A 72089-nucleotide genomic window follows, 5' to 3' on the forward strand; every position below is an offset into this window, starting at 1 on the left:
CATCTTTTTTCAAAATATTTATTTATTTATTTGGTTGCGGCAGGTCTTAGTTGCAGCACGTGGGATCTTCATGGAGGCACGCAGGCTCTTTTGTTGAGGCGTGCCAGTTTCTCTCTAGCTGTGGCGTGAGGGTTTTTCTCTTTCTAGTTGTGGCACACGGGCTCCAGAGCATGTGGGCTCTGTAGTTTGCGGCAGTCGGGCTTTCTCATTGAGGCGCGTGAGCTCAGTAGTTGTGGCACGTGGGCGTAGTTGCCCTGCAGCATGTGGGATCTTAGTTCACCGACCAGGGATAAAATCTGCGTCCCCTGCATTGTAAGGTGGATTCTTTACCACTGGACCACCAGGGAAGTCTCTCTAGGATCCATCTTGAGTTAATTTTTATGAAAGGTGTAATAAGGTTGGAGTCCAGATTCATTTTTTTGAAAGTGGATGTCCAGTTATTCCAGCACCATTTGTTGAAATGGCTATTCTTTCTCCATTGGATCACCTTTGCTCCTTTGTGAAAGATCATTTGGTTATTTTTGTGGGGGTTTATTTCTGAGGTCTCTATTCTATTTCATCGTTCTATTTTTCTACTCTTTTGACAATACCACTCTGTCTTGATTACTGTAGCTCTATAGTAAATCTTGAATTTTGGTAGTGTCAGTCCTCCTACTTTGTTCTTCTTCAATATTGCATTTGCTGTTCTGATCTTTTGCCTTCCCGTATAAACTTTAGAATCAGCCTGTTGATGTTGCAAAGTAACTTGCTGGGGATTTGGATTGCATTGGGTCTATAGATCAGTTACGGGAAGAACTGACATCTTAACAGTATTGAGTTTTCCTATCCATGAACGTGAAACCTCTATTTATTTAGACCTTTGATCTCTTTCCTTAGAGTTTTATAGTTTTCCTCACATAGGTCTTGTACATATTAAGTTAGATTTGTACCTAAGTATTTCTTTTTTTTTTGGAGCTAATGTAAGCAGTCTTTTGTCCCCACAGCCCCCCTGCCCCATTTTACTGAGATATAATTGACTTACAATATTATGTAAGTTTAAGGTGTGCAATGTAATGATTTGATACATGTATATACTGCAAAATTCTTACAACAGTAAGGTTGGTTAACACATCCTTTACCTCCCATAATTACCATTTTGTTGTTGTTGTTATTCTTATGGTGAGAACATTAAAGCTCTACTCTCATAGCAACGTTCAAGTATACAATACAGTATTATTAACTATAGTTCATAGTGTTGTGTGTTTTTAATTCAAATTCCAATTGCTCATTTCTTTATTTAGGAAAGCAATTGACTTTTATATATTAAACTTATATCCCACAATCTTGCTATCATTACTTATTCATTCTAGGAGTTTTTCTGTTTGTGTTGTTGTTGTTGATTCTGTGGAATTCTATTTATTGCCCTTGTTCTTTGTTTCTTTTTTGTCTTCCACTCTCTTTCTGCCTTCTTTGGTTTTAAAAAGAGGCTTTCCATATGATTCATTCTATATGATTACATTTTCTCTCCTCTCTTGGCATATCAATTATACTTTAAAAAATTTTAGTCGTTGCTCTAGAGTTTGCAATATACTTTTATGACTAATCCAAGTCCACTTTCAAATAACATTATACTGCTTCACCAGTAGTGCAAATGTCTTTTAATAGGGTTTTCCCAATTCTTCCCCCCATCCCTTTTAATAGTGCTGTCACTCATTTCACTTATCTATAAAGTATAATCATCAACTATACTTTTACTATTATCTTTCTGAACAAACTGCTACTTGTTATCTGTTAAACCAAAAATAAGAAAAAATTTTTTAAATTTATTTTACCTTCATTTATTTGTTCCATAACACTCTTCTGGTTTTTATGCAAATTTGAGTTTCTAACCTATATTACTTTCCTTCTCTCTGTAAAACTTCTTTTAACATTTCTCGTAAGGCAGATCTACTGGCAACAAATTTTCTCAATTTTATTTCTCTTTCATTTTTGAAGGATAATTTCACTGGGTACAGAATTCTAGGTTGGTGGTTCTTTTCTTTCAACAGTTTAAATATTTCACCCATCTTTTCTTGCTTGCATGGTCTCTGAAGAGAAATCCAATGTAATTCTTATCCTTCCTCCTCTATAGGTAAGGTATTTCCACTACAGCCCTCTGCCCCATGACTTCTTTCAAGATTTTCTCTTTTATTTTCTGCAGTTTGAACACTTTTTGATATTTTTCCTACTTGGTATTCTCTAAGCTTCCTGGATCGGTGGTTTAGTGTCTGTCATTAATTTTGGGTAACTATCAGCCATTATTTCTTCAAATATTTCTTTGTTCCTCTCTCTCTCTTCCCTCTCCAGTATTCCCATTACAGTTAGATTACATCTTTTGTAATTGTCCCACAGATCTTATTCTGTTCCATCTTTTTTTTTTTTTTTTTTTTTTTTCTTTTGCTGTACGTGGGCCTCTCACTGCCGTGGCCTCTCCCCTTGCGGAGCACAGGCTCCGGACGCGCAGGCTCAGCAGCCATGGCCCACGGGACCAGCCGCTTTGCGGCATGTGGGATCCTCCCAGATCAGGGCACGAACCCGTGTCCCCTGCATCGTCAGGCGGACTCTCAACCACTGCGCCACCAGGGAAGCCCCCATCTTTTTCATTAATTTGTTTTCTTTGCATTTCAGTTTTAGAAATTTGTATTGACATATCTTCAAGCTCATTCATTCTTTCCTCAGCTATGTCCAGTCTATTGATGAGCCCATCAAAAGCATTCTTTATTTCTGTTACATTTTTTCAGTTTCTAGTATTTTCTTTTGATTCTTCCTTAGAGTTTCCATATCTCTGTTTACTTTACTCATCTGTTCTTTCATGTTGTTCTTTTTCCATTAGCACCCATAGCATATTAATCACAGTTATTTTAAACTCCTGGTCTGATAATTACAAAATCTCTGCTATATCTGAGTCTGGTTCTAATGTTTGGTTTATCTCTTCAGATTATGTTTTTTGTCTCTTAGCATGTCTTCTAATTTTGTTGTTGAAAACCAGACATGGTATATTAGGTAAAAGGAACTTAGGTAGATATGTTTGGCTGGCGAGGAGATAGGCTATGCTACTTTTTGCTGTAGTTGTGGTGTCTGAAGCTAACATTTTCTCTAGTGTCCTTGTTTTTGTTTCTCTTATTGTTTTCGGATATCCCTAGTGATTCTTTAAATAGGGTCTGAGTCTTGCAGTTCTTTTAGCTCTAATCCCCTGTTATTACCCAGGAGACCTACTGATGTGGTGGTATGGTATGGTAAGGTGTGGATGGAGGGAAAGCGTTCTATAATCCTATGATTAGGGCTCAGCCTTTTTGTGAGCCTGAGTTGAGTATTTCCCTTCTCTCATGTTGAAGGCTAGAAGGGGCTGGAGTTGAGTGTTCCCTTTCCCTAAGGTAGGTTAGGCTCTGGTAAAATAGCTTCCCTTGAGGACAGATCTTGTTAAGAACAGAATATTCTGAAAGTATTTCAAAAAGGTAATTTCTTCTCTAGCTGTGCAAAAAGCAAGAGATTTTCCTCAGACCTTCACAGTGATTATCTGTTAGGCTCCTGGAGTTGAAACTCAAGAAAGTTGTGGGGCCCCTCTAAGGCTGAACCCCCTTTGTAGTTTTTAACTCTCAAGCTGGTCCACACAGAGCCTCCAGCAGTTCCTCACTTGCAGTTTAAAGTGTTCCTGCTGATATTGGCTCCAACTGTGATGTTGACTTCAGCTTCTGGCTTCCGCTCCTGGTAAACTGTGATCCTCTGGTAAGCTTTGATTCTCTATATCTGTCTATCTGTCCCTCCAGGTTTCAGGGCAGCAGTTTGCCCTGTGACCTCATTTCCCTGGTGGATCTAAGAAGAGTTGTTGGCTTTCAGTTTGTTAAGCTGTTTTTTCTTATTGCAAGGATGGATTCTTCCAAGCTCTTTTCCAGAAACTGAAAATCCTTTGGCATTCCTTTGTAAATTTATGCTTAAAATGTCTATCATAACTGAAAAGTGCTAGTGTCAAAATTTCAGTCTATTCTTATTCTCCAGAAATTCAGACAAATATACATATTTATTTTCTGTTTTGATCCTTGAAAGAAAAAAAAAGACTTTTAATGTCTATTATCTGCTAAGCACTTCCTTCCAAATGATATGCTTTTTCGTTGCTCTTATAATAGAATAGATCAAGATGGAGGAGAGGAGGAGCACTAAGGATAGTAATGAATCAGGAATTACTTATCGGGCTTCCCTGGTGGTGCAGCGGTTGAGAGTCTGCCTGCCGATGCAGGGGACACGGGTTCGTGCCCTGGTCTGGGAAGATGCCACATGCTGTGGAGCGGCTGGGCCCGTGAGCCATGGTCGCTGAGCCTGCGCGTCCGGAGCCTGTGCTCCGCAACGGGAGAGGCCACAGCAGTGAGAGGCCCGTGTACCGCAAAGACAAGAATCACTTATTGACCACTAGGTCTTCTTATATAGTTTGATACATTCTAAATTATCTGAATCTGATGTGTTTCACTCTTTGAAAGGCTCAACGCTCTATGTTATTTAGTACTAATCTAGATTTCAAGTTTTACCCTGCCTCTTCCTGAGTCACTGCCTAACTTACTACTATAAATATGGGTTAAGGGTCAATTGAGTCATTCGCAAGTAATCTTTCAGCCTACTTAGAAAGTTCTGCAAAGTGGCTTGGAATGAAATTTGGACACTTACAAAGATTAGAAAATAATTAAGTAAGATTGTTCGTTAAGGTTTATTCACATTATAATAACTTAAATGCATTTATTAATGGATGTTTATAAAGAGGATAATTTAAAATTTTACCCTATAGAAAGTTTTGCTTTTTAGAATTCTGTTATTTAACAGGATTGATTGAATTAGGGAACACTATTTAGTTACTTTGTAATTATGTGAAAACAAGTTGAATATTACCACTTTCCATGTTCATATGTGTGAGTATACACATATATATGTCTACATACACACATAAAATACCATATTTTATACATTTTTCTGAAAGCAAAATTGAACTTTGAGGCAAATGTAATGACTATTCAAAAATATCTTTTGCTGATCGGATTATCATTCTGCTTTAAACTTTTTAAAATGACTTAGATTTGGTATTACAAAAGGCTCACTTTTTGTTGTTGTTGTAATAAACACTATACACGTTAGCTATAATCACTGGCCAGAGAGAATTTCTCACCAGCATAATGAGAGGAAATGATTGAAGATCTCTGCAATCATGCTCATACACAAGGGTGGGAACATTATGGGCAGTTCCACAGTTGAAAACAGAGAATATATTTGAATTTATATTAACATAATTGGCATTCTTAGGAAGTTAAAACTGGCTGAACTGCGGTAGAAGCCCAAGTAATTATCACTAGCAGAGGCACAAATTTGGGGGTAATAATAATGATAAGAATAATGAAAACAAGACCGCCAACAATACTAATGGCTAACATTTATTGATAGCTTACTATGTGCCAGGTATTGTTCTGAGTACTTTACATGTATTATCTCATTTAATCATGCCCAGATTCTATGGCATAGATATAAATTAGTAAACTGAAGCACAGAGAGGTTAAATGACTTGTTAGAAAGTGTCAGAGCCTGTACTCAAGCTCACTCTTGACTCTGGCATCAGTGTTCTTAACACTGAGTTTTCAGAATTTTAAATTAAAAGGTTTTTAATTTACAGAATTATTCTTTCCACAATTAAAAAAAGAAAAACATGAATAATTTTTTTTGGTCCTTTCCTTTTTTCAGGCATTTCCCATGTTACTTTTCAAGAAGACTTATCATTCAGTGTTGTAGATCTGGAAAAAAAAAAAAAGTAGCATTAAGATCAATCTTTAACCATATCTCTGGATCTGCTGACCAGTTAAGAGGTGCTATGTGAATTGATTTTTGTCTTACCAGAGTTTAATGCTTATGCTACGTGGACCATTGTTTTTACATGACAATATAATTGAAATCTACTACAGATATCCACATTAATTTATAACCCAAAGCTAGATTGTAACAATATAACTAATAAGGCAAAGGTGAGAAGTAAAATAATCTAGTGCCAGCTAGAGATATGTGTGCAGTGCTTCTTTGTTTGGCTCAAAACACGTTTCTTTTTCATTTAAAAGACTGACAGGCTTGAAATGTACGCTTCAAAAGCCAAAAAGTGATTAAGTCTTATCCGGGAGCTTGCAAAGTCATGCTAGCAAACAGGCAATAGTGGCTGCCACCATATCGAGTTGAGGTCCCCTGCTCAGGTCTCGGTGCGGGTTTTGGAGTCTCCTTCCTCTTTCCTGTCTACACAGTGAACTCACTTCAAGGTGGTAAGTCTCAATTCAAGGTGGTAAGTCGTCTTCCCCTTTTCCTAAATCCATCTAAGATTATTTTCCACTCTTTGAAAAGTACCAAGAAAATAAATGTCAACCTAAAACCATTTTTCCTACTCTTTTTTTCTGAAATTCGGGTTTATGCTCTTTTATTAAAGTCACATATCTATTTGTAATGCTTAAAATAATTTCAGATTTTAAGAGTTCCTGCTACCTTAACTACTTCCCTTGAGAGGTTTACAGCAAGAAGAGTTTATTTTATATTTTTATTCGTATTTACGCAGTAATCAAACTTCATCATTGAGAAACTTAGGGGACAAAGAGAGTACCCTAGTGTTCTATGGCAAAGGCTGCGGTCGGTGACATGGCCCATGGTTGGGTAACCTGGCAAGAAAGACCCCACCGTAACACAGCTGAGCAAAGGGACCAAGGGTTTGCTGCCACGAAGCGAAAAGTCTGCTTTTTTAAACTGAGACTTGGCAGAGCGCGCGGCAACCCTGCACAGCACAGCTGCCGGAGAAAAAGACAGCGGGAGACTTGCTGCTCCGAGAGCAGGAAGTGTGATGCAGGCTTGGGACCCAAAAACCGAAATCCCTTCTCAGCAGCGCCTCCCAAAGCCAGCCAGTGCTTTCCCTAGGAGAAGGCGCAGAGTCCCCAGACCCAGGCTGGCCGCACCCCCATCTCCTTTCTCTTTCCTCCGCAGCGGCACACAGACGAGCACGTGAGCTCGGCAGCTCGTCCCAGCTGTGCCTCAGCTGACCGCCTCCTGATTGGCTGAGACAGACGTGGGCTGGGGTGGGGACTGGCCGCCTGCGTCGCTTGCCATTGGCTCTCAGGGAACCCGCCTCCCCCTCAGGTGAGGCGGGCTTGCGTGTGCGCGCCCTGTGCTCCGCGGGCGGGCGCGCCCCCGACACTCCCTCCCACCCCCCGCGCGATCGCGCGCCCCCCCCCGCGCGCCTCCGCCTTTGCCCGCCCCCAGCCGCTACCTCAGCTCCTCAGTGCACAGAACCGCCTCGTCTGAGGGGACGCGAGGATCGCCCTCGCTGCTGGTTTCGCCAGTGCGTTGGGCCGGGCCCTGACAAACTGCCCCAGGGGAGGCTCTTCGGAGCCGGACCTGGACCCCTGCGATAGCCGTCTGCTCTCCCGCCTCTGGTCTCACGAAGGGTTTCCCGCCTCGCACCCCCCACCTCTGGACGTGCCTTTCCTCCCCTCCTCGCGTGTGGAGGGAGCCAGCGCTTAGGCCGGAGCGAGCCTGGGGGCCGCGGGCAGTGAAGGCATCGCGGTGACCGATTCGCCATGGAGGGCGCCGGCGGCGCGAACGACAAGAAAAAGTAAGCCCACTCCCCCAGCCGGCCGCGTTCTCCGCCGGCCCTCCCGCCTGCCAGCCCGCCGCCGGGGGCTCGCTGGCCGGCCTCCGCGTTCCGGGGGGCCGCCTTTTTGTTTCTGCCTCTCTCCCCTCCCCTCTCTCTCCCCCAGCCTCGCCGGCCGGCCTCCCCCACTGTCCACGTCGCCATCTTGTCGTGGGGGGTGGGAGACGCGTCGAAAGTGCTTTCAGGGGCCGGGGGCCGGGGGCTGGGCCCTGCTCGCCTCCCCCTCCCGGCCGCCCGGGCCTCGCACCGCCCTCCTTACCCGCCTCAAACCCCCAGCCTGCCCCGTGCCCCACTCCGGGTGGACTTCCCCGAGCCTGAAAACCCCGGGAAGAGAAATGAGCCGCAGCTCAGTCGCCGCCGCTTGCACCCGAGCTTCCGCTCCTTCCCGCCCCCATCCTCTCAGGTTCCATTGAAAACTCGGCCCCGGGGCGGCCCCTGCACGCAGGTCCTGGCTTCCCTGTGGGCTCGGGGCCCTGGGTTTCCGATCCAGGGACTCGCGTGGTTGGATGATCTTGCCCCGCGGTTGTCCGGCTAGGCGTGTGTCTTTGCCTTTGTGCATTAGGGATTTGCCGCGATGGCCTGGGATGCTAACTTTTTAGTTTGCACGTGCAGGTTTGGTTTGGTTTGGTTTGGTGTGGTTTTAATCGCCTTGAAAAACTTGCGTAGAGCGAGAGTCGGAGTAACGGGAATTTAGGGGAATGGCAACATTTTAATGAGAACATAAGAATTGGATACTTTCTGTCACCTGTCAAGAGAGCCCAGACTTTATAAGTGAATTATATGCTTCATTCATTCTTGGAAATATTTTAGTGAAAACGTAGCGGCTGGCTAAATTCAGGCAGACACTTTTAATGAGATTGAAAGAAAAGTATATGATCAGAGCAATTGAAATGCAGCAGTAAAATGTTGCAAAGTTTTTGGACAGACCTGCCTCATTTTCCTGAAATTGAAGTATATTAAAATATACCCGAAGTAAATAATCATCCTGTTAGAACTTAATGCAAGTTTTAAAAACACCTTGAATTTTGAGTCTTAAGTGGTACATTATAGGATTAAGAATTGTGAGTCCAACCAGTGGAATTAAGTGACCCACCTCCACTCCCACTTTTTGGTCCACTCTGGTATTTTAACCTTTGAGGAAATTATTTTAAGGAATTGAAGATTTATGGTAAGAGTTCTGGTTAGTAGGCTGGCTTTACTGTTAAGTCCTCCCACTCGTCTGGGAGAGATTAACTGCCCTAATCAGCATCAGCAGAAGATAAACTTGTTTATGTTCTTGCTATTTTGTGGATTCCTTTTTGGTCTTTATCTAATGGAATGATAAGTTTGCAGTTTGTATACACCAGAGAAAGCACGTATTAAATTCAAAAAGTGAGAAAACAGGTCTAGATTTCCATTCCAAGGGTTGCCAGGAATTAATTGCAATTAATTTTGTAGAAGTGATTACAAGGTTTTTGATGAAATGATGAGGCTGCTATATTGTAAACCTAAGGCATATCATCTCTATGTATTGCCAATATTCTGTCCTTATATGCTGAATCATATTTAATATTGTGCATGAAGTTATGCACCAGTCACTCCCTTTTTGTATGCAATGTTCTACTTATTTCTCCTTTGCAGTTCATCAGTTGAGAGGAGCATAAGCAGCTTTAATATAAATGAATTAATTAGCTACTGTGCTTCACTCCCAAGTCTAAACTAGTTCTTAGATTTTCCTCAGTCACATTTGTTATTTTCAAAATATTCTCATTTGAAAATTTAGCAAACTTGGATCAGATTTAATGTTTCTTAATACAGAGGTTCTTAAAACTGAAAAATTAAGTTAAACAATAAATGGTAGCTACTCAACAACTTTTAGATGTTGTTTGTTAAAGATGTCTGTCTTTTTATCGTTTTCTAACTAATAATTTTAAAACTTTTTGAAAAGATAACTGAAAGATTGAGGGGCAGAGATTTTTCTCCTTAGAATTTTTCCATTTTAAGTGAGCCTGTAGAGTGCAGGTGGGGAGATAAATTTGTCATTTTTAAAGGAGGGTTAGGAAATTCAAAAGCTGAAGGATTGGAAAAAATCAGAACAGAGGTTGGGTATAGTTATAATAGATTTAACATAGGGAATTTCATGTTGATTCCTTAATAGTAGGGATTGAACTTAATTAATAGCACATTAATGTTGATTTTTAGATTTCAGTGGAATGTCAAGAGGTTCATTTCGCTGTCAGGTTTCAGGCCAGACCCCTTCGGTGTTTTCCAAAACATAGTTATTGGATCATTAAAATCTCAGAGAATGGACTTTCCTTAACTTCCTTCTTTAACTTTGGTCGTTAAAAATCAAGAAGCTCTCATTTACTAGTAAACATTTTTCTTGTTACAATTTTACTTTGATTTCCTCTTGAAACTCTTGAAGAGGTTGCCTGGTGGTCAAGAGCATAGGATTTGAACTTGACACCTCTGCGTCTAGCCTTTTCACTTGTTAGCTTTGTGAGCTTGGGCAAGTTACTGAATGCTTGTGAGCCTATTTCCTCCTTTTGAAATGATGATAATAATAGCAACCATCTTAGTGGTTATTATGAAGATTAAATGTGATAATGCCTAGTGCTTGGTTTAGGAGTCTTGGTAACATTATATACTTGAAAATAGGTGTTACCTGTTAAAGTTTTAGTTTAAACTTCCACAACACTTTAAAACTCTTCCAAATGTTTCTTTGTGTTAGTTCTCCTTCTCCCCACTTTCTTTTCTATATCTCCTAAAAATGAAAAGACTGTCATTGGATCCACAACTTTAAAGGGGATTCTTTTCAGTTAAAACAGTACATCCCTGGATTATGTTGGCATCTAGCATCAATTATTCTTGAGCATCTGATCTACTGTCTACCTTAGGTCCCCTTTTTCACATTCCCTTACCCCCTTATTTCCTCCCCAAACAGGCTACTAAAAATTTCCTCTGGACTTTAGAGACTAGAGTCATAAACACATATACTAGTTAGACAGTTCATTTCAGCAGGGTATGTGCAAGACACTGCAGTCTTAGGAATGGCAGTAACTTAAAACATTTTTATTTTGTCTTGATGCCACAGTTTGGAGTAGAAAATTTTATAAATATTAATCTTTGCTAAATATGATGACTTGATAAAATACTTGTGGTAAAACATATGAGCCTACATAGTAGAAAAACTGTACTTTACTTATGAATTTCTCCAGAAGTAAGATCTTAGGCTTTTATCTCAAGGCAAGGCTTCAAGCCTGTACTGTTTGTCTGATTTTTGTAGCTCGATTTGTATAAAATTTATATTAGTGCACTCTTCCATGTGTATGTGTTTACTGAATTATCATGCTGTTTTAGATTATGTGTGGTAGTTCATTCCTGCGGTCCACTGCAAAGCATTTTGTGCAGTTTAGATAACATCCAGTCTTTCTACCTATTGACTTCCATTGTCTTTGCAGCTCTAATGGTGTTTGGGCTCAAGGTAAAGATTTTGTGGTTACATTCTATTGTTTTATGTTAGGAATGGTGTATAGGAGGCTGAGGGGGATTAGTCTCGACTGATTTTTTTCAGAAGAACTCATAATAGTTTATTGTGTTTGGTGGTGAAATAAAAAACTTACCATGCATGGATGTTAAAGATTTGGGTTAGATTACTGTGCTTATTTATAGACATGTCCTCTTAAAATATAATTTTAAAAATTTACATATTTAAAATACTATATTCTTTTCTTGTCTGAGATGGTTAACATAGGTCTGTTTTTCAAGTAGGAGAAAATAATCTGACTTAAATGTGTTGTTGGATTCGTTTTCTATTAAGATATTGATTTTAATTCATAAGAAGAATGCTCTTTTTTCTTGTTCCTTTCTCTCTTTTTTTTTTTCAACATTGGGACAAATTATCCAGTTGGTGGATTTTACCTAGCCTTCTGCTATTTGTGATGTATGTATGTATGTATGATATATGTGTTGTGTATGTTTCTGCTTAACTAGAGAGTTAGAAAAAGAATTTGAAACTAAGACGAGCCAACCTTCTTGTTGCTCAGTATTTTCGGTGAAAGTATAGTGATAATTTTTAAATCTACTATAGGCCTTGGAATTTTAAAGATAATTGTATCCGTGTCTCTTGGCGCATCAAAAATTAACTATTTTGTATGTGCATTGAGTTTTACATTAAAACTTGTATTTTCTGCAGTAAAAAGTAATAAACCCATATCTGTTTGCCAGACATGACCCTTTTAGGAAAATATAATGTATAAAATCTAAATCTATAAAAACAAACTTTAATGATTACCTCATGACTTTTTTTTCCTCCATAGCTTTTGAAGTGATTGTAGGGTTTTTTTAAGTTGTGGTTTTAAAAAACAACATAAAATTTCCCATCTTAACTATTAATAACTGTACAGTTCAGTATGTTAATTCACATTGTTGTGTAATCAATCTCCAGAGCTTTTTCACCTTGTAAATTTGAAACTCTGTAACTATTAAACAACTACCTCCAATTTACCCCTCTCCCTACCCCGCCCCCGCCCCCGCCCACCGGCAACCCCCGCCCACCGGCAACCGTCATTCTACTTTGTTTCTATGAGTTTGACTACTAAATACCTCATATAATTAGAATCATACAATTTTTGTCTTTCTGTGACTGGTTTATTTCACTTAGTATAATGTCCTCAAGATTCACCCATGTTGTAGCATATGTGAAAATTTTCTTCCTTTTTAAGGCTGAATAATGTGTATTAGATTTTAGTTATCCATTCATCTTTCGATGGACACTTAGGTTGTGTTGACAAAAATAATCAATAGACAATCTATAATAGAAATAGGGAAGGGTTTTCTTTGAACCGAACTGAGGACTATAGCCCAGAAGACAGCCTCCCAGATTACTCTGAGAAACTGCTCTGGAGAAGCATGGTTTTAGCATAGTTTTATGTCTTGTCAGAACAAAAAACATCAAAAACAAGTCAGAGATACATTCCTTCAAGGTTTCAAAAAAAAGCAGATCAGCAAGTACATAGCGAGTATGGCCTTGGCACCTGGGATGGGAGTCTTATCATCGAAGGAGTACCAGCTTTGTTGTCCCAGAAAGGGAGGCATTTAATCTTTATTTTTAACATGGACATTCTTTACTTCTGGTCAGTGTGCCCTTTTCTGTAATAATTAAAGCAGATGTACAGTGTATATTTGGTAGGCCACAGTCTGTTCTAGTTAGCATAAAATTCAAGTTAACTTATGTATAAGCCAGAATGATTTCCCCACACCTGGACATGTGAATATTTCTTTTGTCAGTTGCTTCCATTTGTTGACTATTGTGAATAGTGATTCTGTGAACATGGGTATGCAAATATCTCGTTGAGATCTTGCTTTCACTTATTTTGGATGTATACCCAGAAGTGGATTGCTGAATCATATGGTAACTTAATTTTTTAAGGAACTGCCCATACTGTTTTCCATAGTGGCTGCACCATTTTACATTTCCACCAACGGTGCACATGGGTTCCTATTTCTCCACATCCTTCCCAACACTTGTTATTTTCTGTTTTTATGGTAGTAGGCATCATAATAGATTTGTTGAAGTGGTTGTGTTTTTAAGGGTTAGTTTGTGAATAATTAAACTTAAAACTAACAGCAGAGAACAGTTGCCACTGGAAGCTTTATCAGAAGTGAGATTAAGCAACTCTAAAATGAGAATTAAGTTTTTCTAGTGACTTAGAAAGATTTGATGTGCCAGTACTTCTTCAGAAAAATACTTACTGTTTAAAATGGTCTCTACCTGTTCTGTTGTTGATAAAGTCCCATTTCATTAGTAACTTTGTTTTAAAGAACTTAAAACTATAATTGAAATGACTTATTTTTATAAAATAACTGTTCCCAAGATGTTATCTTTTAGTTGTTCTGGTGATCTCACCTGTTATTTATGCGTGTCTTCATTTAAAAATTTCACTTGGTTATAATATTAAACATAAAGATTATTTCCAAGTATGATTTTCAAAATTTATTGTTTTATAAATGGGACAAAAATTAGTGATGGAACATAACTTACTGTAGTTCTTGTAGTTCTACCAGTTGTTTTGAAAGTCACAATATATTTAAAGTGTCTCCTAGCTAATATTGCAGTTTTCACTGATTAGTGACAGTTCCCTGTGCTTCTCCACTTTTCCTAATAGTTTGTGAGAATTTCTTTTTCCAACTGAATAATATTATGGTAAAAATAAACAGAAGATTTAAAGGCAGAACATTTAAGTCTTTGAGTTGGAATATATTTCTATTCTTATATATAGATCTTTTCTCATGAATTCAGATGCTAAGCAAATTTATTTAAAGTGACCCCTTCCCCTTTTTTCAGTTATAAAATTGAAACATGTTTCAATGAGCAAGATCACAAATAGACTGAATTTGAAACTTGTGATGGAGAAGAGATTACTGGCATACAGTGACCTCCTAAGTATTTGAATGAATAAATGAACAAAATGAAAGGATAACTGAATGAACAAAGAAAGCAGAGGAAGATTTTAAGATTTTTAAAAGGATTTTTTGGAAGTCATTATTGCTCTTCTATGTTGCACTTTTGATAGGAATTTTTCTTATGCTGGGGCATCTCTTGTGCTACTTTAGAACTTTCTTGAATCTCGAATTGTAATTTTTCATCACTTAAAAACATTTATAGTATCTATTAAAACCAGGTCGGAAAACACTTTTGTTAATAAATACAGCTAGGTAACATGTACTGGCCTTGAAAAGATCTCAATACCCTATTTTAAGGTATGTTAAAGGTTAGTGCCTGCCAATTCTATGTACTTAGAACACTGAGTAAAAAGTTTACTAAGAGGCGTGTATGGCTGGGGAAAATCAGCTAGGCAAATGTGGAAAATATCTTTACCCTTGTTTCATCTTTAGCAAACATTTCTTAAATCTACTCTAAACTTCCAGAAAGTTTAGACCAGTTTACATTCTCTAGCAGTATTTGAGAGTGCCCTTTTCTTGTACTTTATCATCATTAAAGTTTGTTTTTAATATGAAACACTGGCAGTTTGTAAGTGTATTAGGATTCTTTTTATTGCAAGTGATGAAACACAGCTCAGACTAGTTTGGGGGGTGTGGGCTGGGAGGCCGTTACTAGCTCACACAATCTAGCTTTGGTTTAAGGGACAGTTAGATCCAGAGTCTTAAGTGATGTCCTTCAAGTGTAATCTCAGGCTTTCTCTTGAATATTACTTGGTTTATATTTTGCTTGATTTGCATGTTGGCCTCATTCTGCCATTGACAAGCTATTAATATGGTATGAATTATGGCCACTAAGCATTCCCATGTCTGCATCCATACAGTTTGTGATGATAAAAAAAAAAAAAGAAAAGAAACTCCCTCTGTCTTTCAGTATCCACGTATCAGTCTCTTGGATGAATGCCCATTTCCCTGCTTGGACTATTCATTTTTAAATGTCAGTGGGGTTCCCTTATTACATGAGTCAAATGTCTTTTTGTAGATTATTTGATTGTTTTGATGTAGATTATTATCTCCTTATACAGGACTCTTGATCAATGCTGGGCTATAGGTTTTTGTTGCAAATCAACAGAATTCATATTCTGCAGAGTTCTCTATATCAAATCTAGTTGGTCTACAATTGTTCTTGCTTTGGGAAAGCTTAAAATCTCTTCTCTGGACTAAGGCTTTCATTTCTTTAAGAAAGATGTAGTAATGAATGACTAATGGCTAAGAGGTTTGGCTCTAGAGGCTGGCTGCTTACTTTTCCACTTAAGCTGTGTAATCTTGCACAAGTTGCTTTACCTCTTTAGGTCTCACTTTGTTTATCCGTAAATTAGGGTAAGGGTAATTGCCTTATAGTATTGTTGTGAGGACAAAAGAGATATTAACCCATGTGGAACACTCATAACAATTCTTGGCACAAAGTAAGGGCTTAATAAACTAGAAACCAATTATATCCGTATTATTATTATATTTATTAAGTTGTTTTCAAAAGAGTTTCACTCCCTTGAAGTCTCATGGTATTATTTAGAATCCTTCAAACCTTCTTTAGGACAGTCTGACAAAGGCTGATGTCCTTTTGAGACAATCAGTGAACTTATAATAGTAGTAGAATAGTTGGTGGTGCTTTTCCTCTACATTGCTATTTTTCCATGAATGTCTGGCCTTTGAAAATTAAGTGAAGATACTTGTTTTTTTTGTGTAGACAGGTTATTCTAAAATAATCATTTTCTACAGTGATAATAGTAAAGGAAGAAGAATATTCTCAAGGGTATTTGTTTGGCTGTTACAGGATGGGAAATTAAGAAAGCCTACTTTTCCATGCTCTTTTGATGTCAGAACTTCATTAAATGTCTATTTAGTCTGTTTGCAGAGGAAAGTTGGAAATTGCCTACCTTTGCAGGTAACATAGCTAAAATGTTTAAATGAGTTATGTGTCAAATCAATAGAACCTTCATTGTGAGTGGAGGAAGGGATATTTTCTTGGATAATATGAAGAAGTTGATTTATCTCAATGATTCAAAAAATTTTTTCAACCCTAGACCACTACTCTAGCACCTAACCACCATGGCCTGTAACATATTGTTGCACATTCATTTATTCAGCAGATATTTGTGCATCTAATTTGTCGAGCAGAGCGGTGAATTGTTGATGGCTCAGGCCATAGTTGAACATTCAGTTTTTGGTGTTAATTGATTCATCCATTATGTGTTCCATGTTTTATTTTTTAGTACAGTGTGATTTAAGTTTGAGGTTATTGCAAAATAATTGACTTTAGGATTGAATTTTTTTATTTATTTGTTTTATTATTTATTTTAATATCAGCCATCACAGGAGTGTCTTCTATAATTGTGTTTACAAATTTGCCAGTCTGCTGTGAGAATTTCCTTAGACACACATAAAAAGCACTCTCACAAAACAGTCTATTCATTTTTGCAGCTTTAAATGTTAGAAAGTTCTTTATCCCAGCATTTCTCAACCCTGACTACTGTTTAGATCTCTTCTGGAGCAAAGTAATCCTTGTGAACCTTTGAGATGTGCCCAGTGACCTCAATCTGTGTGTACCACGTTTAAAAATGTAACCCTGTTCATTTTAGTGATCATTTGGTACCAATTTGATCATAAACAAACGCAACTTCAAACACAGAACGTTTCTAACAATGATAGAGATCTATATAGAGATCTTCTAGATGATCCATAACATGCTTTTTTCCTTTTCTTTTTCTTACATTGCCACCAAAATGAGAATAAGATTTAAAAATTCTTATAGCTTACCTTCAGCACTGCTTAACTCTATTGAGCAAACCCTGCCATGTTGTAACTCCCACTTATTACTCTCTGGAATTGCATAAATTATGAAATCTGCCTTCTGTGTGACATCCTTTTCAAATATCTGAAGGTAGTTATGTCTCTTCCTTCTATTCCTAAGTAAAAACATCCTAAATTTCTTTAGTCTTTTAATTTAAATTTTAAAATTATATGTTAAGCATCTGATGTGTGGAAAGGCATCGGCCGTATTAAATACAGAGGCATCATTCCTAGGTGGAATCTGAGAGCTGCCACTTAATAATAGTATTACTTATCCTCTTTTTATAGACAAAGAAACGGGATCAGAGGGTTAGTTGAAATTTTAGTTGGTAACATTGGATAGGATGGATTGGTGTAGGTGGAAAATCAAGACATTTGCTTCAGAAGAGCTTCTCTTTTGTCATCGTTTCCAGAAACTTCATCATGGTCAGGGCTTAGAACTAAACAGGAAAAATCTTCAGGGTGTGATTTCTGTGTGTATACCTTCATTCCATGTGATTTTTTTCCTACTATATAAGAAAGAACTTGATTATTATAACTTACGTATCGTTATATTTAAGCAAATAATTAAGGATACATTTTTCTGAATATACACATGCATAAAGTTTAATGTCACTGACCTTGATTTCCAGTCTCAGTTCTACTACTATCGGAAAGCATATGATAAGGGAAACAGAAAGGCATTTACAAGCTGAGAGGGAGGTAATGCTAAGGGAGAAGAGTAGTAGCGTAGGTGACGGGAAAGCCATTAACACACAGCTGTTACTCACGGACAGTGAGTCTCAATCCTTTGATGTTTGTGGCATTCATAAAGAGTTTAAAAGGTGATTTATGAAAAATTATTTCAGAGAATTGAAAAAAACGTTGCACCATTATCACATTTTTCGTTTGGTCATCTTTAAAGCCTAATTATGCTCTGATCTTTTTGAGGAAAATTATGGTTTTTACTAAGCACATACTTTATTACTGGCTTGTCATTGAGTGGTACCTCTAGCTTCTTATTCCCAGCAATTGTACTTCGTTCTACATAGTATTGCCCAATCCACTCAGTTCAGTGTTCTGCCTGACAAACACAGTTATCATGGTATGTGTAGGTAGCTGCAGCTACAAATAAATTTTTCTGTTTTCAAATTTGCTGGCTAACCTGTTAAACTTCTGCTATAAGATCTGCTGATGGTTCTCAAATTTCTGTGGCTTAAGAATCACCTGGGTGTTTAATTAATATAAGGGTTCCCAGGTACCCATCCACAGAGGTTCTGATTCGGTAAATTTAGGATGGGACTTAGGAATGTGTAAACTTTACAAGCACCTATAAATGAAACACAAACCTTGAACAGCTAGGATTGCTCATCAGAATCACCTGGAAGATTCTTTTTTATTTTTACTTTTTAATTGACTTCGTCTATTTTTTTCTTCCAGTTTCTTGAGATATAATTCACGTAAAGCACTGTATAAGTTTAAGGTGGACAGCATAATGATTTGACTTATATACATCATGTAATGATTACCACAATAAGTTTATGGAACATCCATCATTTGACATACATACAAAATTTTTTAAAAAGAAAAAAAAGTCTTTTCTTGTGATGAGAACGCTTAGGATTTACTCTCTTACAAACTTTCGTATATAACATACAGCAGTGCCAATTATTAATCATGTTGTACACAGAAGACTGTATTTTAAACTGACATGCCAAGCCTACAAGTTTGAATTTCCCAGGATTGGGATCTAGGTACAAACATCGGGGGGAAAAGTTTCTATTGGTGATTGTGATGCAGACCACAGGTCAACCATTGATTAATTTGTGTAAGTCCATATTGTATTTTATAGTTAACTGAGTTCTAAGTATGTGGCTATGTTAATGTCTTAGAGTCTGGATATGTTTTCCCTGTTTGTAAAGCATTTGGGCAGATTTTTTAAAGAGAAGGTATTTAGTAGACAATTTTTGAGTGTGATGAACAATCTTTTACGTCTCCTGGGCATTTTTGAAGGACACATAATGAAGTATTTTTTTAGAGCAGAGGGGCTCAAGGTATTCTCCAGACCAGCATCTTCAGTATTATCTGCTAATTTATTAGCATTGCAGATTCTCAGGCTCCATCCAGCCCTTCAAAATTGGAAACTCTGATTGTGAGGGAAGCTAAAGTTTGAGAACCTCCATCTTAGAGTAATAGCTTCACATTTTTAAAATTTATCTAGTACTTTATATATTGTAGGGAATCAAAGATTATTTTGAGAGGCTCAATACCAATTCTGAACTGAGAAAGTTGATTTTTAAATCACTAGTTAAGAATAATCTAAAAACAAAAGCATATTCTTTTTCCAAACAGAATTTCAATATACAATCATTAAGCAGATGTAAATCTATTAGCTAATTAATTTAATTAGTGCATAGATAAAACATTTACATATTAATGCTATCTCAGATGTGATACAGATTTCATTTTCAGAATATACCCTCTAATTTAAAAGTGATTCTTTTTCCCCCTATTTATTTTACTGCAACATTAGAAAATCGAGTGTTAAAACTAAGCATTTTTGTGAGGTTACTGGAAAGTGAATAATCCATCCTTTCTCTAATTGTGGACATTTAAGAGATCTTAAGTTAGTAAGTTAGTAAGATAATTATCATCTAAACCAAGAAATTTTAAAGCTGCTTTCAAAAATAATACAAGTAAATGTATTCTTAATATTTTTTGTTATAAACCATTTCACCTGCCTTTTGGAATTTCAAATTAATTACAAAATGATGAATTTTCAAAATCTGAAAATTAGATTAGAATGAGAAACTGAAAATACTGAATTATATTGCTTACTCAGTTTTACTTTCCATTCCCTGGAAAAAATATGATTGTTCTTGCGTTATTCCAAAATGAAGACAAAATTTAACTTGTTTTCAGTTAGTCTTTTTAGAAGACAAGTTTAAAAGATGACTACTTTCAGATTTTTCTGACAAGTGCAGGTGTCAGTGTTAGTTCAGTGGTGGATATTCTTAAAGAACAAAATAATCTGTGATCCTGCCATCTTGAAACTGCTATTGTTAACATGTGTAAACTTTGCTAACACTTTATATATTGTATCTTTCTGGTTTTATCTGTGCATTTATAAGTTATACATTTATTTATATACATAAATATGCATTACATAGACACAGAGAGAAATGGATTCATACTCAAATTTTGTTGTAGAGCCTGCTGTTTTTGCATACTACTGTATTGTAACATCTTATATAAGTACAGATTAATTTTTGTAGACTGCCTTGTCTCCTAAAATTTTATATTACTTGGTTTTGTGGGAAGATTATTTCTGTGGCTAATGTTCTGTCAGTTAGGGATTGACCCTGGTAACGACTATTGAATAAAGACAAGAAATGAAGACATATTGGTCCTAGAATATAAGCTCCATGGGGGTAGGAACTTGGTCTGTTTTGTTTATTGTACTATGTCCCACGCTGAGAACAGCATCTGTCTCATAGGAGATGACCAAGAAACATTTGTGGAATAAATGAATACATTCTCTAACATGAGTATCCTAAAGGTTCATTTTTAAATTTATTGATTAGAATTCAGAGAAATTTTTCTGGAGAAATTAATTATAAATAATAGCTAGCTAACTGTCCTGAAAATTTAATTTGAAATGTCAAATTTTTGTTGATTTGTCCATTAAGAGGGATTTTTAAAAATTAAACATTATCTGAAGTATTCTGGTTTTACAGCAATTACCAGATGGAAAATATAACAACAAATCCTATTTATGATGAGAATACTCCTAATAATAAATCTAAAATACTTGTCTAAGGCTAATCCCCCGTTGGAAAAAAAGCCAGTAAGATTAGAAATCAACTTACTGAAAACTTTTGTGTCTTATGATAATAATTACAACACTTTCTAGGAAAAGATTATAGAAAATAAAAGGAATCAACTCTCATGTTTCCAGCTGGACTAGGAAGACATAAATGTGATAAAGGTATTGATTTAATTGGTTAACAACATTAACTATAACTCATGCATTTTCCTGACATAGATTGCAGTGATAAGGGAAGTAATCTTAAACTTCAAGCTTCTTTTTAGCAGATAGGTATTCTAGTTTCTCAGCTCTGTTCCTAGGCTGTAAATCTCTTCTCTGTCAAGATCACTTAACTCTCCTTGGTGATGGTATCCGTGCGATTCACTGTTACACCGCTTGGTGAATTTTTTTTATTTTTAGCTTTTTTTTTTTTCCATTCTAACATCTAGTATGGTTACTTATATTTGAAAGTGCATATCCAGATAATCGCAGTAAATCCAAATAGTATGCCTTGTTCCCAGTACTGACATCGTTACACTGTTTAACTATGATTGTAATCTATAGGATCACAGGAATGCTGGTGAATCACAAATTCAGTGATACCAAAAAAGAATGTTGAAGGGGCAGTTAACCTTCCATGGACCGAAGTTAAAGTCAAATAGCAGATTTGGGCCAGATACTTAAAGCCACTTACGCACATGCCTACTAAGAACACAAAACTGAACGAGGCAGTCTCCTGCCTCCAGGAAGATTTAAGGACTGTAGAGGAACATAAATATAGCAAAATAACCAGAGTGGTCCAATCTAGGGGAGAGGAGCAGTTTTTGGAAGACAAAACAGAGACAAAGTGATGATGGAATTGAATCTTGAAAGTTTCTCACATAAATTTACCAAGTTACATATTGAGAAGGATACCCCAGCAGAGACAGTGGAGTGAGTGAGTGAGCCATAAATGAATAACATACTATGCTTTTGAGTAACTACAATGTGGCCAAAGAAATGTGGGAAATGATGAGGATGAAGAGATGGGCAGGAAACTAGCTATAGGAGGGTTTCATCTGAAAATAATTAGGCTTTGTCCTGTGTACCTTTGATGGGATTTTAAGCAGGACATAATATCAGAGTTCTTAGTTTGGAAGTATCATTGTGGTAGTGATTTGAGGGCGAAATTGAATGAAAATGACAGTGCAGATTAGTTCAGTCAGTGGTTCCTAAATCTCACTGTGTATCATATACATTTTGGGAGTTTTAAAAAACCCAGATTTGGGGGCCCTACTTCAGATCTACTGAATCAGATTTACAAAGGTAAGGCCCAGAAGTCTGAAATATTGACTGTCCCCAAGTAATTACAATGCAGCTAGATCAGCATTTGGGAATATCGCATTAGGTAACTTTCAGTAGACTAAGTGGGAGGCTGGCTATGCTCCATGAGGGTTGTTCTGCTTATCACTATATTCCTAGTACTTACACAGTGCATGGTACTTGATAAATGCTCAATAAATACTTATTGAATGAATAGTTCTTGAATGAAGATGGTTATTCTGAGGTTCAGGAAGGCCACTTCCCATCTAGTGTTTTGGTTCTCTAAAGAGTTGATAATTAAATGAGCTAATATATGAAAGCATTATATTTATGTGAAAGCAATACACAGCGCCTAGCACATAGTAAGTGCTCAATAAATGTTAGAAGGGGGGAAATTCTCTTCATCTTTTCTCTCATGGTACTTTGTGTAAATAGGTATCTTGGCAATTGGTTTATGCCTGACCAGAGCTCCTGAAGTAAGTATGCAGATTGGTTTTACTTTGGGGATCTGGATGTTAAGCAAATAAAAAAACACCAACAATACTGAGCTTAAGATGTTCAAATTAGGTACAGAGATGCTCCTCTGCACAAATTAAAAATAAAGTCTAGTGGGAATGTATGAGTTGATTGGATTACTGATTCTCTCCCTTTATTGGCTGGCAGTACCCATTAAAGGGTGCTTTGCCTTGAACAGGTAGTCGGTGGGGCAGAAAGGATTGCCATTGTTAGATGCCTTTCAGTTAGAATTTTGGATTTATAAGCAGACTCCAGGAAGGAGCCTGGCCATGAGTTCCTCTGGATAGCTTAGGGTCAGGTCCTAAGTTCCAAAGCCAACCCCTATACCTCTCTTTTATGTCTTTGGAGATGTAAAGTAGACCAATTTTGAACTTTAATTAATAATGGCCTGGACTTATAAATACTTACCTTGGTTATTAAAATGAGTTTCTGAGAGGCAACATAGTCTAGTGTTAATAGCATGGTTCCTAGAGCTAGACTGCTTAAGTTTGAATATAGGTTTACCATTTATTAACTGTGTAAACTTGGGTAAACTATTTATCCAGGTTCCATTATCTGTAACATGGTGATGATATAATGATTTAAATAAGTTAATAGGTGAAAAACGTTTAGAATACCACTGTGTACATAGTACACACCATGTATAGATGTTTAGATTTAAAGCTGCAGGCCAAAATGCCAACTAAAGAATGAAAATTTCCTTGGAATTTCCTCTGACCTGAGACATTAAGAAGTACAGGGCAGCTAAAACAATGAGATATACAAATTTCATATCTCAGCTTGGGAAAAATTAAAACAATAAAAAAGACCCCCCCCAAAAAAAAAGACCCATAATATATATTACCACAGAACACATGGGCAAATAAATACACATTCATGGGTTGGCAGAGACAAAAATGGAAACAGATCTTTTTGGAAAGGATAACTTAAATGCCACATCCTTTAGATCATGGAATTTCACTTCAGAATGTCTATCTTATAGAAATACACAAGAAGTGCAAAACAACAACAACTTGTACCTTCAAGGCCAGAAAGAATTTTTAAAGCCACAAATAATAGAGCTGAGAGATTTTTTTTAAATTGATACCTTAACTTTATTAGAAATGTCTGTTCATCTGTTAACATTTCGAATGATTATGATCTAACTTCAGTTCTTAAAGTCACCAATATTTACAATTAGGAATGCCAACAGGCTTTTCTTGTGCAATTAGTAGACAACACAGATGAATTAACATATATGCAATTATTCTGTGTTCTTATTAATCTGAAGAATAATAGGCTTTCTCTGTAAAATGGCTATTGCTTATTCATGAACTCTGTACACAAGAAGCTTAATAAGACAGCAGCTCTAAATGTATTTCCTTTACAAAATCATATGAAGATATAACTACTAGCTTCTTGTCCAGTACTGTATGCTAAATAATAATGAAATAGTAAGTATGTGAAAACTATAGTACCCCAAAGATTAAGCTGTACTGCTAGTTAACTCAAACATTGATTCTAAAATGGTCATGGAAATGGGTAAGCAAACTATTCAAAAGACAGAATTTTTACTGTACTCTTGACTGATTTCTAGTGTGACTATCTTTACTTGATCTGTACTTAATAAAAACAACATAGATGGAATTGATAATTTAGAGAATAACGGTGCCCTTATTTGCATGCTAAAAATCTGCCTGTTCTGGTCTACAAAACTTTTATTGTGCCATCTAAATAGTAAGTAAATAAATAGTACAGGATTCATCTTTGTGGGACCTAGATTCCATGCTCTACCAGAAATAATTTGTGGTCAATAGTACTGTAATTCTGTGGAGTATGAACTGATAAAAAGAGCCTTCCTGTGAGTAGACAAGAAGCTGGGCAGTTCAGATGCTAAAACTGTTAAGAATTTTGGAAGTTTTAGCTTTAAGCTGAGAAATGTTTTAAGAGCTCCTGTAGTCACATGTGAAGAACATCAGATAAATTTCTTCATTAAATCTTTATTACAGGTCTCCTGATTGCTTTATGTCTAGATTGATTATGAATAGAAGACATACTGATTTTCATCACCTTCTTTATCTAATTTAGGTTTGTCAACTCTTGAGCTATCATATTACTTGTTTTATTGAGGCTTACTTTTTTTCCAAAATCCTGGCTCATGCTCAAATTCTTATTCTCACAGTCTTCACTAGCTTAAATATATTATCCTTTACATGTTCTATCCAAGCTCACATTTCTAATGGATTTGTCTTATAAAACTTGGTTGCCGTATCTTGGACATTCATTATCTTCAAAGTTCTGAACAATACAACTATTTCTAAAGATATAGAGATAATCCATCAGCATGGTTAGCTTGATCAGATGCCCTTTAAAAGCATATAGCATGTAATATAAGGATTTAAGTTTTTCACCAGGTGTTTCAGTTGGGTAGTAATTTGTTGGTAGCTTAGATTTGGTTGAGTAATTTAAAAGAAAGAGGGCTTAGTAAATCTGATGAAAGTTGCTGATTAAATTCTGATCACCTGGACTAATTGTGGCATTTGAACCAATATTCAGGTTTATCATGAGATCACTGATCATCACTGTTTTTTTGGTGATTTTACTTGAACCAGATAGAAATCTGTTTCCCACTCCACTGCTGCCTCTTACCTGCCAATTCAAAAGGGAAAAGAAGTGAGAGAAATAGTATCTGAGATGCTAGGGCCAATGGGGACACACTAGATGTCTCCCGCACCCCCAGGAACTTCAGTACATATATAAGATAGGTTTTTTAAACTTTTATTATTGTACATTTTAAAGTTCAAATTTAATACATTTACTTAAAATCAATGAGAACAATGAAGTTCTAATGCAAATAAAAAATGAAGTTGTAGACTGAGGACACTTGGATTTTCATGTTAGACTTATAGCATCGAATATATTTTTGTGTTTTTAAAAAATTCTACAGCATTGAGAAAATCCTGATTCATATAGGTCAGTAGTTATAAGTAGTAATAATTTTTAATAGCTCACCTTCAATCTCAAGATACTCAAGTTAAATTGATCTAGTTGCTTGAATTGAAATTTTTGTATCAAAGTTCACTAATAATAGCAAATGTTCACATTCCTTATAAAAGTATAAAAGTCAGATGAGCACACAAACGTGAGCAAGTGCTAAAATTATATCATCACTATTGTCACAACACCGCTGCTGGAATTTCACTTTGTAATTATACAGCATAACAGGAGCATACTCTGAGAATGAAGAGCCTTGCTTGTTTTTGAGAATGTTACTTCTATGATTGAACCTCATAACTTTGTAGATCATTGGAGGGAGGAGAGATTTAAGGTGGAGACAATCATGTACTTAATTCACAGAATATAAGGAAGATTAAGTGAAATAATGCTGGCAGGGTTCTTAGCACAGTGCTAAGTGCTCAATAAATGGTAATGGCTATTTTCAACATTTAATAAGTAATTGATTTAATTGGATTAGGTTGAGGGTCATAGGAGAGCAGCTGAGTATTTGAGGTAGAAGCAGCATTCTCCATTAAGAAGATAAAGCCTTGTGGAAGAGCAGAGACTTAAGTAAAAGTTTAAAAAAACCACCTGTGTTGAAATCCTGTCTCCTACAGCATGGCTATTTTTAACCTACTGAATCCCAGTTTCCTCATCTGTAAAATAGGGATAATATTTAACCTGTTTACAGGTTGTTATGAGAGAACTAGTACAGGACAGTGTTTGACACATAGAAGGTTTTAATAAACAATAGCTGTTAAAGAAGAAGCTAAGGATAGAACCAGGTTAGCCTTGTTTACCTTCAGCTGGGTCAGGAGGAATAGGTAGTGCTACACAGTGAAGCAAAGGAAGATGGCTCTGCTTGGATGACTTATGAAAATCTTTCTGACTGATTTTATTCTTGGAAGAGTTCCCTAAAGATGTATGATTATATTGACACCCTTATTAGTTTTTCTTAAACTGTTCTCTTAAATTCTTAGTATTATGCCACATCATTTTTTTCTTCCAGACGCCTGCATTTATTTGGTACTTTTTGTGCCAGTAATACTGAATAGATAAGGGGTTGCTAAAGGAGTAAGCAAGCTGAAAACAGTAGCTGATTATAGATGCTGATATAAATCCCTGTAGCTCATAGTCAGTATTGCTCATGTGGTAGCATAGAGGGAAAAAAGTCTCTAAGTTGAGACTACTTTTGAATGGCTATGAAAGTGCAGCCTTAGATATACAGGCTACTTTTAAGATTTTGGCCAAATCAAAAACATCCTCTCCAATTTGATGTGCCAGGGAGGAAACACTTGCTTTGGACAGGTGTGAAGCTTCACCTCGGACTTCTTGTGAGAGTTCCTTTTGTCTGCAGTAATCCAACAATTTGTGTAGCTGTCTTTAAAAAAATACATTTATGTAGTAGGATACATCTCTATATAATTTAACTACATGGCATCTTCTTATCCTTTCATGGTAAGCAGAAAAATGTAAAATGAGTTTTATTCAAGCAAACACAAACTAACGTATTGTCTTTTTTCTCTCCTCCTCCTCCTCTCTTTTGTTAAATAGGATAAGTTCTGAACGTCGAAAAGAGAAGTCTAGAGATGCAGCCAGATCTCGACGAAGTAAAGAGTCTGAGGTTTTTTATGAGCTTGCTCATCAGTTGCCACTTCCCCATAATGTGAGCTCACATCTTGATAAGGCTTCTGTTATGAGGCTTACCATCAGCTATTTGCGTGTGAGGAAACTTCTGGATGCTGGTGAGTTGTTTTACAAGGACATGATAGGTCTAAAAATTAGAAATCAGAAGTAATTGGAAATTACTTTTAGAAGGTGGTCATACTCTCACTTCTTTTGTAACATGATATCCTTTTTATTACCTGCCTTTAAAGCTTCATTCACGAATTTTAAGGTATTGGCCTCCCTCCCCCTCTTTTTCTCTTGCTGCACTTACCTACCTACCTACCTGTATCTAATGACATGACCCGTCTCTTTTCAGTGGTTTGCCTTGCTTCATTAGTTTAAATAATCATTAAAAGCCCCTGGAAAATCTAATTTTAGTCTTCCTGTCCTCTGGCCTTGACTGTGTTTTGTGTTAAAAGAATGACAGGAGAAAAAATTTAAATATATAGAAAAAATATATGCTGCATGTATTAAATAACGTATCTGGGGAAAACTTTATAAAAACATCTGAATATTACTATCATTTAAGTATAACTTTTTAACTAATTTTTTTCTTCTTGTGCTTTTTTTAGGTGATTTGGATATTGAAGATGAAATGAAGGCACAGATGAATTGCTTTTATTTGAAAGCCTTGGACGGTTTTGTTATGGTTCTCACAGATGATGGTGACATGATTTACATTTCGGATAATGTGAACAAATACATGGGGTTAACTCAGGTAAAATACCCACATATTAAGAGCCCTTCTGTATGTGTTTATGATTTTATGTTATAGGTCTAATTTTTTTTTTTAATGTTTTTACAGTTTGAACTAACTGGACACAGTGTGTTTGATTTTACTCATCCGTGCGACCATGAGGAAATGAGAGAAATGCTTACACACAGAAATGGTGAGAAGAAAAGTTTATTGTTTGATTTATTGTGACAGGTGGTTTTACCTAATTGGATACTGTCACTAATTTAAAAATTTTGCTGTTGTAACCTAAGGCCAAACCTCATTTCATGCTTAATAAAATGTTACTCTATTCTTCGTTAAGTCCATGTTATTCTATTTTTTAGGAATTTCATAAAAATACCTAAATTTTTTTAAAAGCCCACCTAATCCATAAATAATTATACAAATATAAGAATTAATAAAATGGAAAAATAAATAAAAATCAGGACCAAGGAAGTTAATTTAGAATGTAACTTTAAGGCAAGGGGAAGTCATAATACAAATAATAGGATTTTAGACAGTTATTAAAGTTGAGGTGCCAGTTTGGGCTCAAGCTTCTAAATGCCCAAGAAAAAGAAAAAGTTTCCCCAATTTTAAAGAGCATAACTGCTGTCTGACCCCTCAGGTTGTTCACAATAATTTGAGACTATGCAGTTCAGTTAGAAAGTATTACATTATGGATGCCTCCACATTAGTAACAAAAAAGACCTGCTCGGACCTTTAACTCAGGAATGAATTGTTAAAAATAATCAAATCTTCCAAGATTTGGGAGAAAAGTACCTTGTGAATTACAAAAACTGAATTAGTCTTTTCACACCTGTGCCTTCTTAAACAGAGTATATAGATCATAATTTGATCTATCTTTCATGACTCAAAAGTTACCATACTGAAAATTTGTCGTTTTGCTCTGTGGCTGTTCTTTGCAGCTCTCCCACTTAAGTGTAAGTTTGTTTGCTTCTACATTAAACAACCTCATTTATATTTCTTTGTTAATAATTTTTTATGGTTTTCTGTTTAATCTCACCTCATTTATACTAATAGTTAACCTTTATTGAGAGATTACTCTGTGCCAGGACACTGTTTTCTGAATTTTATGTGCTTTAACTCCTTTAAAAACCCTGTGAGGTTAACTATTTCTATTTCACTGAGGAAACTGAGTTACAGAGTTATTGAATAACTGGCTGAAGATTACTTGGTTAGTAAACAGCAGAATAAGGGTTAAACTAAGGTAGACTGGCTCAAGTCCACACTCCTTAGTACTTTAGAGCTCTTTTCATGTTCACCAACTCTCACTACATTCTACTGCCATTTCTCACTTTGGAGCCCTCTTCCGTTATTTAATTTCATGCCGTGTTCTTACTGTGAACTTGGAAAGCAAATGAATACTTTTTAGAATTCTGTGTAAAGGAGGAGTAAATATACTCTAAGCAAGGACCTAAGTGGGCCGTTGATGAGTTTAATATAGTGTTTACACTTTGAGGTTTGTATTGGCAGCTCAGAGCTTCCCTTGGGCTAGACTATAAATGCATGGATATATGGAAGTCTTGTTTTGATTTGGTAATGATGCTAATGCATTATTCTAAATCAGATATAGTCTACTTATTATAGCTTAAATGTATGCTTTTAACCAAATGTTTTTTTAAAGCACATGAACGTTCAAAGTACATGTGCTCTCTTATAATAAATTTGTGATTTAATTATGAACATTAAAAAAATCATTCCTAATGTTAATGAATTTTTGATATCTTGTTGGGAAAGAAAAATGCAGATTTTCACTTTTAGCAAAGTGGGGCTGCTGCAATGCATCACATTTTGATGATACACTAAGAGCCTGTGGTATTGTTTATACAGCATAGTCCTATTTCATTTAAATTCTAAAAATAAGATTTAGAGTTCATTAAATTATTATAAAATATTTATTTTTATAGGGCTAAAAACTTAGTTGTTTAAAAACTATTTTCATTAGGAAAATGCTAGTACTTTTCACTTACCATAGTTTTTAAATTTATTAATATCTTTATGTCCCAGTTCAAAGGCTTTGGGTTCCCAAAGGTCAGTCCAATTCAAGTTTAGATTTTGAAGGACTGAAAATACCCCAAAGAATTTACATGTGGATCTCTGCTGCTACCACAACGCCCACCCCCACACACACACACATCCCTAATACCATCACCAAGACCATTATGGTTCTTGTGTCTTTTTAAAATCCACTTTCAAATGCTTCTAGGGAGGGCAAATTCAGTCCTATTTAAGTAAACCCAAATAACTTGTATCAGCACCAAGACTGCCCCAACTTGCCTATATTCTGTAATTGTGAGTATGAACTAGAACTCTTCTTTCTCAAGAGTCCAGTATTTCTAGCTAAGCAGCCTAAATTTAAACGTATTATCTTGTTTCTTTTCCACATGTTACTTTTCTTTCAATATACTAGCCTTAAAATCTCCAGGTCTTTTTTAAAAAGTTCTCTTCTCCATTATTTCCATTAATCTTTGAGTTTTTATGGATTCTACCTCTTCATTTGTCTTTTGTTGCCCTTCTTTTCACTTCTACTGCCTGCTGCTCAGCCCCTCATTACCATCATTGTATTCTAATTCTAACACATCATATATATTGCTGCTAGATTAATGTTCCTTAAGCTCCTATTGTGCTTCCCAACTCAAATTTTTTAGAAGCTGTATTTTGTATATGTAAGGCTGAACTCCTCATTGTGGCATCCATAGCCCTCTATAGTTATAGCCCTAACCATCCCTTCTAAGTCTGTCTCATTACTCCTCTGCATGTACTTTATATTATAGTCAAACTGGACTATGCACTGTTCCCCAAGTATGTGCTGTTTTTTCTCACCTCTCTGTTTTTCGTTCTGTTCCTTCTGCCTGGAATACTCTTCTTATTCATCTCTACTTACTGAAATTCTAATGTCTATTTTTCTAAGAAGGACTTTTTGGTTTCCCCTTGACTAGGTTTCCCCTTGACTAGAAGTTATCTTCTAATCTCTCTCTGTACTCCTTTAAAGAGTTCTTGTAAGCCTTGGGCGCTTACTCTACATCATATTGTTGTCATTGGCCTCACTACGTATACTCAATTTTTAACTTCTTCAGGATAGGCATTGTGTCTTGTTCATCTTTATATTGCCTGAAGTATCTAGTCCAGATCCTGAATAATGAATATTTTTGTATTTGTTGTGAATCAGACTGATCAAGGAAGAGGAGAAATCAAGTTGCTGTTTGTTTAGTCACCTGAGTCTAATCTCATTTTTTTAGTTATCTGAGGCTTGGAATGGGAGTAAATAGACTTGAGTTTATTTAAATCTTGAGTTTATTTAAATTTGAAAAGTCATTCAACATGTTCTTTTTTTCCTAGTAACAAAGTAGAGATAATTTCCTGCTTGCTTTACAGGGAGATTTAAGAAAAATCAGATATATAAAAATGTTACTTGCTATTGAAAAGAAATTTTCTGTTTTAAAAGTTCTATAAATATACAGAATATTTATTATAAATTGAGCTAGCACATCTAGTAAAAGTTTGGAGGAGTTTGCTGAAGTTCTTTTTTTGGGCGTGCTTTGTACACTGATAACACAGTTATAGGGCAAATTCATACAGTGTTTATATTTCTTTGTAATTTGACCAACCTTACTGGCTTGAATGTGAAATGATTAGGTGCTATCCCAAATATGGATTCTCATCCCACCAACTCAGGGAATCACTACTACTGTGAACCCATTACTTACTAGAAGTGTGTTAAATCCCTTGGGTATGTTAAAATGCGCAAAGCAGTTGTGCTCATGTTGACACTTTTCATTGACTAGCACCTAGGTGCTGGGGACTATGCTATTCTTACTATAATAAATTTGTGTGTTTAATTATGTTTTTTAAGTTTATTTCATGTTTTCATTAGGCCTTGTGAAAAAGGGTAAAGAGCAAAATACACAGCGGAGCTTTTTTCTCAGAATGAAGTGTACCCTAACTAGCCGGGGAAGAACTATGAACATAAAGTCTGCAACATGGAAAGTAAGTAAAAATGATCTGTGAATGCACTTGATTTATAGATAAATTAATACATCTTGACATTTCTAATATTAAGACAGCATTAGAGGAGTTCCCTGATGGCGCTGTGGTTAAGAATCCGCCTGCCAATGCAGGGGACACGGGTTCGAGCCCTGGTCCGGGAAGATCCCACGTGCCGCGGAGTAACTAAGCCCGTGTGCCACAACTACTGAGCCTGTGCTCTAGAGCCTGCGAGCTGCAACTGCTGAGCCCATGTGCCACAACTGCTGAAGCCCGCATGCCTAGAGCCCATGCTCCACAACAAGAGAAGCCACCACAATGAGAAGCCCGCACACCGCAACAAAGAGTAGCCCCCACTCGCCACAACTAGAGAAAGCCCGTGCGCAGCAACAAAGACCCAGTGCAGCCAAAAATAAATAAATAAATAAAATTAAGATAGCATTAGAACTATGAGGGAAAAACTTACTGTTCCTTGGCATTTATAGATTTAACATCCAAACAGTGTAGTAATTCACCAATTTGAGGCATGGACTTATGTGCATTGTGATGCTACTGGCTTTGCCAACCACCCAGTGTTTGAATCTTGATAGAGATTAATTTTCTATTCATTGTTGTATCATTTCTTTGCTCAGTGTTGAAACACAGTCATCAGATCAAGAAATAACCATCAAACAGTGACCAGATGAGTGAAAAATCAGCTCAGATTTGTATGAAGGCAAATTTTTTTAAACTGTAATCTTATGGTGCCTGAGGAGTAGGTCATGGGTGGTGTTGTAGGGAAAACATTTATTGATTTTCAAAAATGTAGTAATCTACTAATGACAGTAAATTTTATCAAAGCTTACTTGCCATGTCAGACTCAACTGTCTCTGCATTTTGTTTTTTACTAGCATAAATTTTTTTAAAAACTGCTTTGTTTTTCTTTATACATAGGTACTTCACTGCACAGGCCATATTCATGTATATGATACCAATAGTAACCAATCTCAATGTGGGTATAAGAAACCACCTATGACATGCTTGGTGCTGATTTGTGAACCCATTCCTCATCCGTCAAATATTGAAATTCCTTTAGACAGCAAGACTTTTCTCAGTCGTCACAGTCTGGATATGAAGTTTTCTTATTGTGATGAAAGGTAAATGAAATATAAAATATAACTTGAAATTTTTAATTAGTCCACAGAACTTTTTTTAACTATTAACTGTAATAAAGACTATGTATGCTTTCTTCCACTTAAGTTGAATACAACCATACATCCTAGAATTTAGTAAAATTAACTTTATAGATTAATTCAGCCACATTTTATTGCACATTTACTATGTATCATACATACTTACTCTAGCAGGTGCTATCCAGAGATTATTAGGATGAGGTCTTTTTCCTTTAGGGGTTCTAATTATTTAAAGAAAAATAAATATATTCAGAGATATACAGTGCATAATTTGAGGAAGGCTTACTTCTGTTTGTGGATTAGAAAGGAAAGTCTTTGGTCATCTCCTCATCCTACATATTTTTCCTGAGAGCTCCATCCTTGCCCATGGTTTCTATTGCTGTTTCTCAAATTTCTACTCATAACTATTTCCATTTAATTGCCAATTTGATATTTTTAGCTGGATATTCTTCTGTATTATAGACTAAATATTTCTGTACTTGACTGAAACACTCCTACCCCTAAACAACAACTTCAGAAACAGCTTTTCCTCTTTTAATGCCTATCACGATTAATATACCACTGTAGACACATGACTCCAGCAAACATTGGGAAGTCATTCTTAACTTTTCTTTTGCTTTCATTATCTACACTTCAGTTGTTTCCTAATCTTAATAGATTTACTATGTACATATACCTCCTGATCCATTCCTTTCCTTCCACTCTTGCTTTTCCGCCATTGAGTTTCTTCAGCTTAATTATTACCTTTGGCTTGAACATGTTGCCATAGTCTCCCTAACTGCCATCTCTGCAACAGATTTGTGCCCTTTTAATCTTCATCCAGGTTTCCAAGAAGTGGCCTTCCTCATGTGAAAATCATATCATGTCATGTGGAAAATGCCTCAGTTGCTTCCCTTCATCTTCACACACAAAAAAACTTTTGTTTACAAAAAATATTATAAGAGCAGGAGATTTTTATCAAAGGAAGACATACATTTTGAAAAGCTGAAAGAAAAACAGACCTATGCAATAAATCTAAACTTCCTAGCATGGCAAGCAAAGATATTTATGATCTGGCCCCTGCTGACTTCTCCAAATTAATCAGGAGAAGGGGAAGACCCCTTCTGATGCGGCGGCCCCCAACACGCTATAGCCAGAGAACTCCACATGCACTATTGTCTTAGTGCAATGATGGTTTCCTCAACTCCAAACATGTACTTAGCTTCCAAGAGCCACCTACTGCATCTACTTGTAGAGCTTTCCTTGTTTCTTTAAAAAACTACCGTTCCTTATACATATTCTGTCATAACCTTTTTTCAGCTTTTGTAATTATTTGCTTGGTTGTCCCATTTTTTACTATAAGACTATGTAACACAGTGGCTGAAGGCATAGGTTCTGTACCCAGACTACTAAATTCTGACTTTGCTGTCTATATCCAGATGATCTTAGACACATTACTACTTTTCTTTGAGCATCAGTTTGTTTAGAGTATAATACATGTATCTGTATTACCTTCAACTTGAACATTATGTGAGAAAACCGATTTGAAGCCCTTAGCTCTAACATGAAGTGGGTAAGAAGCCCCAGCCCTACTGGACAAGAAAATGTGACAGAGCACTGGCTTTGGAATCACATAATTCTTGATTCAGTCCTGGCTTGCAGTCCTGGTACTTATAATGTGGCCTGGGTGTTACAACTTAACTGTTCTAAATCTCATGTCCCTTATCTGTTAAATAAGGGTCACGCTTCAAAAGGCTGTTGTAAGGAGTTTGTTGAGTGCCTAGTACGCATAGTGACCGCTTCACCACTGGGGTTAGCTTTAAGAAGAATGAAGACAGAAGAGCTAAGAAGTATTTTATGGTGTTTACTGCCTGTATTTATGTCAATGTATGATAGAACAGAGATGGCCCATCATTTTTTTAGGAATTATTTTTTATTTTTTGAACTCAGTATGAAGTATCGGGGTGGGCTGGGGAGAAAGAAAAGTGATGGAGCTACAATGAGAAAACAAGAAAGGGAGTGACATTCCCCTTCTGGTTATATTAGAAAATAAGCAAAATGGTCGTGGCAGAGGGGTAAAGGCAGCCTGCTTAGAGATCAACCAAGTAAGGTTTTGAATCTGACCAGGAGATTGTTGTTTTCTGGTTAGAGCTCTTTTTAGGAACTTCTCACAGTTATAACCCCTAAGAACCAAGATATAGAAAAAATTTTACTCAATTTTGAGAAAATCTAACATATCAAACTTCTTATATCCAAAATGTCCCACAAATGGCTATTATTTATTATACTAATTTCCACTTATAATCATTCAAACATTTGAGCATCTACTATGTTTGTGGCACGACAACTGGCACTAAAGTAGAAATGAAGTTTAATTCCCACCCCATGATACTTAGAATGAATGAATCCTGTACTGCACAGTTGCTTTAGATTACAGGTTTCCTAGTCCATTAAAAACACTTTTTGATTAAACTTTCTGGATCACTCCTCCCCTTTTTGGTACAAAAAGCTATGTAATTCTCTAACGTTAAATTATCTTGACCTTTCTCCCTCAAATATGAATACAGTTGACCTAGGAAAATAATGCTGTTTATATTTTGATGTTTATATTTTAGTGATAGACATACCTCAGCTCAGATTGAGAAGCACTGATTGACATCTGATTAAATCAGAGCTCCTTAACGTGATACACAAAAGCTCTCATTAATCTGATCCTCCTGCCTACTTCTCCAGCCTCACCTCCCCACTTCCCCCTGCTAACCATGTCAGAGTCTTTGTTGCCTGTACAGTGTCGACCATTTTCTCATCTCTGGATTTGCTTGTAGTGTACCTTCTTTCCGAAATGGTTTTGCTCTCTCTTTGACTCTCTTTTATACGCAACTCATAAGTCTCCTATAAGAAGCTGTCCCTCACCACCACCATTCCTTATCATGGATAGGGCTGGTTCCTCTGATTCCTGCACGATTCCCATCACTGCACTTGCCACATAATTTCATAAGTACTGTGGTAAGTGCACCAGAAAATTCACCATACTTTGCCTTTGCATTTTCACATCTAGAACAACGCCAGGCACACATGGGAATATAAAGGTTTAAATAATGAAAAAAATTTAATTCCATGAGAGTTTTATTCAAACATACAACCTATATGAGACCAATTAAAATCATTTTTAAAGCATAATTTAAAGAAATAGGATTTTTGGGTTTTTGTAACAGTAGTTTCCTTTGTAATGCTGCCACCTAGTGTAGATGTGTTTAGAGATATCCCTTAGTAAAGAATTCTGGATTTTGGCTTAGTTTTGTTTAGTTTCTGTTTTTTTCAGCTATTTATCTGTTTATTTATTTTGGAATAAACTATGGCAGATCTTGCCTTAAGGTATGAGAACACAAACAGTATTACTTTTATACATTTTTTAGGAGAAGGATATCTCCCCTGTGTGTTTTCTGGAGTTAGGATGCATTATATAACTTTTGCTTGTGCCTCAGTTAGAAACTCCTTTGAATCCTAAAGAGAAATCTGAGAAATCAAAGAACTTAACTCATGTTTTGCTCCCTGAAAAGGAGAGAATATTTCTGTTTAGCATGGTGCTAAGAAGACAGCTTTCTCTTTCTCATGAAATGGGCTCCATTTCAGACTGTGGTTAGAGAATGTCATAAGATCTAGTCTCTGTTCTAAAGGAACTGCCAGGGAACCAGAATGGGTAAATGGATTATTTTCCAGTTCATTTTCACTTTGATATCACAGTTTCATCTGAAATGAATTCCTATAATTTTATGTAATTTCAAAAACTAAGTACAAGAGTATCTCCCCAAACCAACAAAATATGAATTTATTTAGTTCCTACATTAAAATTTTGTAGTAGATATTGATCTCCCAAAGTGTGAAGCCTTGCCTAGAGGAACTGTTATATAAAGAATCTGATTTTGTATACACATACAAAAAGAATCTGGTTGTATGGTAGAATAATGTTATGGGTTTAGTCTATAATTTAAATTAAATGTCACTAACTACTTTTAAAGCTTTTTATCATTTAATTTAGCAGACCTTCATATCTATCTATTACATTAATTAACTGTCTTATTAGCAAAAGTGTGTACAATAAAATATGATAAAAATAGGTAACAGATAAAAGGGTTAAATAGCAGGATGAACCCTTAGGGCTTAAAAAAATGCATGGTGCTGCATTTAGTAACTGTAGAGTTACTATAGATGAGATATAAGTTTATCTAAACAAAGAAGAATGCTCTTTATTTTTGAAAATTCAATTGTCCATAAGATTAAGGCATATCAGTTACTCTGGAGAAGCAAAATGTTCTTCATTATTTAGTTTCTGTCATTTTTATTCTTACTTACATTTTTTTTTTAACAGAATTACAGAATTGATGGGATATGAGCCAGAAGAACTTTTGGGCCGCTCAATTTATGAATATTATCATGCTTTGGACTCTGATCATCTGACCAAAACTCATCATGATAGTAAGTATAGACATTTTAATTATTTAACTCCTGCAATTTCTACTGTTTGGTTATATATCTAACTTTTTGGTTAAAATTAACCAGTCTTCCTAGACCACACATTTTAATAAACCACTTCATAAGTGATCTGGGTCATTAAATCTTTGTTTTGTATTTATTGTAACCAATACCAGTTAAAGCAGAATCATTTAATGATATATAAAACTACCCTGGCATTTTACAAAATCTAAAAAATATGTATCATAGAATATAGCATCATTTTCAGAATTCTTACCTAAGTATTCAGAACAGTTAGCACAAAGAACGCACTGAGAAAATAACTGTTCAGTGAAGCAATGAATGCAAATATGATCAACATCATGCACTAGTTAGTGGAAACAGGTACACTTGACGTAAGACATAATGCTCAGTTTTACTCATATGAATGTTATTTGAGGATCCCATGATAAGTAAAACTTTGGAATTTCTCAATTGCCTGTTTAATCTGTACCTAAACATGACTTCCCAGTGTGATTGGGCATGCCTGAATGTTACTGAGTTAGCATGATTAGCCTTGAACTGCAAAACGGGCCTAAGTCCACAGTCAGGGTCCCAATACTCATGATGATATCATTGTTACTGTTTATCTAGTACTTTCTCCCAAATCAATAATTAAGATTGCCTAAATTGCCAGAAGACTTCAGCATGATATCAACTGAGATTCAAATATGCTAGCACATCTATTTGAAGCATCTTTGGTTCTCTGGAAACTATAGCAGGAATTTAAGGAAATGATAGCAGTGCCACTTTGTTGAATGTTCTCTGTGGAATCAGGGTTATTCATTCTCTAATATTTCTGATACTTTCAACCTGTAAGTAGTTAAAGGAATTTTAGTCACTGCTGTCCCTCATCCCTGGCTTTCATCTTATTTAAAGTGAAGGTTGGCAGGAAAGGAGTTTATTTGGGGGATTAGAAGAATGAAATAGGTACATTTTCAGCTATCCTGGGGTGTTTTCTCTGTCTCTCAATTTAAACAGTTAAAAGTGATTCTATTAAAATAAACATTTCTCCTTTTTTCTAAAACAATGATCAACATTCAGCATCTATTCATTCGATTAAAAATTCAAAGTTATTTTCTCTACATGACTCTTTTCCTTTTCACTCCTAGTGTTTACTAAAGGACAAGTCACCACAGGACAGTACAGGATGCTTGCCAAAAGAGGTGGCTATGTCTGGGTTGAAACTCAAGCAACTGTCATATATAACACTAAGAACTCTCAACCACAGTGCATTGTATGTGTAAATTATGTTGTGAGGTAAGCTTGGAAAATAAATATTTGGGGGGAACAAGTAGTAAGTCTTTGAATACTCTCTTTTCTTTTATAGAAAGATTATAAATGTTCACTGAATTTTATTTTATTTTCACATTTCTACCTAATTATGGTTTTCAGTATTCTGACCTGAGTTTCTAGGCCAGCTATTATAGTGATTCCACTAATTACCATCAGTAGCTATTCATCCCCATCCTTTTTTATTCCCATTTTTAAAAAGACTTTGAAAAAAATACCAGATCTCCTATGGATTAGTTTGTTCTAGTCATACAGCTATCAGCATAAACTATCTCAAGGCAGCTATGTTATTTTTATAAGAAGAATTCTGGCCCTGGAATAGTTAGGTTTGTATCATACCCCTGTCCCTCATTAGCTCCATGACTTGGGGAAGTCTCCTTACTTCTCTGAATTTCATCCATTTAGGAATCCTTGCCTCAAAAGGTTAAAATGAGGATTAACTGAAATTCTACGCGAAATTACTGTAAAAGGCTGTATGTGTGACACATGGCTCGTGTGTATTCATGAACTCTTCTCTTAGATGATTGGCTTGTGAATATTATGGATATCATAAACTAATCTTTCATTTGATCTATTTCACTAAGCAATCGCCCACTTCTAGTCCATCTTCTACATTACCACCAGGCTGAGTTTTCTTGCATGGATATCTGATCATCTCATTTTCCTTAGAGTTGTTTTAAAGATCCCTTTATCACCCCCAAAATAAACCCTTGCCTACTTGCATAGCATCATTTGTCATTATTTTCTGTACTCTCATGCTTTTGTAGATTTAGCCTTCTTTCTAAAATCTGTGGCCACCTCTCTTAGGAAGACTTTCATCATTTGGTTTTTATTTTTGCCACTTCTGACACCATCCTTTAATGTTTTAAAATTAGGCAAAAGAGTTCTTTTGTGACCTTCCCATTATATAAGAATCACCCACTTGGAATGTCCTTCTTTTCCCCTATCCCAGTCTGTCTAACAGATCCTACATGAATCCAAGTTTCAGCTTACTGGCCTCTGTGACACAAACCTTCTCCATTTTAGCAACTATCACTTTGTATTTCAGTTGTTTGCACACATACTTTCACGATGGGTTTTAAACTTCCTGAGGGCAAGGGTTAGATATTTTAAATATTGTATCCTCAGTTCATTTCACATAGTAAACACTTAATGTTTGTTGATTAAAGGAGCAATAAAATTAAGCCAAACATGAAGATGGAGCTGTTGTTCATCATCTCTCTTCAACTCTATCCTGTAGGTGGTATCACCAGATCATTTTCTTACCACCAAGGAAAAAACAGTGCACCTCTTAGAAGGACCTTTGTCATTTATATATCTTTATATTCTAGGGCCATCCTTCGGTCATGCTTCATATATGTCAAAGAGTTCTTCTGTGCCAATATCCTTACACGTGGGCACAAAAGATCTGTTTATTGTCCTACATGTACTTGACTGTTACATTTCTTTGTCACCACCAATGTTCTCAAAGGAATAGCTGAAGTTTCTTAATTGAAATTAGTCAAATACTTGAATTATCTTGTATTGTGAATTTTAATAGGTCTTTATTTCATATTGGTATTTTAAACCCTGAATGTGACCAGGTAGGCATGAGAGATGTTTTAAGGCATCTTAAAATGTTCCTTTCCATAAAACAGAATTTTGAATTTTTTTGAGACAAGGCCATTTCAGAGTCCTTCTCCCCCCCACATTGTGTCAAGTGCTCATTTAAGAATTACTAATCTCTCTTTTTTGACAGTGGTATTATTCAGCACGACTTGATTTTCTCCCTTCAACAAACAGAATGTGTCCTCAAACCAGTTGAATCTTCAGACATGAAAATGACTCAGCTATTCACCAAAGTTGAATCAGAAGATACAAGTAGTCTCTTTGATAAACTTAAGAAGGAACCTGATGCTTTAACTTTGCTGGCCCCAGCTGCTGGAGACACAATCATATCTTTAGATTTTGGCAGCAATGGTGGGTCTTTAGTTATTTTGTTAATTGCCTAAACTATGTTAATTGCCTAAACTTTAACATTTTTTGTTAGTAATCATTTGGACATTGTGGTCTTTGCCCCTGTAATCTCTCAGCATTCCCGCTTTTGCACATTGTTGGAAATTGTGCTTCAAAGTGTTTTTAAGGTATTTCTTCTTTCCACTTTTAATTGTTCACTTTTAATAAGCTCTGCTATTTCTATAGCCTACTGTCATATTTTTTCACAAGTTAGCAGGTATACTGCAGTAGGCATAAGTTGCATTAAAGGATAAATAAGCAGTCATACCAGAAATCAAACATTGAAAAAGAAAACTGTAATTTCAAACTAGGTTAAATTTTAATGAATAAAAGGTATGAAAAGGTTGGAATTGAAGGGGTTTTTATGCTATATAGATTATAGAAGTTGTCAGTAGTGGATTGGAAAGAACTTAGACTTATGGTTATACCATAATATCTGCAGACTTTCGGATTAAGTAAAATTTGGTAACATTTTTGTTACTTGAGTGAACTAGATAAACCTTTTGTAAAAGGGGGCATACATTTCTGTATATGTTGAAATCTAGATAGTCTTTAAATTGACTAATTTTTTCCCCTACAGACACAGAAACTGATGAACAACAACTTGAGGAAGTTCCATTGTATAATGATGTAATGCTCCCCTCATCCAATGAGAAATTACAGAATATAAATTTGGCAATGTCTCCATTACCTGCCTCTGAAACTCCAAAGCCACTTAGAAGTAGTGCTGACCCTGCACTCAATCAGGAAGTTGCATTAAAGTTAGAACCAAATCCAGAGTCACTGGAACTTTCTTTCACCATGCCCCAGATTCAAGATCAGCCAGCTAGTCCTTCTGATGGAAGCACCAGACAAAGTTCACCTGAGGTAGGTGTCATGATAGAACAAGAAAAGTATAACTTACAGATTTTAATGTTTAGGGATATATATGTAAATTTGAACCACATGTCATAGTTTTGTTTCTATGAATTTTAGCACTTTTAAAATTACTACAAAAGCTATGCCTGACTTAGACCTCAGTCCATGTTTTAGGCTCAAAGACAGGAACATGGGAATGAGCTGCCTTAACATAAGGCAAAAGGTAAAACATATGTTGCTCCTGTGTGTATTTATATCAGTAGGACAAAAAAAGTCTTGAACTTAAGATATCCACAGAGAACAATACTGTGTGCCTATGACTGATCTAAGCCCATTCATATTACCCTTTGAGTTGGAGAATTATCCAGTGGCAAAGGGCTTATTATTAGCAAGCCTTAAAAGGGAAAGGACTCTAAGCTCTTTGCCCAATTTAGTACAATTGCCATCACTATTTTGACATTCTGGATAAGAGTAACATGAAAGTCTCACCAAGTCTTACTCAGAAAAATTACTTAGTAACTTTTTAATTCAAGTTCTGTCTTGATACTAGTTTTTCTATAAACAGAATAAAAATAGTCTTTAAGGGCTAGGCTGGGCCAAGACTGAAGGTATCATATAGGGCTCTATTTCTCAATCTAGAATGATTTGATTTCAGAGCTTCCTATGTCTAAAAACATGCTCATGAGTACGGCAGCTCAGATTTGAATATTATGACTTGATAAATGAGGCTCAAATAAGCCTAAAAAAAGTGGTATATTATTTTACATGAAATATTTACTGACTCAAACTGGCAAGCTAAAAGTAGGAGATTTGACATCTCATAGCCTTCTAGAGAATATATCCTACTCTCTGGTTGCTCAGTTTGCCTAGCACAAAAATGTTCGAGTCATTTTGTTTTTAATCCATAAAAAGTAAATCTAACAAAAATGTTAAGATGAGGGAAGCAAAAGTTTATGCTTAGAATACATAGCTATAGTTTTTTGGTTAGAATTCTTGCTGAAAACTAAACTAGTACTGCATTCATTAAGGTGAATATCAGTAAAGAACTTAAGTCTCCAGCCCTATCCTCGCCTGCCCCCCAGAGTAGCTGTGAGATTTTTAGGTAGATCACCACAGTACTATCGCCTCTCAGTACACAGATTCCAGTGCATATATCATCTGGTTATTGGCCAGTTACGTACCATTTGGGAGTTGAATTATTAGGTGAGTTTTATTCTTTAGAATAAGCAGATAAATGCATCTTTTAATCTTATAAATGCTGTTATATTACATACAGTTAGAAATGGATGTATTGACAGAATTATAAGTGTAAGCTCAAAAAATCTCATTTCTCACTAGTTAGATAAAATTTGATAGAAGAGACAGACTTGGTTGTGTATTCTCTGAGGTTAGGTTTTCACATTCTAACAACTAGCAAAACATTTATGTAAGCTTCTTCAGGGAAAAGTAAATATATTAATTCTTTTTACAGCCTAACAGTCCCAGTGAATATTGTTTTGATGTGGATAGTGATATGGTCAATGAATTCAAGTTGGAATTGGTAGAGAAACTTTTTGCTGAAGACACGGAAGCAAAGAATCCATTTTCCACTCAGGTATATGAACTTGTTTATTATATATATTATTCAAAACTGGCTTTGGGTTTAACTTGTTTTTCTTTTATATGGTGTGGCCATTGTAAAAACTCATGTATTTGTTGTTTTAAAGGACACTGATTTAGACTTGGAGATGTTAGCTCCTTATATCCCAATGGATGATGACTTCCAGTTACGTTCCTTCGACCAGTTGTCACCATTGGAAAGCAGTTCTACTACTCCTCAAAGTGCGAGCACAATTACAGTATTCCAGCCGACTCAAATGCAGGAACCTCCTATAACCACCAACACAACCACAGCCACCACTGATGAATTAAAAACAGTGACAAAAGATGGTATGGAAGACATTAAAATATTGATTGCATTTCCATCTCCTCCCCACGTACCTAAAGAAACTACTTGTGCCACAACATCACCATATAGTGACACTGGAAGTCGGACAGCCTCACCAAACAGAGCAGGAAAAGGAGTCATAGAACAGACAGAAAAATCTCATCCAAGAAGCCCTAATGTGTTATCTGTCGCTTTGAGTCAAAGGTATTTATATGTAACATTAAAGTTATAGTTTGTTATTTTTGAGGAAACATGTATGATGGTAAATTATTTCTAAATGTAGCAAACTTTCTGATATATATGCTTTAAGGAACATAAAATTGACGTACAAATTCTGAACTTAAAACAAGCACTCAAAAAACCATTTCTAAATTAGCTTGTGTATTACTTTATAGTCATATCACTTATCTAAATGTAGGAGTAGAAGGGTCTTCTAATACCTCTAAAAATAAAATCCAGCCAGTAAGTTCTGTAAATGTACAAAAATTGGCCCAGTTTCTTGTAATTGCTTAAATCAGACTCATTAACTATCCTTACTTGCCTCCATAGCTTGGAGCTCTTTTTAAGCTTACCTGAAAAAAAGCCTTTCCAACTTAAGGGTATTTCCAGTTCTCCAATCCAAATTGAACTTGATGGTCTTCAGTCCTCAGTATTCAATATAGATATTTATAAGCATTTTTAAAAAATTATGTATAGTTATAAATTGCTTTTATTTTTTATTTTTATTTATAGAACACTAGCTATATCATAGGTTAAATATTTTTTAAAAGCTATAACAAGAATCTAAGCATGTGTCATGGCATTGCTTCTATGGAGCTGGTTTGAGCAAACATATGGACACTATCCAAATTTTAAGTTATAATTTTTGTGTATAATTTGTAATAGGATTTGACACATTTAAAATTTAGGCTGTAGTCAGAGGAAACAAGTCAGTGGAGCAGTGTGTGGAGGAGAGGAATGATTCCTCTACAGTGCCTAGACTGAGTCAGATATCAATAGCAATAGGAAAAAGCACTGCCATAGCCAGAGCTTATGGCTTTATTCTCCTGCCCTGCATCACTGCTTTGGCCTAGAATGCTAGGAGAGGCCTTTTCCCAGAGCTAGGAAAAGATCTTAGGGCTTTAGATTAACAAAGAAGTATTTAACATTATTGTTTTACTATTATCACCAACCGACTTTAGAGCTCCTCTGGGAGGTGACAGTGCCTCGGGCATTTCTGTGTTACTAATACTTAACTCAGTACCTAACATGTAGCACTTGCTTCAATAAATGGTTATTAGATGGAGAGAAGAATGAACATAGCAGTAGAATTGGCAGTGATCTGTAATTTTCAGTTACAGCTACAGAGAACCATGGGCTGTTTGGTTTTCTGAATCAGTTACAGCTACAGAGAACCATGGGCTGTTTGGTTTTCTGAATAACTACGTACTTGTCAAAACCAAAGTCCAACAAATATCTAGTCATTTTAGCAATTTTTTTTACATTAGTTCCAATATAGTATGTACTAAACACTTTATGAACTTAACCATTCAGAACTATATGGAGGCTTTTTCTTTACTACCTCTGTAGGTAATTTGCAAAATCAAAGTGCTACGGTAAACCAGACAATTTGCAGCTTTTAGAGCAAAGATTAAAAATAAACCATTAAAAGTACTACTACTAAGATGATATTTACATGATAGACTGAGTTACACTTAATAAAGGTAACATTTATATAAAAATTTAAAAATCTGCCTGTCTATATATTGACGGTTTCATAGAATTTTTTAAAAATACAAAACAAGACTACATGTAGGAGAGCCGTTAGAGTAGTACATCCCTTACCCATATTCCATTCTCAACTAGATGGGACAGCAAGGAGCTATTGTGATTATGTTGGGGGTGGGCAGGCGGTTCTTGAAAAGGCGAAACAGACATAACAAAATCGATGTACTTGACACATAAAACAGTTCTTCACTATTTAGTATTAATTTTAGATGCAGATCAAGTTTGATAACCAGATCAATACTGAGGGCGAAATGGCTTAGTGGGAGGATCACTGGGAAGGAGACTGGGTATCAGGAGACCTGCAGTGTACTTCCATATCTGCAACTAATTAGCAACAGAGCAAGTTACCTAACAAGCCTCAGGTTTCTCATTTATAGAATGTGTATTATATTACCTGTATTATCTTGGGGATTGGAGTGAAGCTACAGTGAACTAATGAACATGCAATGTTTTATAAACTGAAAGCGTAACACAAATGTGAAATTAATCTTTTATTACAGTAGTCCCAAGAATATCTGTGTATTAGGTGGGATGAAAGGCCAATACTTAACTCTTTGACATCAATTTAGTTCTGTTCAGTTCTATTTTCTAAATAGGGAAATGCATATTTTAGGAAATTTTGTTTTAAAAAATGAACTTGGGCTTTCAAGGTAATAAACTTTAGTAATCAGGACGGTTCTCTTATGTATAACATTATATTCCTTAATGTTGGAAAATAGGCATTATATATTTCATTTTTAAAAAGTAACTGGATATTTTTTAAATAAATAAAACAACCATATTTTTATTAAAAAATATTTTTCAGAACTACTGTTCCTGAGGAAGAACTAAGTCCAAAGATACTAGCTTTGCAGAATGCTCAGAGAAAGCGAAAAATAGAACATGATGGCTCACTTTTTCAAGCAGTAGGAATTGTAAGTGTGACAGTATGCTTGCTTTTCTATTCTAGCTAATGTGCTATTTCTAAGTTAGACATATAGGTAACTCCTTGTATCTTCCAAATACTAATGTTACGTTTCCAGAAGTTATACATTGTTTTTTTTCACTTGTACACACTCTTTCTTAAAAATACAAACATTTAATGAATCCAGTCTTGGTATAAAAATTCCAAACACTAGAGACGTATTTTGAGTAAGTACAGTTCTCCCCTCATTCCACACCCAGTGTCACCACCAAGTCTCTTTCTCTTCCCTTTAGGTTACTTTCCCTTCTTACCCACAGAACAGTCAGTGCTGGTGTAATCCATACTGATATTTTCAGACCAAATTAACAGGAAAGCATTTACACACGTAGCTGTCATAATGACCAGCAAATGAATTCACCATAGTAGTATGAAGAAAAAGAATTTAAAATAACTTAGGGCAGTATTTAAGAATCTTGCCCACATATTGTTAGCAAACTTACACTGATTTCAAAGTTTTGACTTAAAGAAAATTCAACATAGTAAAATTGAAATAACTTTACTGTTTTTAGGGAACATTATTACAGCAACCAGATGATCGTGCAACTACTACATCACTTTCTTGGAAACGCGTAAAAGGATGCAAATCTAGTGAACAGAATGGAATGGAGCAAAAGACAATTATTTTAATACCCTCTGGTTAGTTTATTCTTTCTGCCCTTGAACACCACAAAGAGAATTAAAATATATGAAACTTTTATTTAGGAGCTTTACTCCAATTGAGAGTGATTTTCACTCCTTAGCAGGATTAAAAAGTAAGGTTGCATTTTATTTGATCAGTAATAGCTATTTCAAGATGGAACTATGAATTTTTAGTAATTATCTTTGATCTGAGTCTGTGTGCTATCAATATTGAATAGAAGCTGAAACTTGCACATTTTAATGCCTTTTTCTAAATTGGTTTATCACGCCTTTGTGCCTTCAAGGTATCCTTTAAACATTTGTGACATAGCACCAGTAACAATTTTTTGCACTTTCTTGTTTACACGATTGTGGTTTTGCCTAATAGACTAAAACCCTTCTAGCGCTTATTTGCCTTATTTTCCCCAATACCTAGTGCATAGTGGCTGTTTAATAATATTCATGGATTAGATGAATAAATACTTAAGTATCTTTGTTTTTCAGATTTAGCATGTAGACTGCTGGGGCAATCAATGGATGAGAGTGGATTACCACAGCTGACCAGTTATGATTGTGAAGTTAATGCTCCTATACAAGGCAGCAGAAACCTACTGCAGGGTGAAGAATTACTCAGAGCTTTGGATCAAGTTAACTGAGCTTTTTCATAATCTCATTCCTTTTTTTGGACACTGGTGGCTCATTACCTAAAGCAGTCTATTTATATTTTCTATATCTAATTTTAGAAGCCTGGCTACAAATACTGCACAAACTTGGTTAGTTCAATTTTGATCCCCTTTCTACTTAATTTACATTAATGCTCTTTTTTAGTATGTTCCTTAATGCCAGATCACACACAGCACATTTTCACAGTTCTTTGGTATTTAAACCATTGCATTGCAGTAGCATCATTTTTAAAATGCACCTTTTTATTTATTTATTTTGGGCTAGGGAGTTTGTCCCTTATCGAATTATTTTTAATAAGATGCCAATGTAATTTTTTTTAAGAAGGCAAGTAACCTTTCATCATGATGAGTTTGAAAAATTTTTACTCAGTTTTTTCACATTTTACATAAACAGTAATGATTTGCCAGCAGTACATGGTAGCCACAATTGCACAATATATTTTCTTAAAAAAATACCAGCAGTTACTCATGCAATATATTCTGCATTTATAAAACTAGTTTTTAAGAAGAAATTTTTTTTGGCCTATGAAATTATTAAACCTGGAACATGACATTGTTAATCATATAATAATGATTCTTAAATGCTTGTATGGTTTATTATTTAAATGGGTAAAGCCATTTACATGATATAGAAAGATATGCATATATCTGGAAGGTATGTGGCATTTATTTGGATAAAATTCTCAATTCAGAGAAATGATCTGATGTTTCTGTAGTCACTTTGCCAGCTCAAAAGGAAACAATACCCTATCTGTAGTTGTGGAAGTTTATGCTAATATTGTGTAATTGATATTATACCTAAATGTTCTGCCCACCATGTTGGTATAAAGGTATTTTGAGCAGATTGTGAACAAGAAAAAAATCATGCTTTGTTAGCAAAATTGCCTAGTATGTTAATTTGCTCGAAATTTGATGTTTGGTTTTATGCACTTTGTCGCTATTAACATCGTTCTGTTTTCATATAGATTTCAATAATTGAGTAATTTTAGAAAAGCATTATTTTAGAAATATATAGTTGTCACAGTAAACATCTTGTTTTTCTATGTGCATTGTACAAATTTTTCATTCCTTTTGCTCTTTGTGGTTGGATCTAACACTAACTGTATTGTTTTGTTACATCAAATAAACATCTTCTGTGGACCAGGCCCCCTTTGATCAGCTTTTATGTTAAAATAATATTTGCTTTAACACCTCCAACTCATAATATTGTTTACCAACAGTTTAAGTATTTTATGAATATTACATTACTCTTGTTTATTTCTACATTTATCGTATTGCCATCACCTTAAGTTATACTGTGTCCCTAAATGTAATGTTAAATAATAACAACCCGTAATGTTCCACTGTGAAAAGTATGCTTTTAGAAAAGAAACTTGTCATTTATGAACCTTTAATTTATTAAAGTAAAACAAAATTTTAATGTTCTAATATGAATGGGATGAATGAAGCAAATCCTGAACATTATAGTTACATAATGTTGTAAGGGCTAGAAAGTTCCTCTAAAGCAGCGGTCCCCAGCCTTTTTGGCACCAGGGAATGGTTTTGTGGAAGACAGTTATTCCACGGATGGGGGGTGGGGGATGGTTTCGGATGATTCAAGCACATTACATTTATTGTGCCCTTTATTTCTATTATTATTACATTGTAATATATAATGAAATAATTATGCAACTCACCATAATGCTGACAGGAGGAGGAGCTCGGGCGGTAATGCGAGCCTTGGGGCGCGGCTATAAATACAGATGCTTTGCTCGCTCACTTGCCGCTCGCCTCCTGTTGTGGGCCCGGTTCCTAACAGGCCACGGACTGGTACCAGTTTGTGGCCCAGGGGTTGGGGACCCCTGCTCTAAAGATCTCCAATCTATTGTCACTCACAGATAAAGAAATTTAGACCTCAAATGATAAAGGATTTGTCCAAGCCTTAAAGGTAATAAGTGGCAGACCGAAGATTTAAACGTAGGTCTTCTGACTCTAATATGAAACTAGAAAAACGTTGCTTTGTTTTTGTCTTAATGATACTGTATATTTAAAATTTTTTTAAATAGCTTTTTTTCCCTATATTTTTTAAAATGAAATAGCGTTATTTCTTTTATGATTGTAAAAGTAATACATTCCCACTTAAAATATAAAAAATCAGACAGCACAAAAAGATATAATAAGAGACAGTGAATCCCTGCTCCTAGAAGTAACAGCAGATTATTTTTATGGACAAATTACATAGGCAGTGCCAGAGCCTTAGGCCCTGTATCCTGAGGTTAGAGGAACAAAATATCCTGCACAAAATTAAGCCACAGATCTTAGGAGGCTGTTTTTATCTTAGAATGAAGAAAATCTGATTACAGTTACATGAAAATATGGGAACAAAAGTTTACAATATTAAGACTCTGTTTTTAGGGGCATATGCATATTTCACTGCAAATACTATGATCCAAAGTGCTTCTGCATTTAATTACAGATAGTAGTAGAGGTGGTATTTTAGAATAAAGTAGTTGCTTAATATTCCCAGGTTGAAATTTAAAATTCTGCTCATTTTGTTAGCAAACTTAAGCTGAAATCTAGAAGTTGATCGTTTTCAACTATTAGTTAATGGTCAGATCTGTAATGACCACGAGTAGGAAAATGACTTGTGGAGCAATGATTTAGATGAGAAAGCCACTTTAAAGGATGGTAAAGCTGGGAGAAAACAAGTATCCACCCCTTGGTCATTCAGAAAATAAGTCCCCTGGAGTGCTTGAAGCTGTTTTAAATAGCAGAACCAGCCTTTCCTCCCAGCATTGTGCCAGCCTCTTTGAGACCGTAACAAATGTCTTTATAATGCCTTTAGCCAAGTATAGCTCTACCCCAGCAGCTACAGTCCTGTATTGTCTCCCTTCCTGATGAATGCCTATACTTCTTCCTCTGGCAGTGCTGTGAGTGAATGACCCACAGTATTATTTTCACATCTGAAAAAAGTATGGCAAAGGAGCTTAGTGTATTTTGTTCATTTGTTCTAAGCCTCACTATTAACTCTGGAACTGAAAAAGATTTCCCCAGGGAGCCTACCATTGGTAGGTACAACTTCTTTTAGATTAGGAGTTTAAAATGAATCTAATGTCTTTAAGTGCTATATGCTAGACTTTGTGCTAAGCATTTTGCATGTTATCTCACAATCTTCAAAAAAACACTATGAAATAGTACCTGTATCTCATTTTGTAGATGAGAAAACAGTCTTGGAGAGATGGCCTATGATTCAGAGTGTCTGAGCTGGTGAAGTGCTAGCCAGTCCAGTAGAACCTTACCCCTTTTCCCATTAACTGTTTAAATGGCAAATAGAAAGCAATGAGGGTATAGGGAACTGAGGGTGGGTGTCCCTTGATGGTAATGAAATCATAGAGGACACTGAGGGGATGTTCTATGAGAAGAATGGCAAGGCAAATGGAAATGAATAAAAGAGGTGTTCTGGTGCTATTTAGTGGGTTTTGAGTTTGAGCTAGAGATTTCGGTGTGTGGTTATGGAGACATTAACTCAGGTAAATGAGGTGGTATATGAAATGCACGTTGATAAACTATAAAAGGCCAGATGAATAGATGGTATGGTTCTGTCAGCGCTGTTTGATTTAATAGCATGCTAGACACGTTTATTTTCTTTTAAGTTTGTATTAACCTCACAACTACCATTCTAAAGTTTGATTTCCCCCTACAACCTCTAAAATGCAAAAATGATGAACTTAAAGTTACTGGCTTTGCAGAAACCTCAACATTCCAAAAGTTCAAATTTCCAATGTAGCAACGTCAAAAACAAGTTGCAAATACTACAAAATCTTTTTTTTTTTAACGGTGTTTGGTTAAATAAAACCTTTGCAAACATGTTGCTATGTGGAATCAACAAAAATGTAAAAAAAAATTTTACTGGGGTGTTTTTTAAGTCTGCCACTAACCACTTTGCTCATATTTCCTCCCTTTAAATAGCGCTGAGCCTGTTGTCCCAGATCATTTTACAGAGAATTGGTTCAATCTGTAGGATGTGAAATGAAATAGTCTCCCTGTAAAACAAAAACTACACCTTACCTCTACCCTCCTATGAACACCTTCGGAGCTTTGTGTGTTCACATCTTTCAGAGGTTTGGACATAATTTTTATTCTTACCTGTAGTGGACGGCATTATCCAAGACGCTGCTCAGACACCCGATCTCCTTGTACTATTTAATTTCTTTTATTCCTTTGTCTTGGCTCCATTCCGGCACGGAGAGGAAAGACAGGTGCCTGAGAGCGGCAGTGATCAGACCCTCAGCGGGGAGAACCGCAAGGATGAGGAAGGGACCGGCACCACTTCTGTCCCTGGCGCCCTGTTGCCTACATGATGACGATGTGAAATGTGAGCCGCCCGGAGAAACTTCTCCAAACCCCGCCCGCCGCGCTTCAGGCCACGCCCCAGTACGTGCTGTGGCTCAGCACCGCAGCCCCGGCCCCGCCCGCGGCCGGGGACTGGGGGCCGGCGCGAGGCGGCAGGAGTGGCGCGTGTGGCTGCTGCTCCGGGCTCCCGCCTACGTGTGGGAGCGCATGTGGAGGCACCGCCACCGCCCGGCTTTCGAATGCGCGCGCGCGCGCGCGGACGGAAGGGCCGGCGGGGGCTCGTGGGCCCCGCGCTGCCCTTTGTCTTCCGTGATCTGCTCGCTTCGGCCGCCAGCCCTTCCTGAAACTTGGCCGTTTTGGATGTTGGAGTTTGGGGGGCGGGGGTAGGTTTGAGGGAAGGAGAAGTGAAGTGTTGCTGTAGGTAGAGCTGTCTTCCGAACTCCCAAGCAGATGCTTTGGAGTGTTAAGCTGTGCTCTGTAGAACAGAGAAATGTCGAGGGGTCGCCTAACAGATTGCGTAGCTACGCAACAGTTTAAAAAGATTAGTCCTATCTACTAATCTTACCAAAAACAGAGACGTTGTGTGTACATTTCAACATATTACCCCTAAGGCACTCAAAGGCTTCGTTATTTTAAATAAAGCACTTTGAGATATGCTTGATTAAGTAATTAAATGGAAACTTTAGCTGCCCTGGGTGGGTTCTTATTGTTGTTGGTTTGTTTTGTTTTTTCTGCTTGTCGTGTTTTTTGAATTTATTGTGTGTCTGCACCCTGAGAATCCTTTGGGAGAAGATAATCTTTTTGGAAAGAAGGGAGGTGAGTTTGGAAAACAGAAAAGCTTGGGGCATTAAATTTAGTCTCCTGTAATTAGGTTATGATTGCGCAGTTTGTTGTAAAGTACGGAGCCAGGTATTGTTTAGAATAAATAACCTCGCTTTTGTATATACACAGCTGACTACATCTTATATTTTATTTTAAATTGTTTTTTCAGGAAAATTCATTGTTGATGTTTTCTCAAATAGAATTTCCTAAAAAGTAGGACATTAAAAATTCTCTTTTAACATTTAAAACAAGTGGCCGAGGTGTTCTAAATATTTTTTTCCTAATAAAAACTGAACTGTAGCCTCAGTCACCGTGTTTGTGCTTAATTAGATAGGTGTTATTTAGGGACAATACTACAACTCTTTTGGTCTTATGGATGCTTAATAAATCATTGTAAACTGGTGATTCTTCACGGAGGAGAGCAGGCCAGGGGATTGGAGGAGTAGGGTTCTTTAATGTTAATCACAAAAGCATTTTTTTAAATTGAGAAACATATATAGCCTGACAAGTAGTCTAGGACGCTGTTAAGTCATATTTTTTAGAGATCTTTTAAATATTAAAACATGAAACATTTTTATGTAGAGATCCTTTCCATATATTTCTGGATAATATTACTGGCTCTTTAAAACGGCTTTTTTTTTTTTTTTTTTTAACGGTTCCACACACAACTGCTTATGACATACTCTAATAGGAGTACTGGACAAAATTTGGGGTAAGCCATTATAAGCTGTTGCCTAATTCTCCAGCCTACTGGTAGAGTATTTAAAGCAAAAACCTAACTGAAGTAAGCTATGAACATCGCAAATTAGAGAGGAGCCAGCACAGCCTGGGTAGGTGCTTTACTTGTAGGCAAATTCAACTGCAAGTATTTGCCATCCCTGTGAACTTCACCTTTAGTCCTTCTGCTTTCTTACTTCTCTTTCTTTTTTTCAACGTTCTGTGCTAATTTATGCATGTCTTATCTCCCCTACCAAACTCTTAGTTCCTTCAGAGTGAGGTTCCCATCTGATTCATCTTTGATTGTTCCTAAAACCTTGCACTCTGCTTGCACAAGGACAACTCACGTGATTGAAGGTAGGAGAGGATGTTGTGTGACAGAGACCAGAGAAGAAATGATCAGAGGAATGGAATGGGGAAAACAGGACCATTTTCTAGCTCTTCCAATGAAATCCATTTATTCAAAGAACAATTACCGAGGGTTGACTGAGTCTAAGATATTTGTGATGTTTTGAATGTTTGTGGTCCCTCAGAATTCATATGTAGAAATCTTACCTCCAAGATGATACAGTATTCGGAGGTGGGGACTTTGGGAGGTGATTAGGTCATGAGGGTGGAGCCTTCATGAATGGGATTTGTGCCCTTGTTGAAGAGGCTCCAGAGAGCTCCATCACCCCTTTGTCCATGTGAGTATACAATGAGAAGTTAGGAATCTGCAACCAGGAATAGGGCTCTCACCAGCTAGCACTAACCATGATAGTATTCTGGATTTGGACTTACAGACTCTAGAACCATGAGGAGTAAACTACCCAGTTTATGGTGTTTTGTTTTAGCAGCTTGAACAGACTAAGACAGGGTTATTCTGAGACCTGTAGGTGATAGAAATATTCTAGAATGTGGTGCCTGCTATCAATGGGTTAATTCCCATTCTACGAGGTTCTAACACGTTCAGCTATAATTGGGCAAACACAAGTGAAGTTTGTATTGGTCATTAAAGATGTTCTAAGTCATCATTACCTTACCTAGAGTTATTACCAAGGTAATAACTCATTATCATCATCATTACCTAGAGTTACCTCTAGCTTGATAGTCCATGTCCAGGCCAGACTGCTCCCCACAGGCACGTCAAGTCTGGCCTCTCAAAAACTAACTCCTCATATTACTCAGCCATAAAAAGAAACGAAATTGAGTTATTTGTAGTGAGGTGGATGGACCTAGAGTCTGTCATATGGAGTGAAGTAAGTCAGAAAGAGAAAAACAAATACCATACGCTAACATATATATATATGGAATCTAAAAAAAAAAAAAAAATGGTTCTGAAGAACCTAGGGACAGGATAGGAATAAAGATGCAGACATAGAGAATGGACTTGAGGACACAGGGAGGGGGAAGGGTAAGCTGGGATGAAGTGAGAGAGTAGCATGGACATATATACACTACCAAAGGTAAAATCGATAGCTAGTGGGAAGCAGCCGCATAGCACAGGGAGATCAGCTCGGTGCTTTGTGACCACCTAGAGGGGTGGGATAGGGGAGGTGGGAGGGAGACGCAAGAGGGAGGAGATGTGCGGATATATGTATAGCTGATTCACTTCGTTATACAGCAGAAACTAACACACCACTGTAAAGCAATTATACTCCAATAAAGATGTTAAAAAATAAAAATGATGAAAAAAAGTAAAATCCTAAAAAAAACAAGAACTAACTCCTCATATGCCCTCTAAATGGCTCTTCCTCCTGCATCACCTGCTCAGTGAATGGCGCCACCCAGTCTCCAAAATCAGAGCCCTAGACAAAACTTGTCACTTTTACCCTTATCCACCACAACCAGTCTGATGCTGTCCTTTTCTTAAATGTTCATTATGGAAACTTTTGAACATGTACAAAAGTAAAGAGAATAGTATAATGATGTCAAAGTGTCTCTGCAGTTTGGGTTCTTGGGGAAGTAGATTCCAAGATGGAGATTGCAGGACATTTATCAGGGAGTGTTTTAAGGAAAAATACATGGACAGGAAAAAGCAGAAGTGGGCAGAGGGAGAAACTGAGCTAGATGCAGTCCCAGCAGAGGCTTTCAGCAGCCACATGGGAGGTGTGGACCTGGGATAGCCCTTGAGAAGGGTACCAAGTTACAGAGAGGGCTGAGGCCCCTACAGTGATCAGTCATTGAATGTGGGCTTCCCTGAGAAGAAATGACCTTTAATGAGGGCACTTTTCTTCTGCTGAGACAACCCCCAAGCAGGACTGACAGCTGAGGACCACCTGCTGCTGCACTCCCAGCAGCCAGAAGAGTAAGTCATTCCTGAGACATCTGGGTGCCTTATCCAGCATCAGCCGCAGTACCAGCTTCAAAAATCTCAACTCGTGGCTTTTTTCATCAGTACCTTTACGCATCCCTCCCTTCCCCACCCATTATTTTGAAGCAAATTCTAGACATCATATAATTTCATTTGTAAATAATTCAGTATGTATCTCTAAAAATTATTTTCTTTTTTTGACATACCGCAATACTATTATTACACCTAAAACTTTAAAAGTAATGCTTTAGTGTTATCAAATCATCAAAGTAAGTGACACAGTCTTTTTTTTTTTTCTAGGTATTTAATTTACACCATTCTCTACATGTCCACTAATACAGCCTCATCCTTTCTTGCCTCGGTTTCCTATACCTCCCCTGTTATCTGCCCCATCCCTGCTGCACTGCACTGTTGCTAAACCAATCTTCCTAAAACAAAACTATGGTTATGTTATTTCCATACTTAAAAATTCTGAATGTAAAATAGTAATTGTCCTTGAGGGGTGGAGTATCAGAAGACTTTTACTACTAATAAATTCTGTATCTTTATAATATTGTATAGGAAATATGATTACTTCTGTTAACAGAAAAAAATTTTTAAAAATATTCATAGCTATTGATTGCCTTTAGCTGATAGTTCAAATGCTTTTATATTTGGGATTAAGTCCAAAACTGAGGATCTGATACACACACACACACACACACACACACACACACACACACACACACACACAGAAACACCAGACCTCTAGACCAGAGAACAGATCATTTATTATTCATAGAGCTTGTTAATTCTGGTTCCCTGGTGCCCCAATTCCCCACAGGCTACACAGTGAGGGCCAGATATTCACCTGTATGTGCAGCAGTGTTTGTACCACAAGAGAGGAACCCTCAAATTATGAGACTTGGAGCTTACATGCAGCAGCTGGCACATTGCCCATCTAAGGAATGTAAACAAATTTCTCTGTGGGGAGGGGAGAAAGGAGGGTCTCTGTCTTTCCTTTACAGCCTTGAAATGCAAGCAAATGGCTCCAGGGGAGATAAGTCTCTAAACATCTTCAGAGTTTTCTGTCTTTAGGACTTATATTCAAGCATCTTCACTCAGAAGGCTCAGAATGTACAAGAACACTAAGAATTTCGGGGGTGGGGGGGCGGGAATCTGCCAGCACAAAGCATTCCAGACCTTGGGATCTCCTGCCTATTTTTCCAAATATTACAACTTTTTTCTTTTGCATCCAGTGCTGAAGTGATAAAACTTCCTAACATTCTCTCTTCCTCTTTGAGCATTTGCACTTGCTTTTTTTCTGCATCAGCAGCACTCTTCCTATTTTCATCTTCATCTTCTTAATTCTTTCCCTGATTCTTCACAATTCAATTCTACTTTAGAAAGCTTATCCTCTCAGGGACTGGTTAGGAGTTTCTCCTAGGTGTTCCCATGTTGTGCTGTGCTCACCTCTTTCATGTTTATCACACTAAAATTTTAATTATCTTCTTATTTATTTATTTATTTTTTGCGGTACGCTGGCCTCTCGCCGTTGTGGCCTCTCCCGCTGCGGAGCACAGGCTCCGGACGCGCAGGCTCAGCGGCCATGGCTCACGGGCCCAGCAGCTCCACGGCATGTGGGATCTCCCCGGACCAGGGCACGAACCCGTGTCCCCTGCATCGGCAGGCGGACTCTCAACCACTGCGCCACCAGAGAAGCCCCTTAATTATCTTCTTGAGGTGAGTTGTTCTACACTAGATAGTTGAAAACCTGAGTTGCCTTTAAATGCATCCCCAGGAAAATGGCAGTATGAGGAGCCCTATGGACTTACTACCCCGTGAAACAACTATAACTGGTGAAAATTTTAGACAACAACAATTTAAACTTTCTTGAAATTGTTTGAAGGGAATACAGCAGATGAAGAAACATTTATTCAAGAAAACCTACTAAATCTTGTAGGAACAGCAAGAGTCAGTGGCACCTGAGCCATGACCTGCTGCCTCCCCCACCCTGCTCAGTATGACAAATCTCCACTCTGGGCGGGCATGGCCAAGAGGGTAGAGCTCACTCTTCCCCCAGATCTCAGTAAAAATGCTATGGATCTCCCTGGGAGAGCCAAGCTGCCAGCATTTCTCATCCTCCTTAGCTTCATGTTGCAAACGTTAAATTCCAGATAAGTATGTCCTACAGATTGGAGAGATTAGGAACTCCTTTCTTCCTTTCAGACACTGTTCATAGGACAGAGGCCCTATCCCAGATTCAGGAGGCTATGAGTGCTGGGACCCCAGTCACCCTTGCCCCAGCTCACATGGGGGTTCCACGCCAGGAGAGGCAGCTTGAGAGGCAGAAGCTAATGCCCCCTTCCAGAACCCTGCTTATAAAGCAAGGGTATCACTCTGAAAGACATGGCACACAGTCCCCATTCCCAGCTTGAGCATTGGCTCAGAGATTTTTGCCCAGGAGGAGAGAAAAGTCCACTAAAACAGAGAACTCTGAAGTTCTCCCCAGAGGAACTGATTTTATTTGGAAGAGTGTGAGAAAATTCAAACTTCAAGGTGCTCTTGAAAACAATGCATATTTTGGTGGCAAGTAATTAAGAGGAGGCTGGTAGCTCCATGCAGCAAGAAGCTAAACTGCAGACCAGCTAGTTTACCAGAGAGAGCCCGAGAAAGAGACAACTAAGAAGAGCCCTCTGGGATCAGAACAAACCTCAAGACTGCATTCAATGGCCATCTCTGCAAAGGAACCTAAATATAATTGAACTCTGAAGCAGTTCATGCCCCAGGACATTGTCAAAAGCAGTAGAACATTGTCAAAAGCAGTAGAACAATCAGCTGGCATTTAGTGGAGTCTACTAGCTGGGTGTGATACCAAAAGAGGCAGACAGCTTAACAGAAAGACCAGGGCAAGAGACAGTCAAAGAGAGCCCTGCTAAAACCACTATCATCACACTGTGGCTGTGTGCATAGGCTCAGGGAATTGATCCACATGCAGGAAAAATTATAAAACTTTACTGATGATGCTAAAGATTACTTAAATACTTATAGGATAGGGAGACTCAGTATGATAAAAATGTTATCCTTCTCAAAGTGACATGGATTTAATGCAATTCAATCAAAATCCCAATGGTACTATTAGAGAAATTCGACAAGTTCAATTTAAAATTTATGTGAAAAAGCAAAGGTCCAAGAACAGTCAACATACTCTGGAAGAAATATAGCAGAGGGAGGAACACTCCCAAACTCATTCTACAAGGCTACCATCACCCTGATACCAAAACCAGACAAAGTTGCCACAAAGAAAGGAAACTACACGCCAATACCACTGCTGAACATATATGCAAAAATCCTCAACAAAATACTAGCAAACAGAATCCAACAGCACATTAAAAGGATCATAGACTATGATCAGGTGGGGTTTATGCCAGGAATGCAAGGATTCTTCAATATACACAAATCATTGTGATAAACCATATTAACAAATTGAAGGAGAAAAACCATATGATCATCTCAATAGATGCAGAAAAAGCTTTTGACAAAATTCAACACCCATTTATGATAAAAACCCTCCAGAAAAACAGGCATAGAGGGAACTTACCTCAACATAATAAAGGCCATATATGACAAACCCACAGCCAACATCATTCTCAATGGTGAAAAACTGAAACCATTTCCTCTAAGATCAGGAACAAGACAAGGCTTTCCACTCTCACCACTATTATTCAACATAGTTTTGGAAGGTTTAGCCACAGCAATCAGAGAAGAAAAAGAAATAAAAGGAATCCAAATTGGAAAAGAAGAAGTAAAGCTGTCACTGTTTGCAGATGATATGATACTATACATAGAGAATCCTAAAGATGCTACCAGAAAAATTCTAGAGCTAATCAATGAATTTGGTAAAGTAGCAGGTTACAAAATTAAAGCACAGAAATCTCTTGTATTCCTATACACTAATGATGAAAAATCTGAAAGAGAAATTAAGGAAACACTCCCATTTACCACTGCAACAAAAAGAATAAAATACGTAGGAATAAACCTACCTAAGAAGACAAAAGACCTGTATGCAGAAAACTATAAGACACTGAGGAAAGAAATTAAAGATGATACCAACAGATGGAGAGATATACCATGTTCTTGGATTGGAAGAATCAACATCGTGAAAATGAATATACTACCCAAAGCAATCTACAGATTCAATGCAATCCCTATCAAACTACCAATGGCATTTTTCACAGAACTAGAACAAAAAATTTCACCAACTGTATGGAGACACAAAAGACCCCGAATAGGCAAAGCAATCTTGAGAAAGAAAACGGAGCTAGAGGAATCAGGCTCTGGGACTTCAGACTATACTACAAAGCTGCAGTAATCAAGACGGTATGGTACTGGCACAAAAACAGAAATATAGATCAATGGAACAGGATAGAAAGCCCAGAGATAAACCCACGCACATATGGTCACCTTATTTTTGATAAAGGAGGCGAGAATATACAATGGAGAAAAGATAACCTCTTGAATAAGTGGTGCTGGGAAAACTGGACAGCTACATGTAAAAGAATGAAATTAGAACACTCCCTAACACCATACACAAAAATAAACTCAAAATGGATTAAAGACCTAAATGTAAGGCCAGACACAATAAAACTCTTAGACGAAAACATAGGCAGAACACTCTAGGACATAAATCACAGCAAGATCCTTTTTGACCCACCTCCTGGAGAAATGGAAATAAAAATAAACAAATGGGACCTAATGAAACTTCAAAGCTTTTGCACAGCAAAGGAAACCAAAAACAAGACGAAAAGACAACCCTCAGAATGGGAGAAAATATTTGCAAACGAAGCAACGGACAAAGGATTAATCTCCAAAATTTACAAGCAGCTCATGCAGCTCAATATCAAAAAAACAAACAACCCAATCCGAAAATGGGCCGAAGACCTAAACAGGCATTTCTCCAAAGAAGATATACAGATTGCCAACAAACACATGAAAGGATGCTCAACATCACTAATCATTAGAGAAATGCAAATCAAAACTACAATGAGGGGGCTTCCCTGGTGGCACAGTGGTTGGGAGTCTGCCTGCCAATGCAGGGAACACGGGTTTGTTCCCCAGTCCGGGAAGATCCCACATGCCGCGGAGCGGCTAGGCCCGTGAGCCATGGGCGTTCGGAGCCTGTGCTCTGCAACAGGAGAGGCCACAACAGTGAGAGGCCCGCGTACTGCAAAAAAGAAAAAAAAAGAAAGAAAGAAATTGCAATACCATTTTAATAAAGTTCAAAATCAACTACAACTAAACAATGTATTGTTTAGAGATCCGTACACGTGTGATAAAATATTTACAAGAGAATGAGAAACAAAATAAGGTGGTCATTACCAAACTAATGGCAGAGGCAGGAGAATAGGTTAGAGGAGGAATTTAAAGATTGATGTGATGGGTGTTGGTCATGTTCTGGTTCCTATACAGGTAGAAGGTACATACGTGTTTGTATTCCTGCTATGCTTTTTACTCAGACATGTTACGTAAGTTTTCCTGTAATGCATATTACATAAACTTTTTTTAAACAAAAGATCAATATCAGGAAATTTAAGTGAGTTGAACCGCATCTACAGACAGAAAACCCTTGTGTTTTTTGGATATCTCTCCTAAAGAATAAGAATAGCATGACATGCCATCAGAGAAATAGTGAAAGGTACAAAATACTACTTGATAGCTAGCTCCTGAGAGAAGCTAGGAGATGGTGTGTACACACAAGACCAATTCAACCAAATAATCAATTAAGTATATATAAAGCCGATACAGTACTTTCTGCTAAGTACTGTGCTAGATTGTGGTGGTGCTGGGGAGATGTTTAGAAGAGCTTCTCAAGAGTGGCTGCAGAAGACTGTCAGCGATACAACGAGAGCCACACAGTAAGCACCGTATTATGTGGGTACAGACTGTAAGAGAATTAGTCCAGTCTGCTTCTCAGTAAACCCTCTTTAGATCCTCTTTCCCCGTGAGGGTGGTTTGAGGTTAGGAATTTTTCCTCCTTAGCTGTAAAACTTGACTTCTGTCACTCTAGGATTACTTTAAAGGAGAGGGACAGTAAGGGTAATATCGATTTGTACAAGCTAGCCTCACGTTGACCTAAAATCCTTCTTGGGCTCACAGGCCACTTGAGATGTAAACTTCTCTACTGAAATTAAACACGTCCACCTTACTCTAAGACAGCTGAGCTGCTAAAAGCAAATGCGACGACGCAGGAGCAGTTAACGTCGCGCGGTATTGGGCGGACCAGGCTGGAGGTGGAGCTGCCGGGGCCGGATATAACGTCACGGGGCCGGATATCACGGAGGGTGTGTGCGTCCTGTCGTAGGGGGCGGGGCTCAGAGCCTGGTTTCCTCGGCTACCATCGGCTGCTGGACCGCGCGTGGCGTCCTAGCTTTGCAGCTATGGGGGCTGCTGCAGGTTTGAAGGCAGATTGCGAGGCGCTGCTCAGCCGCTTCCAGGAGATGGACAGCGTGCGCTTCGAGGACTTCACCGACCTCTGGAGGAGTATGAAGTTCGGGACCATCTTCTGGTGGGTGTTTCTTGTCCACTACCCGCCTGCCTCCCCGCTCAGAGGCGGCGTGACAGGTTTCTTCCTTCCCCTTCGCTTCGCCGCACCTGGGAAGGGCTGAGAAAGGCGGCAGTCTCTGAACATTGCCTCCATCTCCCCTGAGCTCTCACTTGTACTTGGCCGCGCGCTTCCCCTGGGCGATTTCGTTGGCTTGAGTTCCTTCCATTTGCGGCCTCCTCCCGAATACGTATACCTCTACTTGGCCGCCCTTCTAAACTCTTCTACCTCCACTGCCTCACCCGGACCTTGGTCACCATCTTTTGCCCTCCTCTAGTCTCGTTTTCTTAGAACTCCATGTTTAAAAACAAAAACAAACACACAAGCAAAGACAAAACCCTGCATGATTTCATTTTTCACACAACCGCCGAAGTTCTAAAGTGCAAATTTGCTCACGTCACATCCTTGCTTCCCACTATTCAGTGGTTTCCATTGCCCTTGGGGTGCAGCTCAAATTCCCTAACATGGCTGGCAAGACCTTTCGTGACTGGTCTCTGCCCATCGCTGCAGCTTCATCTACCAGTCCACTCCATGCACTCGCTTTCTTGCTGCAGCGTCCGCACGCGGCCCTCTACAGGCGTTTCCTCAGCCTAGAGCTTTACCTCCAGCTCCCTTTGCCTGGGTACCTTATTCTTCACTCAGGTTTAAGCCCACATGACAGTTACTCAGGGAAGGCCTCCTTTGCCCTTCTAGACTAAATAAGGTGTTCATGCTCTCTTTCTCTTGTAGCACTTTGTGCTTATTTTATCGCTTGACATTTTTTTTTTTTTTTTTTTTGCGGTACGCGGGCCTCTCACTGCTGTGGCCTCTCCCGTTGTGGAGCACAGGCTCCGGACGCAGCAGGCTCAGCGGCCATGGCTCACGGGCCCAGCCGCTCCGCGGCATGTGGGATCTTTCCAGACCGGGGCATGAACCCGTGTCCCCTGCATCGGCAGGCGGACTCTCAACCACTGCGCCACCAGGGAAGACCTATCTCTTGACTTAACCACATTTTATTATAAGTGTGTAGTTCAGAAGGCGGTATAGTGTAGTGGTTAAGAGCATAGATAATGGAGTCCAACTGCCTGAATTTGATCAGAGTCCATAACTGTGATTATATGGTAAGTGCACTCTAAGTGCTCAATAAATATTCACTGTTATTATTATTTTTAATTTTACCTTCCACTAGATTGAGCTCTGTGAGGACAGTGACTGGATGAATCTGATATTTCATTATCATAATACTTACAATATTGAAAAGGCTAAATAATTGACTGAATGAATGAGTCCTTGTGAGTAAAACTCTGTGTTTTGCTGAATAAAATGTAAACGTTCTCTCTTTTGTCTTAGTTGATGTAAAATAACTACCTGTGTAGTTTGTACATCGTAGGGGATGGAGAATGGAGAACTGTTTGTTGTACAGTTAATGAAAGGAGAGGAACTAATTTTTTTTAATGGTAGTAAATGTAATGCATTTATAGCTGTATTTAATCCATAGAACAACTCTGAGATCAGTAATTATCCTTGTTTTATAGATGAGGAAATTGAGGTTTAAGAAGGTTAAGTAATTTCTCCATGATCACGCAACTAGGTGGTAGAGTAGATATTGAAACCAGTGTGTCTTACTGTTTCTGAAACCCATGATCTTTCACTGTATCCCTCTTGGGAAAAGTGGTAGTTCAGAAAAAATTTTCTGGGGTTACCCCAATTCTTTCTTTCTTTCTTTCTTTTTTAAAATATATTTATTTATTTATTTTTGGCTGCTTTGGGTCTTCATTACTATGTGCAGGCTTTAGTTGTGGTGAGTGGGGGCTAATCTTCATTGTGGTGCGCGGGCTTCTCATTGTGTTGGCATCTCTTGTGGAGCACAGGCTCTAGGCGCGCGGGCTTCAGTAGTTGTGGCACGTGGGCTCAGTAGTTGTGGCTCGTGGGCTCTAGAGCGCAGGCTCAGTAGTTGTGGTGCATGGGCTTAGTTGCTCCACGGCATGTGGGATCTTCCCGGACCAGGGATCGAACCCGTGTCCCCTGCATTGGCAGACGCATTCTTAACCAGTACGCCACCAGAGAAACCCCCTACCATGGTTATTTTATATATTAAATATTTTAAATTATTAACCAGTGATAATTTATAACCCCACTCCTTTTGCTCCCAGTTCAGCAATAAATTTGATGCTTTAGGAAGATGCATCATGTTTACCTAGTGTCTCAGTGTAAGAAGCACAGCAGAAAATTAGGTCTTCGTGCTTAAATCATGAAAGGATCAGATGTGGAATGCCCATCCACTTTCTAGCAGCTGCTATTTAAACAAGTATATACCTCTTCTGTTATTTTTTTTCACAGCCATAATATATTTTCTCTTTGTTTTCTAGTGGTAGAATGAGAAATTTAGAAAAGAACGCGTTTACAAAGGAAGCTTTGGCTTTGGCTTGGAGATATTTTTTACCTCCATACACCTTCCAAATCAGAGTTTGTGCTTTGTATCTGCTGTATGGATTATATAACACCCAACTGTGTCAACCAAAACAAAAGGTAATATTCGGTGAGTTGTTTTCTTCCAGCAGAAATATGAAACAGGTACAATATTTTCACAACCAACTGATTTAAATAGAAATGCCAGTGCTTCAAAATTATAATACATTTGTGAAAAAAGATTTACATTTACTAACAACTTTTTTATTCCTCTTGTTTGCAGATTAGAGTTGCCGTGAAGGATTGGGATGAAATTTTAAAATTTCAGCAAGATTTGATAAATGCACAACATTTTGATGCAGCTTATATTTTTAGGAAGCTACGACTAGACAGAGCATTTCACTTTACAGCAATGCCTACATTGGTATGTTATCTAAAATAGATTGTTTCTCAAAATGAGAAATTATGCTTTATTATCCATAAAGTATCTAAGTCTCCAGAAAGTGGAAAGACTATTATATAGTTTCCAATACTCGAAGAAAGGCTTCTTAAAATAGGAAACAGTGTTGGGGATTCCTGGCAGTCCATTGGTTAGGACCCCGCGCTCTCACTGCCGAGGGCTTGGGTTCAATCCCTGGTCGGTGAACTAAAATCCCACAAGTTGCGTTATTTCAAAAGTCTAACAGTCTTTGAAACATGGATTATTTAATAAATATATACTTAGAGCTGCTTTTTTTTAATCCATGTTTACTGATAGACAGTTTTTGCTGCTCGCTTACTTATTTCAGTACTTAAAATATATCTTATAAAAGACATCTATTTTAAAGACATTCATTATTATTTAGCTGTCATACAGAATGAAGAAAAAAATTCAACGACCTGAAGTTACTGAAGACTTTAAGGACCCAAGTGATCATGTAATGAAACTTATCACTTCTGATGTACTAGAGGTAAATTTGTTCTTATGTTCCTGAATTTTTTTAAAAAATTGTTTTATTAACTACATATTGAGGTTATACCTTCATCTACTGGATACTGAAAACTTTTCTAATGCTTTTAACCAATCATAGAATGCTATTCCTTTCTCTAAAGTGTCAGGAATGTTACATCCTAAATATATCAAAATTTCTGGAACAAATCTTGAAACACAGTGAGAAACAGAAAGATGTAGAAGACTTGTCTCGGACTAAGGATATTTAGATTCAAATACTGAAACCACCATTTGTATTTGACTTTAGATAGGTCATAAAACAAGAATTTAGTGACATTATTTTTTTTAATAATATGTGTTCATTTCCTAAGTTCCTTTTTACAATGCTTGTGTAAAAACCCACCACTGAAAACAGTGAAGCTATTTCGATGAAACGAAAATTTGAAGTCAAGAATAATGGATAACATGCCGCAGAACAACTAAGCCTGTGCGCCACAACTAGTGAGCCTGCACTCTAGAGCCCACAAGCCACAACTACAGAGCCCAAGTGCCACAAATACTGAAGCCTGCGCGCCTATAGCCTGTGCTCCGCAACAAGAGAAGCAATGACAATGAGAAGCCTGCGCACAGCGATGAAAAGTAGCCCCCGCTCATCACAACTAGAGAAAGCCTGCACACAGCAACGAAGACCTAACAGAGCCATAAATAAATAAATACATTTAAAAAAAAAATAATAATAATGGATAAGGGGTACGGTCTTAAAACAGCTTTTCCATCTCATATATTTTGGTATGTTATTTGAGTTGTGCGGTGTTGAGAAAAATCTTCTTTTGCATTGATAAGTAGTGATACAGAGTTTTACCTGAGAGGAAATGTTGCCCTGAGGTTAAAACAAAACCTCACTAAAGGGCTGCAGCCTTCTGATCAGTGATCCATTCTCTTTTCAAAAGAATGGATTCATACGTACACAGAGAGTGTGCAGAGCAAGCACGAGCAGGTGGGGGCCTTAGTCATGTACTTTTCATTTCTTTGAGCCTTAGTTTCCCCTCTTTAATATTAGGATTGCAACCCTTATTTCATCCAGTTGTAAGAATCGAGACCAACCTGTACCTGAAGAGTGCTGAGTGTGGCCTATAGCACATAGTAGACTCTTTTTAGTAAATGTTACTGCTTTTCCCCTGAACCCTGTTCAGTCTTTTCCTATATCAGGAATGAAAGAGGGATCAGATCTTTGATTTGCTCAAATGTTTCTCTGTGTTCTGGGTGCTGCCGTGTTTTAATCACTTCAGCCATTAGGTTGCATCTGTGATTTTCTAATTCAGATAGCAAATTGATTTTTGAAAGTGCTCTGTATACTGACTTTATTTTTGAGCAAGAATTGCTAATCTGGGGTCCATGGATGGCCTTGAAAGGTTCATGGATCCCTTTCCCCCCTAAATTGTATTGAAAATTATTATACGTATGGACAGTTGGTTAGGGTGAGGTACTCTATCCTCAGACTCGCAAAGGTATTCATGTCCCCCCAAATGGTAAGAATTACTCAGTTAGAGGGAAATTGTTTGCTAAATATCTAAAGACATGGTATAGTGCAGGAGCTCTACAAGATGTTTTGTGTATATTATTTTACTCCTTAACATCTCTGCAAATTAGGTGTTTTAAACAATTTAAAATTTTTTGTTAATTTTTTTTCAAGTAGGTGTTTTTGTCCCTGATTTAAAGTTGAGGAAACTGAGGCACAGAGACATTAAGTTAGGAAGTGATGGAGCTAAGGTTCTGTATGGCTGCAGTGCCTATTTGTTGGATAGCAAAGGCCTTGTCTGAGCTGGGACTGGGGTTGGAAATATATCATTTGCAGACATCTCGTGAAGTATAACAAGAATTAGGATCTTTGCCCTCTAGCAGCTGAGCAAGAAAGAGGTGGGAGAAGATTATGTAGAAAAATAAATGCGAGAAAAGAACTTTGTGTAATAGAGGGAATTTGTATTTTGTCTTTTTGGCAGAGGGGAATCATTTAGAAGTTTTAGAGATTGGAGAGGCTTAGAGTGTATATTTAGGTTTGGGGTAAGGAGCCAGTTAGAAGGAGGGTTTGTGTAGAAGAGAAGCAGCACAGTCCCTGCTGTGAGGTGGTGGGTCTGTGACCAAGAGCCTGGTGGAGAGATTAGCCTTGAGCAGGAGAAGGCACTTCTTCCTTTGAAACCTTCGGGAAGGAGGTGAAAATAGATTCCTATAATTGGTTGTGAAGAAGAGAAGTAGAAGGCAAACAGACCCGATAGCCTGAACTTTAAGAGGCCTCCCGCCAGAACCAAGAACTGAGAAAGTTTGGAATAGCCGTCGCGGAGAGTGAAAGATGCTGGGATACCAGAAAGGATTTGCCAAGAAGTACTGATGTAAATTATAAAGAGAGAGGCAGAGAATGTTCTATAACAGTAAGATGTTGTTCTTATCAGTATTCTCCCAATGAAAAGAAGATGATTTGAACCCAGTTGGTTGTAATTTTTGATAGTTGACTAATTTAGTGGTAGAATGTTAATTTTTTTCAACATACATTGCTAAACTTTTTTTTTTCTTCATTTTAAGCTCTTTTACTACAATGTGTTGAATTAAAGATTCCTCTGTTAAATAAATTGTATATGTCGGCAAGCAGGTATGGGAGATTTTAGAGAACAGAGCTGGGGTGATGCACAAAGCCATATCTTTTAGGGTGATTTGAGAGGAGGGTCAGAAGGGCCAGGCTATGAAATGCCTATTCCTAGAAGCTTCTGAGAATGGAGTAGTCTGTGTGAAGTCATCCTGACTTTATCTGGCATCTTTATCTTTGGTAGCCTTTTCCTTCAATACCTGTGTTGGCTTTATTTGTCCTGTCCTAGCATAGCCCATGACCCATTTTCACTGATAATCCCTAAATTTAATACTTTTCTATTTTCCTTCTACTGCCTACAAATGCAATTAAGTCTTCATGTCAGCATACTTGAATTCTGGTCATGATTCTGCTGCTCATTAGTTCTCTTTTGTGGTTAAGGAGGTATAATAAAACAAGAGAATAGGATATTGAATCAAATTATCTGATTTTTTTAAAAAAATTGAGGTATAATTGATATTATATTAGTTTCAGGTGTATAACATAAGGATTTGATATTTGTACATATTGCCAAATGATGACCACAGTAAATCTAGTCAACATCCATCACCATACATAATTACAATTTTTTTAAGGCATCTGCCTTCTAATTCCAACTCTGCTACTTAAATATGACGTTTAGCAAATCATTTCACTTTTGAATCTGTTTCTTCATTTATATTTACAATTATATTAATGGCATTACATGTTCAGTATTCACCATGTGCCAGGAACTATGCTGAATGTTTTTTGTATGTTATCTCACCAATCATCATAATAACCCTGCAGAAGAGATAGTATTTTCCCAGTTTTAAAAACGAGGAAACTGAGGGACTTCGTTGGCAGTCCAGTGGTTAAGACTCCGCACTTCCACTGCAGGGGGCGCGAGTTCGATCCCTGATCGGGGAACTAGGATCCCACATGCTGTGTGGCATGGCCATAAGAATAAATAAATAAATAAAAATTAAAACAAGGAAACTGAGGATCAAGAAGTTGAGTAATTTGCATAAAGTAAGACACAGACACTGGATTTGAATGTCCAGGTGTGTAAAGCTCCAAAGCCCATACACTGTCTTTTATTTATTAATCCTTTGATTTTGTATAGTGGTTTACATCATACAGAATACTGCCACTTGTATAAGCTCACTTAATACTTTTATAGTGCATTAGGCGTCGTTACTTCATTTTGTACAAATGTGGAACGTGATTCTTAGACTGAGGAATTTGCTCAAGGTCACAATCTAGCAGGTGACGGAATTCAGGCTCAAAACCAGGTCCAGCTAGTGGTCTTTGCCCTGTATTGTAGTGCATGTAAAATAATGGGAATATAGCACATTGTACCATGTAAAAAGTTAGGGGCTTCCCATGTCTGGACACTCTTCCCCCTTGAAGATCTTGCATATGTGAGCACTCGCCACTCCTGAGCAGTTTTGAATTGCTTCAGCAGATATCGATGGAGTCCATCAAAATCTCCTAGAAATGCATTGAGTAGTCTGTCTTGGGGTTGACTCAGAGGTTGTTGACCATCTGTGATGGATAGTTCTCTGCTGGTCTGTGAGCCAAGTCCCAGTGCTGGTTTTATGTGATTCTTAAGTCCACCTGCCGTATTTGTGCTACCTTTCTCTTTACCCTGTATACCTGCCCATTTGTCTGGAGTTTTCTGGGGGAGGAAGGTCTAATAAATGATGCCTCAAATGGTGTCATAAATCACTATTTCATTTAATCTTGAATCTTATCACTGAGGTAATGAGGAAGCTTATGGGGACAGGCACAGAGCTTTGAGATTTGTGAACGTCAGCCCATGTCTGTGGAGGATTGGGAGAGAGTCATTAGATAGGAATTTCCAGCTGAGCATAAAGAACTGTGTAAATATCCTTCATGTGACAATATGAAATAAAAATGTGATCTTAGTTATCAGGAGTAATACTTAAAGGTATGCTATACTATAAATAATTTTTGTTACATCCAGGAATGCAATCTTATGTTAACTAGTCTCTCCCCATCGTTTCTGCATACAGTGTGTATTGCCTAATGTTTGTTGAGTTGAGCTCAATGATTCCATACTTCTGGAAAGCAGACTCTTCATTAATAATGTTGTACTAGTTTGCATAATTATATCATTTTCAATATACTGTAGTATGTTATTCCTTCTCAACTCTGTCACTTTGGAAGGTGATTTTATTTTGTTATGGTTTTGCCTTTAAGTTTCTCCTTGAAAATTGAATTAAAGCACTCATCATTTCACTTTTAGGAAATGCTGAATGTTCATGACCATTATCAGAGAATGAAACATATAATTTCAGCTGATAGATCCAATCCAGACAAAGCCCTCAGCTTGATAAAGGATGATTTTTTTGACAATATCAAGAACATAGTTTTGGAGCATCAGCAATGGCACAAAGACAGAAAGGTTTGTAACTGATATGTCACCTTTGCGTTTGCATCATACGTGACTGGCTATACGTGACTGAGGACGTTGAGAGGCAGCCTTGCTTAGTGGCTACCTCCTGTGAAGCTAAGATCTCGAGTGCTTTACTTTTTTAGTATCAGCTTTGCCAGTTATTAGCCATGTGATCTTATTTAATCTTACAAATGGATTTTATATGTAATTATATAGCATATTATTAGTTATAATTAATCATTGTCATTATGTAATATATAGCTAAATGATATCCATTATACACTCACACGTACACTATGTAGTGTACATAATTATAGAGGAATAAATAGTCTTGGTGTACCATGGATTTATTACAATCTTTATAATTTAGCATTCTCCAGAGGTTACACATTGGCAGTCTTTGGGCCAAAGCCTGCACGTACTTTTTTTTTTTCTTTGCATAGCATTGTTCCTAATATTTAAAAAATTTGAATTAATTACCAACATTTAAATATTGTGGACTTAACTTAAAATTCCAGACATCCAACTTCTGTTAAAAGTGAGAGGTTTGGTAACACTGGTCCTACTTTGCTGCATGGCAGTGGACAGCTAGACTTGAGTGATGGCTTCTCCCATTGTGACAGAGCATGTGCTTTCTGTTTCCTGCCTTCCTTTATCCATTTACAAATCGCATCAACACAAGTCTTCCATTTAGTTTTCTGATCCAAATACTGATGCTAGAACTGCCCATATTCCATATTAGCCTTTTCAGCTAGAGAAACTTTTACTCTGGAAACCTGAAGACCGGCCTTGCTAAATTTACTTTTGAAACCACTACTCCATCTAATTTTACTAAATACTTCTAGGAAAAAATAAGTAATTTCTGATTACTTACTATGTGTTTGATAATGTGTTAGTGTTTTCACAAATGCTAGATAGGCATTATTATATAGCATTTTTCAGAGTGATTCGTTGCTACTTTTTGGAATATGTAAAGGGAGATGGCTCAAAACTCAATTTTAGAAAAGATAAACAAGGAAAGTGATGAGATAACAGCCTTGTGAAGAAGGAAATAATTTGCTTCCTCTCCGGACATTTATTTTAATGAGAGCACATTTTAGAATGTTTGAATACTTTAAGTGCTACAAATGGGTTGCACAAGCGACCTAGACACTTAACGTAAACATCTATTGTAGTGCTGTCTTTTAACAACTCTCTTTAATGAGCATTACTAAGACCTTTGAAAACCTGGAGGAAAGGAGAATAAACCAGCTTTCTCACTACCACATAAAGTGCATGTCATCTTTCATTAGTTAGGAGGATTTAGGTATTTTCTTGATGAATTTTGTAACT

General features: G+C 37.2%; 2 protein-coding genes across 3 annotated transcripts in view; both read left to right on the forward strand.

The window, feature by feature from the left end:
• Positions 1 to 7285: 7285 nt before the first annotated feature.
• Positions 7286 to 48821, forward strand: HIF1A (hypoxia inducible factor 1 subunit alpha). 2 transcript variants are annotated; one of them, XM_032622389.1, is made up of 15 exons: positions 7287 to 7630; positions 27075 to 27265; positions 27761 to 27906; positions 27994 to 28078; positions 31799 to 31911; positions 32842 to 33044; positions 37429 to 37535; positions 38684 to 38831; positions 40603 to 40823; positions 41440 to 41726; positions 43189 to 43311; positions 43424 to 43848; positions 46217 to 46325; positions 46885 to 47011; positions 47498 to 48821. In XM_032622389.1, exons 1-15 carry the CDS (start codon positions 7596 to 7598, stop codon positions 47647 to 47649), a joined length of 2472 nt encoding a protein of 823 aa, XP_032478280.1. In that variant the 5' UTR covers positions 7287 to 7595; the 3' UTR covers positions 47650 to 48821. The 2 variants fall into 2 exon arrangements, with proteins under 2 accessions (XP_032478281.1, XP_032478280.1); XM_032622390.1 differs by lacking the exon at positions 46885 to 47011 and having other exon boundaries at positions 7286 to 7630.
• Positions 48822 to 62141: 13320 nt separating this feature from the next.
• Positions 62142 to 72089, forward strand: part of SNAPC1 (small nuclear RNA activating complex polypeptide 1) — a 25244-nt gene continuing 15296 nt past the window's right edge. The window contains exons 1-5 of the mRNA XM_032624918.1: positions 62142 to 62384; positions 64769 to 64928; positions 65092 to 65232; positions 65654 to 65758; positions 70608 to 70766. Coding sequence (XP_032480809.1) covers positions 62257 to 62384; positions 64769 to 64928; positions 65092 to 65232; positions 65654 to 65758; positions 70608 to 70766 — 693 coding nt within the window. The 5' untranslated portion in view covers positions 62142 to 62256. The remainder of the gene's footprint in view (positions 62385 to 64768; positions 64929 to 65091; positions 65233 to 65653; positions 65759 to 70607; positions 70767 to 72089) is intronic.

This window comes from Phocoena sinus, chromosome 2 (assembly GCF_008692025.1).
Source record: "Phocoena sinus isolate mPhoSin1 chromosome 2, mPhoSin1.pri, whole genome shotgun sequence".
NCBI classification, from domain to species: domain Eukaryota; kingdom Metazoa; phylum Chordata; class Mammalia; order Artiodactyla; family Phocoenidae; genus Phocoena; species Phocoena sinus.

Coding starts and splice junctions, on each gene's coding strand:
- HIF1A (XM_032622389.1), top strand. CDS start 7,596: ATGGAGGGCGCCGGCGGCGCGAACGACAAGAAAAA. Junction 38,832..40,602: donor TGTGTAAATTATGTTGTGAG/GTAAGCTTGGAA, acceptor CTTTTTTGACAG/TGGTATTATTCAGCACGACT. Junction 46,326..46,884: donor TTTTTCAAGCAGTAGGAATT/GTAAGTGTGACA, acceptor TACTGTTTTTAG/GGAACATTATTACAGCAACC.